This window comes from Alnus glutinosa, chromosome 13 (genome assembly GCF_958979055.1).
Source record: "Alnus glutinosa chromosome 13, dhAlnGlut1.1, whole genome shotgun sequence".
Lineage (NCBI taxonomy): Eukaryota > Viridiplantae > Streptophyta > Magnoliopsida > Fagales > Betulaceae > Alnus > Alnus glutinosa.
The window spans coordinates 7,840,617-7,893,369 of record NC_084898.1 but is presented as its reverse complement, the minus strand read 5'-3'; the positions used below and the strand labels follow the sequence as shown (position 1 = coordinate 7,893,369).

The 52,753-nt window shown below is 36.8% G+C and overlaps 4 protein-coding genes across 4 annotated transcripts; all 4 read right to left on the bottom strand.

Annotated features, from left to right (window-relative positions):
- Positions 1-590: 590 nt before the first annotated feature.
- On the bottom strand, positions 591-4,808 carry LOC133854770 (probable GABA transporter 2). The gene is made up of 7 exons (XM_062291043.1): positions 4,507-4,808; positions 4,063-4,293; positions 3,189-3,286; positions 2,666-2,852; positions 1,900-2,030; positions 1,350-1,586; positions 591-1,254 (listed from the first exon to the last, which is right to left on the bottom strand). Exons 1-7 carry the CDS (start codon positions 4,589-4,591, stop codon positions 865-867), a joined length of 1,359 nt encoding a protein of 452 aa, XP_062147027.1. The 5' UTR covers positions 4,592-4,808; the 3' UTR covers positions 591-864.
- Positions 4,809-20,311: 15,503 nt separating this feature from the next.
- LOC133854411 (probable GABA transporter 2) lies at positions 20,312-25,476 on the bottom strand. The gene is made up of 7 exons (XM_062290608.1): positions 25,214-25,476; positions 24,805-25,035; positions 23,540-23,637; positions 23,008-23,194; positions 21,598-21,728; positions 21,051-21,287; positions 20,312-20,955 (listed from the first exon to the last, which is right to left on the bottom strand). The coding sequence occupies exons 1-7, from the start codon at positions 25,296-25,298 to the stop codon at positions 20,569-20,571; spliced, it is 1,356 nt and encodes a 451-aa protein (XP_062146592.1). The 5' UTR covers positions 25,299-25,476; the 3' UTR covers positions 20,312-20,568.
- Positions 25,477-33,388: 7,912 nt separating this feature from the next.
- Positions 33,389-36,066, bottom strand: LOC133854320 (high mobility group B protein 6-like). Its single transcript, XM_062290460.1, has 9 exons — positions 35,542-36,066; positions 35,153-35,281; positions 34,792-35,060; positions 34,596-34,701; positions 34,443-34,508; positions 34,192-34,362; positions 33,993-34,093; positions 33,821-33,905; positions 33,389-33,711 (listed from the first exon to the last, which is right to left on the bottom strand). Exons 1-9 carry the CDS (start codon positions 36,007-36,009, stop codon positions 33,583-33,585), a joined length of 1,524 nt encoding a protein of 507 aa, XP_062146444.1. The 5' UTR covers positions 36,010-36,066; the 3' UTR covers positions 33,389-33,582.
- Positions 36,067-37,905: 1,839 nt separating this feature from the next.
- LOC133853640 (protein trichome birefringence-like 23) lies at positions 37,906-42,017 on the bottom strand. The gene is made up of 3 exons (XM_062289633.1): positions 41,544-42,017; positions 40,647-40,924; positions 37,906-39,030 (listed from the first exon to the last, which is right to left on the bottom strand). The coding sequence occupies exons 1-3, from the start codon at positions 41,818-41,820 to the stop codon at positions 38,257-38,259; spliced, it is 1,329 nt and encodes a 442-aa protein (XP_062145617.1). The 5' UTR covers positions 41,821-42,017; the 3' UTR covers positions 37,906-38,256.
- Between the last annotated feature and the right edge of the window lie 10,736 nt (positions 42,018-52,753).

Sequence of the window (52,753 nt, the reverse complement as noted above, 5' to 3'; positions counted from 1 at the left end):
GCAATAAGCCCAATTGCAAATCTCTATTGATTGATGGGGAGCTTAATTAGTTAGCCTAGGCCAATAAAAGGCCAAGTTTTCCTTTTCTTAAATTGGAATATATTATATATGTTTGGCTCTGACGTTTTGTTGGCAGTTGGTAATCCTAGGCCTTCACCTAAAGAGCAAAGTATCATCTATTAAAAAATAAATAAATAAATAAAGAGCAAAGTATTAGTTGTTAGGTGAGAGTACAACTTCAGCTTTATCAAATTCGATCAAAATGTTTCAAAAATACGTTATTTTGACCATAAAAAATCAAAATTACCTTTTGTTTTTATTTAAAAATCTAGGCCAACCACAAGACTAGCTTGATTTTACATTTATCTCTAATTTTTTTAAAAAATATTAGATTTTTTTTTTTTTTTTTTTTTGCAATGGTCAAAATGAGGATATTTTCAGAATATTTTGGTTAAATTTCATTTTTCATCCAACATAATGATCAACACTAACAGATGTAGCTAAATAATAACATATTGGCAGTTTGAAAGGTCACATCATGACACTTGTTAATTCATAGTGCTTCATAAAAAAATAACGGTTAGTTTAGGTTAGTTTAGGGGCTAAATAATATTTAACCCTAGACCAAGGTTACTTTTCTGGTGAAATTACAAATGCATCTGTAATTGATTTTACAGTATCAATGGTTAAGATGAATAATGGCTGAGTTATTCAATTTGTACGCAATTTTAGTTTCTTGTGAACTAAAAAGCATGCCCTTCCTTGATCCAATCTTGCACCACAGATTTCTCAATGCCAAGGGGGTTAATAACTCACTAACTCAGTGCATTTGAAAGCAAGAGTCCAGTGGGTTTCATTATGAGCTTAACCAACTACATCACTGCTAAAGAGCTTAAACTTGTTGGCATCAAGAACCAATTGCCTAATAGAAGAGAACGAGCCCATGATTCCTGTCCCTGTGAAGATGATGATAATAGAGATGTTAATCCAATAGGTGAGGGACAATTTTGCAGGCTTGTAAGTCATGTTGTAGAGAAGCATTGGGAGGATGAAATCCAGGGGGATGAAACCAATTGCTCCTACAACAGCACTAATGTCTCCAAAGAATGGAAGCATTGCTGCGAAAAACCCGCAGAAAATCATGTATAGTGTCCGGAGAATTAGCCGAGGAACAAGATTCCTTCTAGAAAACATCCCTTGTTTCACATCAGCTGATTGTTTCTCCATGATCTCATAAGCCACTTGAGAATAAACCTGTGTTATATTGGAGACATTTACCTCGATAAAACCTGAAATATTGGATGTGCAGAAAGCAGAGGAATTGATTGTCAAGTCATGTGCAAGCTTACCAGGCCAATGGCAAAGAGCTGAAGCAGAACAAAGATCACAGCAAGGCCAAGAACCCAGACTGGAGCCAAAGACGGTCCATCATCCGGCATCAGGCTGTTGAGAATGTTTGAATTAGATTTGTTTCCGAACAACCAGTATCCCGACGCTGCAGCCGAGTAGAAGGTGATAAAAATTACAGAGTAACACATCACAAGGCCTTTTACCATCTTCCCAGTTGCAGGTGGAGCAAGAGTTGCCTGTATTGATGGAGTACCAGAATTAAAATCAACAAGCATTGACAAACCATTGCCTGACTCTAATTCTTTGACTGTTGATATCATCTAAACAACCTACTTTACAACAACTATGTTAGATATGAATCAACACCTGCATTACCAGCATGTCCAATTATGCAGTTTAATTACTTAAAGCAACGAGATCATGCAGCCTAGTTGTTCCTAATTCATCATAGGTGCCACATAATGCTATAGAAAAAGAAAGCTTGAAATCTTACAACTAAAGGAAGGCTTCAGAGGAAACATAAAAGCTTTATTTAGAAGCTATAATTACTTGTATCTCAGGTAGTATCCCATTCCCAAAAATGGCAGCTAAAATTGATATTGAAGTAAAGGCACTGAAAACCCTTGTCAACTTTGAGGATTCCAAGGAGTATTCCCTTGAAGGGGCATTTTTTGAGGTACCTGCAGGAAAAATGGAAATTTTCTAATCAATAGAACAAATTAGACTAGCGTATTGAAAACAAGTTATTTTCCAAAATTTTAATAGGATAAGTGGGATAAGTGATAATTTAACCTGATATTAAAGTCAAAGGTACTAAGTTCAAACCCTGACTTCACAGTTTACCTCTCATTTCAATTAAATATTCCATGTGTTAGGCTCCACTTATTAAGAGGGAGTTTAAGTTCAAACGTGAGGGAAAGTATTAAAGTATTGATTAAATGATTAAATTTACTATTTCCTTCATTAACATGCGTAGCCTAATCTGCATTCTTGATTAGCTTAAACACTAGGTAAAGGTACTGCTTGAGCCTAGCCCTGGGAACATGACACAAATGGTAGCTACAATTCTCTAAAGATATCAAGTTGATGAAATAACCAGTCAACTTGGCTCAATCTAAAAACTTTTAAGTCTACAAATTTAGATCTAATTATGTAACTTCATAATCTGACAAGATTGCTGCAATCCAAGCAGGCAGAGATGATGGACACCTTAAAAGTCAGTTATAATTATCTTTCTTCATAATTGCAAATATAATGCATGACTAGTTGATATAAAGGAAGATTGGAATCCGGGTATGTTCATTTGGGTACTTACCTGCATAGATACAAGCACCAACCACGAGGAAAGTGTAGCCCAAGCTGAGAATCAGGGAACCCAGGTTGATGTGTCTGAGAGAGTGGAAGCTTGGAAGCTGAGAGAGAACTATCATTGCAAGTGTCACCATTGCTATGAACTCGTACAATTTCAGGGATCCATTGGGAAAAAGGTTCGAATACAAGATCTTTGACAGCCCAGAGAGAGAGAGAGAGAGAGAGAGAGAGAAATCAAAAGGGTCATTAGGAAACACCAAAAAGCACAAAAAGAAGTAAAATTTTGGATTAAAATTACATTCTTTTTGTCTTTTTCTCCAAATGTAATTATATTTTAGACCAAAATTAACCAGCAACAGACCTTGTGGGACAGTAATCATCCCATCTGTCATCTGATGATGGAAAATTTGAGAAAATGACAACCAAATCCAAAGAGCAGCTCTCACTTGCTGATAAACAGATAGACTAATAGAACTTATTAAAAAAAAAAAAAAAAAATCAAATAAATAAAGGTCTAGTAAACATACTTCGAGACATTGCCCTGCGAGCAAAATCGCTCCTATTCCAATTCCAGTGTTGATAGCGGTTTGGATGAATATTACAAAGTAAAACATCCATCCCGACCCTGGAAGAACAACAAACGAACAAAGTAAATGACTTCTTTTCTTTCAGTTTATGTATTCAAAGAAAATAAATAACAAATATCTTAAGAAAACTCACTTTGCTGAAAAAAAAAAATTGACTAAGATGTGAATCAGGTGCATCACATGACCACACGTCATTCAAATTGTCCGACATGATCCACACACGTGTGACTCAAATTGCCATTATATTCTTGTGTCAGATAAAAAAAAAAAAAAAAAAAAAAAAAAAAGAAAAGAAAAGGGAGAGAGACTCTCACGGCCAAATAGTGGATACAGCTCCATGGCTAGAGATTTACAGTCAATTTGGCAGTGGGTTTCCATGGTTAATTAGGAGAAGCTTTTTGGTTTTTTTTATTAAAAAAAAAAATCTAAAGCTATAATTGAATTTTTTTCACATCTAGTAGGAACATAATGGATAATTTCAGTTAAATATGAATCATATGATTACTTTCAATCTAAAATGATTTTATTTCAAAAAAAAATGAGTGGCTGAGATTTAATAATATATCTAAAATGATTTTACTTTCATTTTAGTAATGATATATGTTTTTAGTATTTTATTTTGATTTTACTTTCATTTTGGTGCCGGATCCAAAAAAATATATCAATACTAAAAACAAAATAAACAACGTCCCCCCCACGTTCACTAAACATTTACAACAAAGTCCACGCAAAAATCTCATAATTATTTGGGATTCGGGCCCGAGTTTAAATGCTTTCCAACCAACAAAAAGAAACAAAGCCAAGTGTTGGGTACCTAAGACGTCGGCGGCGAGTTCGCGGAATCGGATGTGGCGGCGACCATTTTTCTCACAGTGGTCGAGCACTTTGGACATGAGATAGTACGAGTAGAAGGTCACCGCGGCCATCACCGTCAAGCAGAAGAACCCTAGGCCCCAACCTAACCCTTTGAACGCGTAAGGCAAAGTCAGTATCGTCGGCCCGACTATGGCCGTCGTCAGATGATACCCCGCGTGCCACCATTCCCCTAAATCAAAATCATATTTTCATATTTATTCATAAATCACTTAGAAAATGTCAGAGAAAAGAAACAGATAGATATGATTTTATCCAAAGGATATATAATGCGCTAAACATTTGAACAGCTTAAATTCTGGTTTTTTTTTTTTTTTTTTTTTTTTTTTTTTTTTTTTTTTTTTTTTTTTTTTTTTGTCTGATTGTAAACTCTAAAACGCGGCACCTTTTGATTGGAGGGTGAAGACGGCTCCGGCGTCCTCTTCACGGCGGTTCTCGGGGAACGGGTCAACCTTCGGAGGTTCCGCCATTGATATTGGGCGAGAGAGGGGTGCGCGCGCAGGATAAGGATGGCCGGCAATTGTGTATCAAGAGCGCATGTTAGTTGTAGGCGAAGGAGGAGATCGAAAATAAGCTAAAGTGCGCTGGGAGGTGCCCTCTACCGTGCCGCCTAGAGACATCTTTATATATACAATACAAATGCAAAGCATCACATTCTCCATCGATCTCCTTCTGACTGTTGAGAATTGAATTGATCGAGCTGGAGACTCTGTGTGAATGGATCTTTGGGATATTTTGTGTAACGAAATTACAAGATTGTCCATCGGTTGTTGATTAAATTACTAATGTATTAATTTTCTTTTGTATATATAATATTATAATAGATCGAATAATAAGGTTGTGAGTTGCGCTACGGGATCCCTACAATTAGCTTCCAGTTTTTAATATTACACCCTTAATTCCTTTAACACTTTTAAATTTCCTTTTAAGAATTTATATATATATTCTTTTTTTTTCTAACTTTTTTTTTTTTTTTTAATTTTTGTGTAAAATTCATGTATTTTTTCTAAGTTCAAACTATCACCTAATTGACAATGTTTTTTCAATTTGAATAATGTCCCCCAAAGTATAAACTCCAAAATATCACATACAAGAAACCATGAAGACATTGGATCTCCTATATCAAAAAAATCATCATCATCGTTACCTACTATTAATGACAAATAAAAAATCAACTTATGCTATGTTTGTTTCGGCGTAAAATGATTTCGGCATTTTTCAGTTTTTGGTAAGGGCGAAAATTATAGTCAACTAGAAAATGATTTCTGTTTGACAAAAAATGCTTAATAAATTTCGGAAAATGATTTACGCTTTTAAATCATTTTCCAAAGATGCCAGGCGCATTCGACTCCTTTTAAACAACACAGTCGACCTTCACGTTCAAGCAGTCGTCCATCACTGAAATCTTGCCAGTACCGAAATCCGATAATATCCAGTCAATGTCGTCGGAATCCAGTGACGAAATCTGGGGACCAGATTCTGGCGACTATTTTGATCGTATTCATGCCATCTGGCCGGAAAGGCCGAATTCTGGCCAGATTCTAGTGGTTCTGGCAGGATTCCGACCAGTAGGCCGGAGTCCGGCAGTTTTGGCCAGAATCCGGTCACTTTCGCCAAAATCCGGCCAACCCAGACTTCGACGAAACTGTCCGAATTCAGGCTATAGTAGCCGAAATTCGATAAAACTGGCCTGAATTCTATCGGTCAGTGACGGAATCTCGTCACCGGTGATTTTTATATTATTTTACATTAATATTTATATGTTTTGAATAAAAATTGATTTTTATAAGTTAATATGATTGAATAAAAATATAAAAAAAAATATATGTGATTTTTCGTAAGCTCCAAACACTGAAAAATGTTTTCGGCGAAAATATTTTTCAGAAAAATGACTTCCTTGAAACCATTTTACGACAAAAATCATTTTACGTCGAAACAAACGAAGCATTACAATTACTTCCATAGTCCTCATTCAAGGCAAAATCTAACCCTACCACCATGCCAAATCATGCCTAAAACAAGAATCATTAAATTGAAAATTCCTTTAACCAAAAGAAAATATATCAATTCGAATATACAAAATAACAATAAATCACGCAGATAAAAAAAAAAAAGTCACGATCAATTCAAATTCAACTCCAATGAACAAAACCCAAAGCGTCCGAATTTCAAGAAAACCAAACACAACTCATAGGATCCTCATAATATTTTCCTACCAACAACGCATTTAAAAAATTAAAAAAAAAAAAAAAAAAACGGCCTAGAAACGGACGCGAATTTGAGCAACAAAACAGAAGAAACCAAATCAAAATCTCAAACCAATGCTGAAGAGTATCTATGCAAATACCGAGTGAACCTCGTCGAGTCTGAATTTCTGCAAGTAGAAGAGTTCGGGTTGGGTTCCTCATCAGTCCTCCAAATCTTGAGTTCTTTCTCTAACGCCATGATCCGGTATTATTCTGAAACGCAAACGAAAAGACAAGAAATAACCCAAATCGAAGAGAAAAGTATACCTTGTTCGTTAAGAACAATAGCTTCTCTCTTCAGCGATTGCGGAAGTGGAATTGATTTTTAGCCCTTTATCTCTGTCTCGCTCAACCAAAGACACCGAATTTTTTTGGCCGAAAATCCGCAGTTATCTGGTAGAGTTGTTAGAACGTATCGTCCTTTCTGCATTTCTCTCAATTTTTGCTGGATTTCCGCGGTAATCTGATATGATGCATTCGGTAGAAGATATTGGCCTTCGGTATGGTTGGTGTCAGGAAAAATGAAAACCTATTTTCTGTCCACAAGAAAGAAGCGGCTGGAAGAGTCCGTTTGGGTTTGCGATTTCAGAAACTGCGATTTAAAAATAGCGATTTTAAAATGTGCGATTTAAAAAAGTGATTTTTAAAAACGCAGTTAAGCGTTTTGCAAAATTGCAGTTTGATCTTTAAAATCGCAGGTTAACCTTTTAAAATACTGCGTTTTTAAAAAAGCACATCATTGCATGCGATTTGAATAAGCACTTTTCTGCGTTTTCAAATCATAATTTTTTAAAAATGCAGTTTTTAAACGGTTCATTTTTTGCGATTTGGTTTAAAATCGCACTTTTTCACTACGAAATCGCAATCTCAAAGGCACCCGAGGAAAAAGAATGAAAAGGGGTGAAATACCTAAAAAACCTGTAAAATATATTATCCATGTGAAAACCAACAAGGGTAAGCCAGTAAACTCGTGCGGTACAAAAAAAATTTGCCCAAAAAAGGGGAAAAACATAAAACTAAATCACAAAGTAAAAGACAAAAACATCCCTTAAAAAAAGTCGACTCTTCACAAACTTAAAGGGGCCAAGAGTAATTTACTATAAAAAGACAAAAATACCCAGGAAATTCCTTAGCCAACGTAAAGGTAAAAAGGGGCAACATAGTAATTTTAAAATTTAAAGAAATGCCAAAAGACAAAAATAACCCTGCCTGATTTACCTTCAATGAAGAAAGAAGAAGAGCAAAACTAAAAATTCATATAAAGAAAGACAAAAATAACCTTACCTTATTTAACTCCATTGAAGAAAGAAGAAGGGTAGAACCAAAAATCACCCTATCAAATAAAAAGCATCAAATAAAAGAAATTACTGTGCAAACCCATCACCACTTTTTATATTACTCTAAAGTAAAGATAAAATAAAAATTAGGGTTAAACACATTTTTAGTTCCTGAGTTTTGACAACTTTATTTTTTAGTCCCTGAGTTTTGACAACTTTATTTTTTAGTCCCTGAGTTTCAATTCGCATCACAGATGATACCTAAATTTTGGGAAATAACCAAATAAGTACCTCGGTTAACTTCTCCGTCCAAAAACTAATGGCTCGCCACGTCACTGACACTTAGCACCACTGGAATGTCGACACCTGTCCAGTGAAACACGTCAGCATCCACTTAATTTCCAAATCACCCAAACACCTCCACATCACACACCCACGTCATTTGTTTATTTTGGGGGGAAAACTATTTTCTGCAATTTAAGAAACTCAAAAAAAAAACTGAAACTCAAATATTTCAAACAAAAAAACTTAAATCATTTCATCGTTAATCTGAGAAAGAAATCAAAATCCCTAAAATGAACTTGTGAAGTGAAGAAGTGAAGAACCCTAATCCCTAAAATCCCCCTCGACCGACTCTCTCTCGACCGGCCGACTCCCTCTCGGACTCCCGGACTCTCGCTCGATTTCTCTCCCGTCGACTCCACTGAACCGGCCGACTCCCTCCCGGACGTCGAAGAAGGGGGATTTCACCTAACCTCGGCCGGACGTCGAAGACAGTGGATTTCGCTCGCTCATCAAGTCGGCACATTCCGAGGTATTTTGCCCATTTTTGTGTTTTTAGAAGTTTTTTTCGTGTTATATATATGGATTGTGTATTGTGATTGTCGGTTGAATCTTTGTTTTGGTTTTTGGAACAAATGCTTGTCGGTTGTTGGGCAAAGTGATGAGGTTATAAAAATCGAAACTTTCGGTTGTTGTGGGTGTATCCCGAGTTGGGTAGGGCCTGACCATCGTCACGTGTTTTTATCTTTTGTTGGGTAAAGAAAACCAACAACCAGTTTGGTTGGGTTGTTGTCCAGCACATTGCATTTTAGAATGTATTACTTTATTGCATATATGTCTTTATCTGTTTACTGTGTTTGTGGTTGCACATGTTTGCCAAGAGGGTCCCAACTGTGCAAAAAGGACAATAAAGTACAAAAAGCACTATACATCCTGTCTAAGAAGCATCTGCAATGTGAGAACTATTGATTGACGCATACAACTCCAATGGTGTTGTTCACAAGGTTATCAATATTTTCTGCTTTAGCTTTATAAAACATCTGCTTGACAACCAAGCCTCCAATGCTGCAGACAAGAGAAAGTCAATCTATTAAAAATAGATATGCACACGAACACACACACCAAATATAAACTCATGCTGTGAACAAACAGAAGCAAAATTTAAATTCATATTCACTCTAGAAGTCATATAACTTTTACCAATTACAGGATTAGTTCTTTTTTTTTTTTAATTCTTCACCATTTTCTTTTGTTGGAAAGGGGGAAGGAAGGGGGCTGGGTACCAAAAGCTTTATGCCAGACACATGTTACATACATCCTCACATCACTTAAAGGCTTGTTAATAAGTTGACGATGCATCCAAATGATCATATCAAATACCAATGACTTATTAAAATAAAAATAAAAGAAGAAATTTACCAAGACCATACAATAAGACCAAGCAAAAACATGAATGCATGCATGTTGGCATGAACACACACAATCTCTTCTCTAATACAACTATAAAAACCTGTGAACACACACAATCTCTTCTTTACTTATATTCATCTTCCAAATCATATCTAATTTTATGTTCTCTGTTTTTTACATTTTACATACTTTCTTTGCTCATCTCTTTGCTAGTTAATTTTACAGTTTTTATTGCTAGAGTGTGACGATCATTTTTTGTTTAAGTCACAGGGTGCAGAAGATGTCATATCCAACATTTGACCTACTTGTTTACCATAATGGGTCACTATCTGGACACGGGATGGCCTATATTGGCGGAGACATTCTGACAATCGCCGGTATAGATGCATCCCAGTTCAAGTTTGGAGATTTGACAAACATTTTGGAGTGCTACCTGCAATATGAATACAACAACATACCCAAAATGTACTACAAGTTTGATGATGAGACCAACGAGCAAATACACGGTCTTACCAAAGATAGTGATTTCATTACTCTAAAAGAAGGGCTGTTGAATAGTGGCAGGACAAAGCTACATGTTTTTGTGGATCATGAAGAACCTCTTCCAATTGAAGTGGTAAACCCTGTTTTGTTTTTGACCCAGTCTCTTCCAGAAGTGCCAGCAGTGCAACAGACACCCCAAGAGCCAGCAGCAGTGCAACATCCATCACAGCAGCCAAGGAAACGGCCAGCCGAGCGGCCAAGGAAACGGCCAGCCGGACGGCCTAGGAAACGGCCAGCTGGGCGACCAAGGAAACAGAGGGATGAGGAGGAGCAGGAGGAGGACGAGGAGGACATCGAGTTGAGTGATTTTGAGTTGATTGATGGCGAGGAGGAGGACATGTTTGTAGGGAAGGAAAAGGATGTCCTACGCGAACCGAATGATGATATAAATACCTGGTTTCAGACTTGGGATAAAGATTCCAACACGGGAATTGGAGTCGATGCAGCAAATGACCCGGACGCGGATTCATATGACAGTGAGTACTTTGACAGTCTAGACAATGGTGAAGAAGACAATGAAGGGTCAACTGTAAAGCGTAAGAGAAGGTATCCCGAGTGGAAGAAAAAGCGGGACTGGAGTCAGACAGTGGAATTAAGTGTAGGGTTGAGGTTTACGAACCCGAAAGAATTTAAAGAAACATTGCAACTATTCACAGTGCAAAATAACTTTGATTACAAGTATGTGCATAACGACAAAAAACGGGTAACCGCCCACTGCAAATCGTTATGTCACTAAAAAATACATGCCTCCTGGACGCCATATAGAAAGTATTTTCAGATCAAGACTCTCCATGATGAGCATAACTGTGGCAGTGATTACTACAACAAGAAGACAACTATCAGGTGGGCTACAAATCGATATGTAGAGATTTTTCGAGACCAAAGAAGCTTTAAGGCTAGGGCGTTGAGGGAAATGATACGCCGAGAGTACAACGTGCAGATGACAATATTGAGTTGCCATCATGCAAAGAAGATGGCAATCGAAATCCTCGATGGAAGAGATGGTGAACAATATTGTCACACCCGAGAGTATTGCAATGCATTGCGGAAGTGGAATCCCGGTAGCTCGACTTACATCCAAAGGGACGGAGTGTTCTTCCAGAAGATGTATGTTTCTTTGACGGCATGTAAAGAAGGATTCTTGGCAGGATGTAGGCCGATGATATATGTTGATGCATGTTTCATTAAGACGAAATGGGGTGGGCAGTTGCATGCCGCAATCGGCCGTGACGGTAATGATGACATATATCCTATTGCATTTGCGGTATGCAAGACCGAGAACAAGGAGACATGGACATGGTTCTTGGTCCAACTGTTGGAGGATATTGGGCTTCCGCGGGAGCATATGTGGTCGTTCATGTCGGACCGACAGAAGGTAATATCTAATACAATTATCGTATGGTCATTTTTATTTTAATAACATTTGTTTGATATTTATTTTATTATTTACATAGGGACTAATCGATGCTCTGGAGGATCTAATGCCCGGCCTTGAGCATCGTTATTGTGTTAGGCACCTGCATGCAAACATGAAGGGGAAGGGATGGAAGGGGAAGGAGTTCAAGGACGCGTTATAGGGTGCAGCTAGGGCACCCAATGAAGTCCAATTTAAGTACTACCTCTCTGTCATTGGAGGTATGGACAAAAAAGCTCTCGAGTACATTGAAGGGGTTGACCCAAAAATGTGGGCAAGGCACGCATTTCGAACCACCAGCTGCAGCGACATCTTGCTAAATAACGTCGCCGAGAGCTTCAATGCTTGGGTGTTAGAAGCAAGAGGCCAGCCGATACTAACTTGTTTCGAGACTATACGGCGGCAGATTATGAACCGATTCAGTCAAAAAAATGATGGGGCAGCAACGACACCGAATGTAATTTGTCCAAAGATTGTGAAGAAGTTGGAGAGAAACAAGTTAGAGGCGAAGAACTATATTTGCCGGTGGAGCAATCAGATGCAGTTTGAGGTCGATAGTGCCCATAAGTCTCGGCGGGTGGTGGATCTTCAAGGAAGAACATGTGGCTGTGGGGGGTGACAACTTAATGGTATTCCTTGTCCACATGCAGTTTGTGCAATATATCTCAATAAAGGAAAACCCGAGACTTATGTCAGCCATTGGTACATGATGGATACGTACAGAAAGTCCTATGCCTCCAGGATTAGTCCTATGCCTGGCCCGGATGAGTGGCCTGTCGCTGAGGGTGTGGAACCTATAGAACCACCGCAGCCAAGGAAATAGCGTGGGAGACCCAAAAAACAGAGGAAAAGAGGAGTTGATGAGCAGCTAGACGAGAGCATCAAAGTGAGTCGCAAGGGATACAATGTGCGGTGTGGAAATTGTGGTGAAAAGGGGCACAATGCTAGGAGTTGCCGTGAACCCGACAACCCGAATAGGAAGAAGTATCCCAAACAGCCTAGGAAATCGAAGGTAGATATTTTTGGTCGAATAACTATATTTCTATTTACTGGTTCAATGACTATATTTCTGTAACTAATGTGTTTGTCAAATATGGGCAGGGAAGCACATCAAGGGCAGGGCCATCAGGTGCAAGCCCATCTGCCCCTGCATGCCCACCTACCCCTGCAGGCCCACCTACCCCTGCAGGTCCATTAGGTGCAGGCCCATCTGCCCCTGCAGGCCCACCTACCCCTGCAGGTCCATTAGGTGCATGCCCATCTGCCCCTGCAGGTCCATCAGGTCAACCGGCAAGGACACCTCGAAGACGAAGCATACCTCAAGGAACAAGCATACGTTGAAGACCAAAAGAAAGGAGAATGTCTTCCGTGTACAAGAAGCAACCAAAGTTGGCCACATACTATTTTTTTTTTGTTACCCTATGTGGGCTGGTTAATTGTTTTTTAAATACATGTTGATTGACCTATCTCTTGGTTGGGTTGCAGCAAGGTGAATCACAACCAATTCAAATAGATTGATGTACAAGACAAAGACAAGACACATTTTGTGTTAATAGATGCTTGTATCCGAGTTGTGGATGCCCGTGAGTATTGTTAATGTATTGTGTTACCCTACTGGGTGTTCATGTGATGTGCACATATTTTGTGTTGTATTGATATTTTGCAAAAATGGCTGTTGATGTACATATTTGTACATGTTTGATTATTGGATGCACATATTGTTAATGTATTTTGTTACGCTACTGGATGTGTACTGGTTATTGATGTAACTATTTGCACATATATCCTATTGCATTTATTTGTAATCAAGGCACAGGTTGCTCGTGATACATATTAAAACCCATACGTAGGTATTATATGTGATACTTATCTAAAACCTAGGTACCTACTTTGATATAACCGGAAACATGAGGTACTCTCTGTGATACTGCCTGAAGGGCAATGGAATAAATTGTTTGGACCCAAAATTTAAGCACAACGTGTACATTTGTTGAGCAATTGCAGCATGAAAGGATATTGTTTGTGTTTTACATTAAAAACATGTTAAAACTCATACGGAGGTACTATATGTGATACTTATCTAAAACCTAGGTACCTACTTTGATATAACTGGAAACATGAGGTGCTCTCTGTGATACTGCCTGAAGGGCAATGGAATAAATTGTTTGGACCCAAAATTTGAGCACAGTGTGTACATTTGTTGACCAATTGCAGCATGAAAGGATATTGTTTGTGTTTTACATTAAAAACTTATTAAAACCCATACAGAGGTACTATATGTGATACTTATGTAAAACCTAGGTAACTACTATGATATAAATGGAAACATGAGGTACTCTCTATGATATTGCCTGAAGGGCAATGGAATAAATTATTTAGATCCAAAATTTGAGCACAAAGTGTACATTTGTTGACAATTGCAGCATGAAGGGATATTGTTTGACATAATATATTAACAATATTTCTCCAGCAGCTCCATCCATAAAACTTACATACTTATCATAAATATACAAAATACATATCCAAACTACATAATCTACAATTCATATCTCAAACTACATTTCATTTCATAAGTGCAACACAAGCAATCAACAGAATTGTAAACCATGAGAAGAACAAAGCATACATCAAAAATTTCTCTCTTGTCCTATAGCTGTCATTTTCCTTCTCTAGACACCTGATGATTTCCATTTGTTTATCATCCCACTTCTGTGATTGCCTAACTCTTTCCATGCAACTGACATTTTCATTCTCCAAATCTTTAACCCTTGCTACCAAAGTACCATTTGCATCCTCTACTTCGTTAAGCTTCTTGGTAATCTCATCTAAGACCTCCACACCCATTGCACAAGTTGGCTTGTCCAGCCATTTGAAAAATTTGCATGCAGCTTTTGTCTGCATGTTGAAGTATAGCATTCAGTCAGCAAAAACTCACGACCGACTATCTATAATTATAACAAAATGCTTACTCTTGAGTTGTAAGTGGCGCAACCCCAAAATCTTCTTCCAGGGTTTTTCCTAGTCCACGAGGTCTTCAATGGGGCTGGTAAATCGCAGAAACAGAAATAGGATATGTCAACACGGCCCACTGAGGACGATCCAGATGATGACTTCAAGGAACGGACAACACAAAACACATAACAAACAAAAAATTGTCTAAATCTTCAAACGGAAATTAAGGAAAAAATTAAAAAAATTACAAATTTTTTAAAAAAATTTGAGCCTAAGAACCGACCTTGTCTACACCACAGGAAACTTCCTTCCCTTTGGAATCTCGTGTACGACAAGAAGCCATCAACTTTTATCCACCCACAACAACCGAAAGTTTCGGTTTTTATAACCTCATCACTTTGCCCAACAACCGACAAGCATTTGTTCCAAAAACCAAAACAAAGATTCAACCGACAATCACAATACACAATCCATATATATATAGCACGAAACAAACTTCTAAAAACACAAAAATGGGCAAAATACCTCGGAATGTGCCGACTTGATGAGCGAGTGAAATCCACTTTCTTCGACGTCCAGCCGAGGTTAGGTGAAATCCCCCTTCTTCGACGTCCGAGAGGGAGTCGACCGGTTCAGTGGAGTCGACGGGAGAGAAATCGAGCGAGAGTCCGGGAGTCCGGGAAGTAGTCGGCCGGTCGAGAGAGAGTCGGTCGAGGGGGATTTTAGGGATTAGGGTTCTTCACTTCTTCACTTCACAAGTTCATTTTAGGGATTTTGATTTCTTTCTCAGATTAACGATGAAATGATTTAAGTTTTTTTGTTTGAAATATTTGAGTTTCAGTTTTTTTTTTGAGTTTCTTAAATTGCAGAAAATAGTTTTCCCCCCAAAATAAACAAATGACGTGGGTGTGTGATGTGGAGGTGTTTGGGTGATTTGGAAATTAAGTGGATGCTGACGTGTTTCACTGGACAGGTGTCGACATTCCAGTGGTGCTAAGTGTCAGTAACGTGGCGAGCCGTTAGTTTTTGGACGGAGAAGTTAACCGAGGTACTTATTTGGTCATTTCCCAAAATTTAGGTATCATCTGTGATGCGAATTGAAACTCAGAGACTAAAAAATAAAGTTGTCAAAACTCAGGGACTAAAAAGGTGTTTAACCCTAAAAATTATTCATTTATATTTGTTTATAATATTAAACAATATTTTAATTATTATTTCACACTAATTTTCATAACTCCAATCATTTTACGTAACTTTTCATACTTAAAATCATTCTCTGCTATGGATATCCGTGAAAGAATAATCTCATACAACTCTCACTCAAACACAATTTTAAATACAATTTAAATTTTACTCATCACCCAAACACCTTTTATTTGCCTTGAAACTCGCACACCAAATAATAATTGAATTCTAATTTCAAAAATTAAACACCAAAACGCATCATTAATTATTAAATTCATCATTTCTTATCGACTTAGGTTAATTAAGTTTCTCATTTGTTAAGGCTGAAGTACCTCAAATATTTGTTTCTCTCTTTAAATCTATGGCTCCCTCCTCCCCCTCCTCCTCTTTTTAGTTAAGTCTTCTTTCTTCTTCTTCCGTTGGGTTTCTTGATTTCCTCTTTCTTCTTGGCTCGCCTATTTTGCTTTCAATGTTTTAGTCTCAATTCGTGTCTAACCGACCAATGTAAACAGGACCTATCATAGCCATCATGTTATGTCATTGTCATACAATATGATAGTTATGTTAAATTTGTTATGGGTTTTTCTAGGATCTGTGTATATTTTGAAATTTTTGTATGGAAATACGATTGGAATGATGAATTATGGATTGGAGATGAGAGATGAGAGATTAAGAAAATAAGAACAAGATAACTGGGCTATTCGAGATGTCCGGGTCTCCAAGCTGATTTGAGAACAATTTTACTGAAGGAACCAATTTTCGTATATTTCTTTTCATGCCTTTCTTTATGGTCTTGGTTCCCATTTTATAGACTCTAAACAACTAACCGAAAGCATTTTCTAAAAGGCATATCCTAACTAATTCTCCTATTTACCCCTATGCTATATTCCTTACAAATTCTCCTATTAACCCCTATGTTATATCAATTACATTAAAATTCTTACTAGTTTCCCATTAAAAACAAAATATGGTAACACGTGGGATTCTTAACAAGACGATAAATGCAAAGCCAATATTCGACGTGGCAAATTTAATTAATGACTTAGTACTCTAATAATTGTGTTGTCATCATTCATTTTAATTTTATAAATTTAATCCATTGATGTGTAGCGTAACTTTCACGGACACGGACAAGAATATCTAGTAATTTGAGCAGCATATGTGAGAGTGCCTATGTGGGACCCATCTGTTCGAGGAGGTGGGCGATGTAACAGTCAAATTGACTGTTTAGGTGTTTAATGAGAATTATAGAAGAAAATGGAAAGAGAGATGAATGGAAGATCAAAGGAAATATAAATCTGTATTGAAATAGCAGAATTCGAGATCGCTACTCTCCATGTTCTTGGCACTTCGAGGGGCCAAGGAACCTCCAAACAATCCAAAGGATTACAATCAATTTCGATGCCTCTCCCTCTCATCTAGCTTCCCTTTTATAGAGCCTAACCTCATGGCTCATACCCGCCTAACCATCAGCTAACAACATCTAAACAGAGCTAACAGAAATACAAACAGAATATAATTGGAATCTTAACAGAATAGACGGCTAACTATATGCTGCATCTAACGGTACTGTTACATTACCCACCCCTTTTAAGCACCTTGCCCTCAAGGTGCAGATTGAACAAAACAAAAAATGTAAGCCCTCATTGCCCATAAGATGCAGCACGCCATATGCAAAAGCAACCCATTAAATCTGCAACCAAAAGACTCTGGCAGCTACTTCCTCCTCTAGACTCAATTGCACGACTTTGACACCAATGTTTTCTTGTAACCGCATATTGGATTGGAATGTTGCTTCCCTATTTCTTCTTCCTTGTGCTGGTAGTACTCGTTCCCCTCCTGGATCAAAAACCCCGTAGTCACACCCTAGGAAATATACACTATTAATCATCCCTACAGATTTGGGGATGCAGCACTCCACTTGACCGGCTGATTGGAGCCAAATGTAACTCTCCTCCTCTATTGCATTCCAAGCCCCATTTCCCATGCCAGCTTCCTTTTCTAGGCTTCCCTTATCACGGGCTCCATCTTTATGAACACTCCACGGTATGATTGAGCTCGGGTGTACCAACGTGCGTCTAAAAAAAATAACATAAAATGCAGTAAGCCAGAAATTCCTCTGAAAGTCTCTAGTGCGTTGATAGTTGTCCTCCACTGTTTCATATTTACTTAACATTTCACTAACCAAGGTTGGCAAGGCACGTGAGATTGTCTCCTTCAAGAAAAATTTACTCTTCCCAAAAGCCAAGACAATAGCTGTACAAGTTGACTCTGAATTCAACTCTCCACTTCCATTTTCAATGTAGAGAACACAGCTGGCACTCCATGAAAGAGCACATCTGGCACTCCATGGAAAAGGTGAATCAAGGTTGTGCCACGTTTTTCCTTGAGAATGTTGAAAAGACCCATCAATATCATTTACACCGACACTCAGCTTTGAGCTCACCATCTGAACGATGGCTCCTTGAAGATCACGGCGTCTGTCCTTCCAACGCCATCGGTGCCACAAGTCAAACACAACCATTGTAGAGAGGCTTGCTCGCATGGCAGAAGAGAATCTGCCGTTACTCACTTCTTCGCCAACAACAACGTACCTTAGTGGCTCGGAAGTTTCTTCAAGCTTCCTATCCTCCACGTCAAGCTCAAACTTAATTCTAAACTCCTCTTCATGTTGTATCCAATAATGACCATTCCCGGAATCTTGATGACCATCTTTAGAGGCAACTGGAAAAGAAACTGATTCAGCAGTCTCTAAGTGAAGCCTTTGCAGCTTGAGACCACCGGCAGCATGTGATACCACCTCTCTCCATCGCCATTTGTGCTTCAGCAGCACAAAATCCTCTCCAATCTCATCCCGCCTTTTATAATGAAGCTTCTCTGCACATCTTTCACAAGTTACCAACTGCCCAAGGTTTTGTTTGTTTTCTCCAGCTTTAGAATAAGAAATTTTTTTCTCGTAACTTGTTAAGCCATCCATGAAGACGTCTTTGTCCAGCTCAAAACGACACCGTGCATCTTTTTCTTCTTCCCCTTGCTTCCACTTCCATCTATGCTTCCGAACCACCAATTCCAACTCTCCCGGCCTTTCATCAAACACGTGCTGCTCATTGATATCACCATCCACCAGAATTGGAAATGGCTTACCTAAGAAAGATTCTGATTCTTTCGGTTGAGGAATTTCATCAAGCAGGTGATAGGCATCTCCAACCGCATTTATGGCTTCTCCACCTTTCTTCTCCTCTTCTCCTTTCTCGTGGTAGGTAGTTGCAACAGGATCTGTTTCTGATTCGAGAATTGCTGTGTGTGTTGTGCCTTCATCCGAATCTGTTTCTGGAGAAATTTTTTCAGTCTTCTCCTCTTCTTCGGTCTTGAATTCCTCTTGGTTTTCTACCTCCTTAGGAACTAAATCTGTTAATTGCTTCTCCACTAGAGATTCTGAACATTTTGGTTGGGAAATCTCATCGAACAGAAGGTAAGGAGCTTCAACCGAATCAGTTGCTTCTTCATCTCTTTTCTCCTCTTCTCCTTCCTTGACATTTTCTAGGTATTTTTCCTTCTCAGGAATTGATTCTTGTCCGAATCGAAGGTGAATGAGTCGCACAAACTTCTCCCAATCAGCATCCATTGTAAAAACTCCATTTCTCTCCATTGTTTCCAACCAAGTTAGAGCCTCACCTTCCATGTAATATGAGGCCATCATATATTTGTGAAGATCATTGGGAGTATTATAGTAAAGGAAATTTTGCTGAAGCTGGAACATCCAAACTGAAAGGTTTTTTCCATCAAAATGGTGAAGATCCATGGATTTAGGGTTTGCAAATGAACAAAATCAAAAATCAGTGGAACCTGGCTCTGATACCACTTGTAACAGTCAAATTGACTGTTTAGGTGTTTAATGAGAATTATAGAAGAAAATGGAAAGAGAGATGAATGGAAGATCAAAGGAAATATAAATCTGTATTGAAATAGCAGAATTCGAGATCGCTACTCTCCATGTTCTTGGCACTTCGAGGGGCCAAGGAACCTCCAAACAATCCAAAGGATTACAATCAATTTCGATGCCTCTCCCTCTCATCTAGCTTCCCTTTTATAGAGCCTAACCTCATGGCTCATACCCGCCTAACCATCAGCTAACAACATCTAAACAGAGCTAACAGAAATACAAACAGAATATAATTGGAATCTTAACAGAATAGACGGCTAACTATATGCTGCATCTAACGGTACTGTTACAGGCGAACAGTCTAAAATTTATTTAGACAGATCGATCCCATATAAACTCTCTCATAATGTACTGTCTAAATTACTGGGAATCTCAATCCGAACGTAACCCCGTTGAAAGCGTTTTTCTGTGCATTTGGTATAGAATATCATCGCCAAACTTACTACAAATCCCATGAAATATCGGAAGACAAAATTGCCTGATTTCCGAACAGTAGAACAACCAGACTACTTTGCCATAAGCCCAATTGCAAATCTCTATTGATTGATGGGGAGCTTAATTAGTTAGCCTAGGCCAATAAAAGGTCAGATTTCCTTTTCTTAAATTGGAATATATTATATATGTTTGGCTCTGACGTTTTGTTGGCAATTGGCAATCCCAAGTATTAGTTGTTTAGCTGAGAGTACAACTTCAACTTATCAAATTTGATCAAAATGTTTCAAAAATACCATTATTTTAACTATAAAAAACCCAAATTACCCTTTGCTTTTATTTAAAAATGTAGGCCAACCACAAGACTAGCTTGATTTTGCATTTATCTCTAAATTTTTTAAAAAAATATTAAAAAAAAATTTCTTCATTTTTTAATGGTCAAAATAAGGATATTTTCAAAACATTTTAGTCAACTTTGATTTTTCATTCAACATAACGATCAACGCTGACAGATGTAGCTAAATAATAACAGATTGACAGTTTGAAGGGCCACATGATAACACTTGTTCGTTCGTGGGAACTCTGTACTTGATTTTACAGTATCAATGGTTGAGATGAATAATGGCTGAGTTATTCAATTTGTACGCAATTTTAGTTTCTTGTGTAAAAAGCATGCCCTTCCTTGATCCAATCTTGCACCACAGAGTTCCCAATGCCAAGGGGGTTAATAACTCACTAACTCAGTTCATTTGAAAGCAAGAGTCTAGTGTGTTTCATTGCTAAAGAGCTTAAACTTGTTGACATCAAGAACCAATTGCCTAATAGAAGAGAACGAGCCCATGATTCCTGTCCCTGTGAAGATGATGATAATAGAGATGTTAATCCAATAGGTGAGGGACAATTTTGCAGGCTTGTAAGTCATGTTGTAGAGAAGCATTGGGAGGATGAAATCCAGAGGGATGAAACCAATTGCTCCTACAACGGCATTAATGTCTCCGAAGAATGGAAGCATTGCTGCGAAAAACCCGCAGAATGTCATGTAGAGTGTCCGGAGAATTAGCCGAGGAATAAGATTCCTTCTAGAAAACATCCCTTGTTTTACATCAGCTGATTGTTTCTCCATGATCTCATAAGCCACTTGAGAATAAACCTGTGTTATATTGGAGACATTTACCTCAATAAAACCTGAAATATTGGATGTGCAGAAAGCAGAGGAATTGATTGTCAAGTCATGTGCAAGCTTACCAGGCCAATGGCAAAGAGCTGAAGCACAACAAAGATCACAGCAAGGCCAAGAACCCAGACTGGAGCCAAAGAAGGTCCATCATGTGGCATCAGGCTGTTGAGAATGTTTGAATTAGATTTGTTTCCGAACAACCAGTATCCCGACGCTGCAGCCGAGTAGAAGGTGACAAAAATTACAGAGTAACACATCACAAGGCCTTTTACCATCTTCCCAGTTGCAGGTGGAGCAAGAGTTGCCTGTGTTGATGAGTGGCAGAATTAAAATCAACAAGCATTGACAAACCATTGCTTGACTCTAATTCTTTGACTGTTGATATCATATAAACAACCTACTTTACTACACTATGTTAGATATGAATCAACACCTGCATTACCAGCATGTCCAATTATGCAGTTTAATTACTTAAAGCAACGAGATCATGCAGCCTAGTTGTTCCTAATTCATTATAGGTGCCACATAATCCTATAGAAAAAGAAAGCTTGAAATCTTACAACTAAAGGAAGGCTTCAGAGGAAACACAAAGCTTTATTTAGAAGCTATAATTACTTGTATCTCAGGTAGTATCCCATTCCCAAAAACGGCAGCTAAAATTGATATTGAAGTAAAGGCACTGAAAACCCTTGCCAACTTTGAGGATTCCAAGGAGTATTCCCTTGAAGGAGCATTTTTTGAGGTACCTGCAGGAAAAATGGAAATTTTCTAATCAATAGAACAAATTAGACTAGCGTATTGAAAACAAGTTATTTTCCTCCAATTTTAATTAAATATTCAATGTGTTAGATTTCACTTATTAAGAGGGAGTTTGAACTCATACGTGAAGGGGAGTATTAAAGTATTAATTAAATGATTAAATTTACTATTTCCTTCATTAACATGCGTAGCCTAATATGCATTCTTGATTAGCTTAAATACTGGGTAAGGGTCTTGCTTGAGCCTAGCCCTGGGAACATGACACAAATGGTAGCTACAATTCTCTAAAAATATCAAGTTGATGAAATAACCGGTCAAGAAAGAATCAAAGCTCTAGCAATACTAATACAAAGAAAGTCTAGACTTCAAAGCTAATTATTAGTAGTTCTTTTGTAACGACTCAAGAAAAAACACTAGCCACATCTACGCTATCATCCCAAAAAGACTAGTAAATTTGGAGCTATACTATAATCACTTATAAAGCTCTGTTTCACTTACTAAGTAAGAAATGTGAGACTTAGCGCCTATGAGTGTATTTATAAATCACACATTCTATGTGGGCTATTCATCTTCTAATATGGGACCGGAGTGTTACAATCTTCCCCCTTCCCCCTAAACCCGTGACGTCCTCGTAAGGGCCACATCATGTAGTGCTCCAATACTACATGGTATTGCAACCTGACTCTGATACTATTTGTAACGACCTATAGAAAAGTGTTTAGCCACATCTGTGCTATCACTCTAAAAAGACTAGTCAATTTAGACCTTGTCTAGAATCGCTTATAAAGTTCAGTTTTACCTAGTAAATAAGCAATATGAGTGTGTTTATAAACCACCAACTTTGTGTAGACTACTCATCTTCTCAATATGAAACCGGGATGTCACATCTTTGCCATTAAGGACAAGTGCATCAAATGAGGAGATGAGAACATTATCTTTGATTTTTGTTTTTATGGATACATCACCACCATGTTATCCAGTTTATCTATTATTTGGATGGTAGATTTGTTGGGGACTTGGGGGAGATGATACCTGAGGATTCTTCAAATAAGACCTTGGCTCAATCTAAAAACTTTTAATTCTACGAATTTAGATCTAATTATGTAACTTCATAATCTGACAAGATTGCTGCAATCCAAGCAGGCAGAGATGATGGACACCTTAAAAGTCAGTTATAATTATCTTTCTTCATAATTGCAAATATAATGCATGACTAGTTGATATAAAGGAAGATTGGAATACGGGTATGTTCATTTCGGTACTTACCTGCATAGATACAAGCACCAATCACAAGGAAAGTGTAGCACAAGCTGAGAATCAGGGAACCCAGGTTGATGTGTCTGAGAGAGTGGAAGCTTGGAAGCTGAGAGAGAACTATCATTGCAATTGTCACCATTGCTATGAACTCGTACAATTTCAGGGACCCATTGGGAAAAAGGTTCGAATACAAGATCTTTGACAGCCCACAGAGAGAGAGAGAGAGAGAGAGAGAAATCAAAAGGGTCATTAGGAAACACCAAAAAGCACAAAAGAAGTAAAATTTTGGATTAAAATTGCATTCTTTTTTTATCTTTTTCTCCAAATGTAATTATATTTTAGACCAAAATTAACCAGCAGCAGACCTCGTGGGACAGTCATCATCCCAGCTGTCATCTGATGATGGAAAATTTGAGAAAATGACAACCAACTCCAAAGAGCAGCTCTCACTTGCTGATAGACAGACAGAGTACTAGAACTCAAAAATAAAATAAAAAATAAAAAAAAATAAAAAAATAAAATAAAGGTCTAGTAAACATACTTCGAGACATTGCCCTGCGAACAAAATCGCTCCTATTCCAATTCCAGTGTTGATAGCCATTTGGATGACTATTACAAAGTAAAACATCCATCCCGACCCTGTAAGAACAACAAAGGAACAAAGTAAATGACTTCTTTTCTTTCAGTTTTTGTATTCAAGAAAATAAATAACAAATATCTTAAGAAAACTCACTTTTCTAAAAAAAAAAAAAAATTGACTAAGATGTGAATCAGGTGCATCGCATGACCACACGTCATTCAAATTGTCCGACATGATCCACACACGTGTGACTCAAATTGCCATTATATTCTTGTGTCAGATTTTTTTTTTTTTTTTAAGAAAAAAAAAAAAAAAAAAGGAAGAAGAAGAATAAGAAATAAAGAAAGAAAGAGACTCACGGCCAGATAGTGGACACAGCTCCATCTCCAGCCTCCATGGCTAGAGATTTACTGTCAATTGGGCAGTGGGTTTCCATGGTTAGGGGAAGCTTTTTTTTTTTTTTTTAAACCTAAAGCTATAATTGAATTTTTTTCACACATCTAATAGGAATATAATGAATAATTTCAGTTACACATGAATCATATGATTACTTTCGATCTAAAATGATTTTATTTCAAATTATTCCACAATATTAATATAACAGTTTCAACTGATAACTTATTTAAAAATTGATTAATATTGTCGTTTTTAAACCGAATTTAACCAAACTCAAAATAATAAAAAGAGTTAAATACCTTATTGGTACCTGAGTTTTCAATTTTTTTAAATTTGATACTTGAGTTTTCATTTGTTTCATAAATAGTACCTAAGTTTAAGGGTAAAAATCATTTTAGTACTTATGTTATATTTTCCGTCTAAATATTAACGGTTTACTATGTGCCAACCGTTAAGGTTCACACTCAAAACATTTTTTTCAAATTTTGTTTTAAATTTTATAAATTATCTAAACATAATTTTAAAACTCCAATTTTTTGATATTCACAATTTTAAATATAGTAAAATATAATAAAAAAATCGATAACACAAACCGTACTATTTTTTATTTTTTCTTTTTAAAATTTGGCGGGTAAAGAATAGTTTTAAAATCAATACTAAACAAATTTAAAAAAAAAATAGTTGACTAAACATTTACAACAAAGTCAACGTCATCGAACCCCCTTCTGAAACTCCACGCAAAAATCTCATAATGATTTGGGATTTGGGTCCGAGTTTAAATGCTTTCCAACAAACAAAAAGAAACGAAAACAAAGCCAAGTGTTGGGTACCTAAGACGTCGGCGGCGAGTTCGCGGAATCGGATGTGGCGGCGACCAGCTTTCTCACAGTGGTCCAGCACTCTGGACATGAGATAGTACGAGTAGAAGGTCACCGCGGCCATCACCGTCAAGCAGAAGAACCCTAGGCCCCACCCTAACCCTTTGAACGCGTAAGGTAAAGTCAGTATCGGCGGCCCCACTATCGCCGTCGTCAGATGATACCCCGCGTGCCACCATTCCCCTAAATCAAAATCACTTAGAAAATGTCAGAGAAAAGAAACAGACAGACATGATTTTATCTGAAGGATATATAATGCTAAACATTTGAACAGCTTAAATTCTGTTTTTTTTTTTTTTTTTTTTTTTTTTTTTTTTTTTTTTTTTTTTTATGTCCGATTTTAAACGCTAAAACGCGGCACCTTTTGATTGGAGGGTGAAGACGGCTCCGGCGTCCTCTTCACGGCGGTTCTCGGGGAACGGGTCAACCTTTGGAGGCTCCGCCATTGATATTGGGCGAGAGAGGGGTGCGCGCGCAGGATAAGGATGACCGGCAATTGTGTATCAAGAGCGCATGTTAGTTATAGGCGGAGGAGGAGAACGAAAATAAGCTAAAGTGCGCTGGGAGATGCCCTCTACCGTGCCGCCTAGAGACATCTTTATATATACAATACAAATGCAGAGCATCACATTCTCCATCGACCTCCTTTTGAGAATTGAATTGATCGAGCTGGAGACTCTGTGTGAATGGCTTTTGGGATATTTTGTGCAACGAAATTACAAGATTGTCCAAAAGGTTGTTGATTAAATTACTAATGTATTATTTTATTTTATTTTTGATGAATAATGTATTAATTTTCTATTGTATATTATAATAGATCGAATAATAAGGTTGTGAGTTGCGCGATGGGATCCCTACAATTAGCTTCCAGTTATTACTCCCTTTATTCCTTTAACACTTTTAAATTTCCTTTTAAGAATTCTTTTTTTTTTTTAAAGACTTATATATATATTTTCAAATTTTTTCTTTGTGTGTGTGTGTGTGTGTTTTTTTTTTTTTTTTTGTGTAAAATTCACGTACTTCCTCAGACTATCACCTAATTGACAATATTTTTCTAATTTTTCAATTTAAACAATGTCCCCCAAACTACACAAAATTGTGTTTCCACAATAACGAAAATACCCTTAATAAAATATAAAAATATTAAAAATTCAAAAATAAAAAAGAAAAGAAAACTAAAAAAGTAAAATAAAATATTAATACATAAAAATCAAGGGTGGCCAAATTTAAAAATTAAGGAAGTTTTTGTTTTTTAAATAATTAAAATGAAATGTTTATTTTAAAGAAAATTAAAAGTTTTCGTTTTTAAAAAACAAATTAAAATTTTCATTTTTTTAAACAAAAATTTTTGTCTTATTTTTAAATAAAATTTTCGTTTTTTTTTTCTTTCTTCGAATTTTTTGTCAATTCACTAGTAATTGGATGGTAGTTTAAGGAAAAATATGTAGACTTTTCTTCTTTTTTTTTTTTTGAAAGTGTATAAATGGAAGAAAATTCATACGAAAATCCATTTTACTAAATGATATCTGAGAAGTGAAAAGAGTTCTACAAAAGTTTACGAAGCAAAGCCCAACCATTTAATAATGAGTAAATGGATATATGCTTGCAACAATCAACCTCCTTTTTTTTTCTTTTTTCTTTTTTTATTATTATTTGAATTGAGCGCATCTATTATTAGATTGACGAATTAAACATAACACTCAACCGAGACAATATCATAAATATAATAGAGAATTTTCTCGAAACATTGATTCTCACTCAAACATAACGCTTGCTTCACGAGTCGGCGAGCAGCACCATTTAAATTTCGTCTAACATGAATAATGATGAACTTTCCACTTATACAAACTGTTTAAAATCCCTCGAGTATATCTTTAATTAGATGATCATATCTGCTCCAATTACTTTCATCTTTATTCAATGTCTGCACTATTTGGAGAGCGTCAGCTTTCAAGACTAACCTATAGAACTCTAATTCACAACAAAAATTTGTTACCCTTAACGCCACCATTGCTTCTGCACTATCAAATGCAATGATATGATATTTTGGCTCCGGCACAGTTGTCATCACCTCATCCTTGCTATCTTTAACTATAACACTAATACTCATTTTCTTTTTAATTAATTTTATCTACAACCGTATTCCAATTTACCTTGAAAAAACTAAGCCCAATCTAATAAGAACGTAATGGGAGGCAGTATATATATATATATATATATATATATATATATATATATATATATGATCATAATAAATGTATTTTAGCGCTTAACTACTGCGAATATATATATTACCAAAGCGTGATAAAATGCTGACGTGATCATGCGTGTAAATAGAAACACGTGTTGTGTTATAGAAGCAGCAAATAAATAATGGATATATTTGGAACTCGAAAATTCAAAAACATTTCTCGTTTGGCTGTTTTCTGTTTTGTTTTAGACTTTTAGTTATTATTTTTGTATTTTTCATTTCCAGCTTGCTTTTATGAAAGGGGACTCGTGATACTAAATATTTTTGGGTAGAAAATATTTTACGTCGAAATAAACAAACCTTTACAGTTATGAGTTGGGCATCCGGATCCCTATAATACGCATCCAATTATTACTCTACTTTTTTTTTTTCTTTTCTTTTGAAGAGTATCCGAGAAGGATTTCCCTATTGAATGGGCACCCATCGGAGTTGGGGAGCTCTTATGGATTTTTTTTTTTTTGTCTTTGAAAAAAAATTTATAAGGGATTTTCAGCAATTTTGATGCTAGGATTACTAATAATTTGGCCAATAAATATAAGAGAATTTTTGTCTGGCCGAGCAGGTCTCGAACCCTCATTGTTTGGGCAAGTGAGTCTCATATTTGCTACCCAAATTGTTAGCTATCGAAACAGCAAATTATTAGGATTTCGAATTCTTCCAATTGGGGTTACATTTTTTATTTTTATTGTCCTATTTTCTTTATGTTAAATCACCGCTTATCCAAAAAATATAAGCTAACCTCATAGTAGAATTGCTCTTACAGGAAATGCGAACCTGAAGAATTTATTCTATATAAAAACAAATTAAAAAAAAAAAGTGAATCCCCACTAATTTTGTTGTTTAAACTTCTAACAATTTGAAAAATAAATATGAAAGTTTTTTTTGAAAAGACTTCACTTAACCCTTTGAACTTTCATTATTATTTTTGCAATCTTCTCCCAAAAGTTAAAAAAATCTCTCAGTTTAATATATCAAACTTTCAATTTTTTTGCAATCTCGATCAATACCTCTTCCATTAAGGTTTGGACTTAAATCAGACGGTCAAATGGTAAAATAATCCTTATACCTCCTGTAAACTTTATAAACTTACCTTTAAGTTACAATTATTATTTAAAAAAAAAAAAAAAAATAGAGGATATTTTGAGAATTTATTAGCCTTCAGTTAAGATTTAACGGAAATCCTAACGAAAGAGTGAGAGATTGCAATTTTTTTAAAAAGTTTGATGAACTAAATTGAGATTTTTTAAACTTTGGGGAGATAGATTATAAAAGTAATCAAAGTTCAGAAATCAAAGTTTACTAAAAAAGTTTTAGGGAAAACTTTACTTAAAACTCCCTTGAACTTTCAACACATTTGTAATTACACTCCTAAACTTCAAAAACTCTCAATTTAGTGTACTCAATTTTTCAATTTTTTTCAATTTTACCTACGATAAAATTTTTCATTCAATTCTAACAGAATGGTGTAAAAATTCCAAAATACCCATTTTTTAGGAAAATAAAAAACAAAAGAATTGTAAGGATTTAAGCGTCAGTCTTTATTTAGCGGATTTTGTAAAATACCAACGCTTAAATCTTTGAATATATATATATAGACATGGTTTAACCAAAAATACTAACGAATCAGTGAAATTGAAAAACAATTTAAAGATACATATATAAAATTTATGGCTTTTGAAGTTTACGTGATAATTTACGGGGTTAAATAAAGTTTTTCAAAATGTATATATAGAAAAAAAAAAAAAAAAATAGATTAAAAAAAAGAAAAGAAATTGGAGTCTGAACCATTGACAATTCAAGAAATAAATTTGAAAAAATATATATAAAGCACACTTATCCGAACATGATCACTAAGATATTATCAGCTAAGGATTAGAAGGCAAAAAGCGACGCTCATTCTTCTTCGAGAGTTCGAGTGCTTTGATTGCGGCGGACACGAAAGCATGAGTGGGTTGCCGAGGATAACTCTCTCGGGCTGTGCCATCACAATCAACAGTGACGTACGCACGCTGGAGTGTGTTTGGGTCTTTCTTCAACAGTGGGCATCGGATCAATTTTCTGTTGCCTGTTGCTGCAAAATCTTTACTATTAGCATTGCTGTAATGCTATTAGTCTTGCTACTAATTATTTGCTTTATCTTTTACAGTTCAGGTTTTTTTTTTTTTTTTTTTGGCGGCGGTGGAACAAGTGGATTATCTCGTTACTGACTTATTCTAGGTTGTATTTACGAAATTTGTAATTGAAAATGGAATAGAAGTAGAAAAGAAATGATGAGCGTAAACGATAATGGAATCATATTGAAAATAGGCATTCGTGGTGCCCGGCCTTCATGAGTATTTCGAGGTACTTTCCCTTCATTACAGTGATTCATCGAATACAATCTGAATACCTAATACTTATTACAAGTCTTCTTTATATAGATCATCCCCCGAATGCCTGGGGGGTGGTGCGACCACCATAATGGGTGGTCGGCCAGCCATTATGAAGTTTAGTTTTTCTTCTTTTCTTTTTTTTTTTAGAAATTGTATTCTTTACCTCAAGGAATAGCTATTTATTTAAAAAATGAGAGGAATATGTATTCATCTTCGTAAGGGAATAGTTATTCCATGGAATAGACCCATACCAAATAAAAGAATGGTTATTCCATTCTATTTCAAAAGCCTATTTCGCAAACCAAACGAGGCCTTAGTATTATTTTCATCGGTTTGAGTTTATTTGTACAGTATCCACCCTTTTCGCTTATCTTTATAACCATGCTGTTATTGAATGAATGTTGTATTTAAAAAAAAAAAATTAAAAAAAAATACTGGAATAATAGAGAATGCAGAATTATTGAGAATTATAATCAAACATTAGTCTTGTGGTTTATGTTCAACTTATATTAAATTTATTTGTAATCTCTCTTAAATAAAAAGAATTTATTATTTATCTATTTCTACTAAATTAATCGTGAATTCTTATCGCATCACTAAAGCGGCTAATTCCAAGGAGCATCACTCCTCTAAAGTACTTTATAAGAGTTGGCATTAATAAATACCTCACTTTTCTTTTTCTTTTTTCAGGTGGGGCTTTCTGTTTTTGTTTTTAAAGATTTGCTTGTCTTCTTCCATAAAGAAACTTTCTCAAGATAAAACTATACATACAGGGGTGTGGGAGGGGTGAAATGCTCCCCCCCTCACCTCCTAAAAATTGCCCTTACCCTGGCATGTATAATTTTTCCGGATTTCACATTTGCCTACCCTCAACCATTCGTTCATCATGTAGCAAATTTTCTAAGAAAATAGGGATGTATGACTCAAGCCGATCGATTTGTCACTGTTTCAGATCTTCCGGCGTTTTGGAATTAGGTTAGACTAAGGTTGAAAATGATGTTTTTACTTTCTAAAAAAAAATGCCATTTTAAGCTTTATATTTGACCAAAATGAACGTTAAAACACTTCGTTTAGCATAACACGCTTATGCTTATATATATATATATATATATATATATATAAAATGCCCCTTTGACAAAATCTCATGTGACACCCTCCACGAGTCGGTAAGCTATTGGTCCTCCATGGGCATATGGTCGGAGTTAGGGAGGCTGAAAAGGAGGAGAAAGAAAGGGAAGGACCTAGAAGCGTATGGAAGAAGCTAAAGAGGAAAGGAAAATGCTAAAATTACAACAAGTGCACATTAGGACTCGTAGGACTCACATGTAGTGCATGTATCAAAACCCAAAGAGAAAATGAAGGAAGAAGTGCGATAATGGGAGGTGTGCGATGCAATGCATGATGGACACGTGGCAGAGCAGCAAGTGCTAACGTGGAAAAGAGTAGGTTATCTGCATTATGTTAATTGCATTCTAGAAGGGTCTAGATAATGGGTAGTGGCCAGACATGAGCTAGCTTAGTGGGCCATGTTATGTTAGAAGTGGGCTAGCTTATTGGGACATGTTATCAAGTACGAAGAGACCTTTTTCTTTTTTTCTTTTTTTTCTTTTTTTTTTTTTAACAAAAGTAGGAAGAGACTTGTTTGTTATTATAGGGTTTAAAAATTGAAAAAAAAATAAAGAGAAGTTATATTCTTTGAAACTATTTTTCAATTTTTTTTAATCTTGACCCCTGACCCAAAATCCTGGCTCCATTACTGTATATATATACTCTCTATATATTAATTTTGAAAAGCATTCTAACATTTATGTTGAGAGTAAACAAGAGGAACCCACTTGGTGAAAAATTACAAGCATTCCTCTTTTCCTGCAAAAATAATTCTGAGACTGATGTTAATTAGTCTTATGATGTTTTGATTATGGGGTGCATTACTGATGTTAATTAGTCTTATGATGTTTTGATTATGGGGTACATTGAAAGGTGTGGGAGTTTAAGCTGCTGAGGATTTGTTTCCTGGGTCCATTTGTGTATTGAAAATTGCTTAGGGTGATGTCTTGTAATGCTTTGGGGGAATGATTCATGTACTTACGGTGTACAACAAATGTACTACCCCAAGACACATTCGGGTAGTGCATTTGTTGTACACTATGAGTATTTCTAACATTTCCCAATGCTTTGATTACGGCCCTTTACGGGTGACATTGAAAGTGTTAGAAATACATGTATAAATTTAAAATAGAATTAAAGGGGAATAGTAGCAGAAGCAAGAGAGAGAAAAAAAAATTGAGAATTATGTGGTTCGGTCTATGACTTATGTTTATAGGGTAAAGCTCAAAATACTACATTGTGCTCGATAACTTAATTGTTTATAATATATAAATTCCTATTCATAATTGAATAAATTGAGCTATACAAGTAAACCACATATACAAGTTAACTTAAATCGACTTATACTAAGAAACACAAATTGACCTAAACTAGGAAATACAAATTAATATAATATTATATTCAGAATATATTCTAATTGAAAGGTCCCCAAGCTACTCCGGTTTGTGGTGGGAATAGGATTATAGGAAAATCACATGTGACAGATAATAATAAAAATTAAAAATAGAAAAGTTCCCATACTCTTTTGAAATTAACTCCTAATTAATGTTCTCTTTCAATAAGATAAAAATACTTCTATAATTTCGAAAAAAGAAAAAAAAGAAAAAGGGGTAGCACACCGTCTCTGGCCAAATAAAGGCAATTGACCAGATGGCAATGGCAACAAGAGCCCTTTAGTAGCTTTCCAAGGGAAAAATATATGAAACAAGAGTTATAAGACCGTTTGTAGAATAATACAAAAAAAAATGTAATAAGAACTTTGACGTGTGAATATAGGTGATAAACCGAACCACTTTAATTCTGCATCTTTATCTCTTTAAATTATTACGTGATTCTATAGTTGGAACATCACTTAATCAAGAGCACTTTTGTGTTTTGCCATTTTGTTAGAAGGTGCCTTTCGCTTTCAAGAAGGATATATGGTTGGTTTGGCAATAGAGTAGAATAATTATTCAACTTGGATTTTTTCTAAAACCCACCTACCCGCCTAAAAACCCGAATTTTGAGTCCACTCAAGACTGTCTTTCAGATTAATGGTGGGACCCACGCATAGGAAAAGTTGACTCAAAAAAACGCGTGGGTCCCACATTTAAATAATAAACTATTAATAATTTAAATAAAAAAAAATAAATGAAATTAAAAAAAAAAAAAAAACAAAAGGGTGGCTGCCCGACCCTTACTGGGGGGAGGCCGGCGCGGGAGGCCTCCCCCCAGTTCGGGGGTGGCCGGCGCGGCCTCCCTCTGGCCACCCCCGACTACTAGGGTGTTCGTGCGGCCTCCCCCGACCACTAGCCGGCCACCCCTTGCTTCATTTTTTATTTTATTTTTAATTTTTAATTTTGATTTTTCAATTATTTTTTTTAAAAAAAAATTATTTATTTATTTTTAATTAAATAATCAATATATAATAAATTATTATTATTTATATTATTATTTCACACAACTTTTCAAAATACCAATCATAGACAACTTTTTAAACTTTCAATCATTTCTTACCATTAAAAATATAATATTTTTTAATCTCAAAATTCAACACCCAAACACAATTTTTTACCTCGATATTGAATTCTAATTCTAAAAATTCAATATCCAAAACGAACCATTAAATCTCCCTACTTACAAATAACAAAAAAAAAAAAAAAATCTCCTAGATCGTTGCCCAGGAAAAAAGAAGATCCAAAAACTAGTTGCTCTCTCTGCCTTTTGACAGTAGAAGAAAATTGCTCATGTCCATCTAATTTTGGTCGTGCTTGGTTGCTTAACAAGGAGGCTGAATCCTAAAACGCTGCAACTACCCAACAAACAGTTGAAAAACACCTACACTATTCTTCATAACATCAATACTGAATCAAATGACACCGAATTTGAATTCAGACTGTTGGTACAAAAGTTGGAATTAGTTGAAATACTCCCATACAATTTTCAAAACATCAAATATCAGGCTATCAAACTGTTAGCCAAGTACAAGATGTCAATGCCACTTGAACATCATATCATGTTTCATTCCTCAAGTTTGTGATCCAAGGTTGCAGCAACAGATTTATTGTATTCCTCCAATTCCTTCTTGTACGCATCCATTGCCTCAGCAGCTTTATCATTCCAAGCTTTTTTCTCTTCTTCATTCAGTTCCTATAACCAACCAAGCAGCAACAGATTAATAAAAGAAGAATGTATTACATTTCATCTTAAGAATACACTTCCATATTGTCACCCAACAAGTTCTTTGAGAAACACATACCTTCCATTTCACAGAAATCAAAGCATTGAGGGTAGAGTTGTTGATCCCTTGTCTCTCCTCCAACAAACTCTTCCTTGCATCCTTGCTGCATCAATAAGTAAGCATGATACTGTTAACTGTCATATTTGAAACCTCAAGTAATTCATGTCATATTTGCCATTGAAGATTTTACCTGAATAAAATGAATGACGATGCAGGCCTTTTGGGCTTGTTGGGGTCAGAATTCCTGTCTCCCTTTTGCTGCTTCTTCTTTTTCTGATTCTCTTTCGTTTTCTGTGCACATATTGTATAACTTCATTAGTGTATCTGCAACGGAAGTTTAAAAAAAAACACTGCAATAAAGACAGTTTATGGTTCATTTGTTAAAGAACCTTGATTATGTTTTCAGTTTTCTCCTTCTTCTTCAGAAGCTGCAATGCCTCCTGATTCTGAAGTTTCATCTGCTCTTCCTCTTCCTTTCTAAGATTGGCAGCTTCTTCATCCTTCTTCTGTTTGTAAGACTCCATTTCTTGCAAATACTTTTCCTTGTTCTCCTTTGCTATCTGCAAGCTTCAAAGAGTTAATTAAGTCATAATTGATGGGGCAGAAAAAGGAAAAGGTTGTTTCTGAAAGTGAAGTTAACCTCTTCATAAGGCGTTTTCTCCTCTTCTGTCATGTTTTTCCATTCTTCACCAGTGATCTTCGCTGCCTATTCAAAACCAAATTGAACAAATTAGAAGGCCAGATGACTGACAACTCAAAGAACTTTGCAAATGGGCATTGTGATTATAAACACCTCTAAAATGCTCTTGTTGTCTGCAAGCAGGGCAGCCCGCCTCTCGTTTGTGAACAGGAAAAACGCTGACATAGGATGCTTAGGTTTCAATGGATCCTTCTCCTTCCTGTGAACAAAGAATTTGAAATGTTATTAATGCTGTGATGAGAGATAGAGGGAGAGAGTATGGAGAGAGCCATGGAAAAATGGGATTTACGTCTTCTTGGTTTCTTTTTCTGCTTCTTGTTTGAACTGGAGATACTGTTCAAGCAATTCCATAGCGGTCTTCTGTTTGTGGTCCTCCTCGAAGAGCTTCATGGCTTCAGACTGGCGCTTCTCCTTTGCAATCACCTGCAAATAAGCTTCCTTTTCGGCCTGGTACTTGTCCTCATAAGGCTTCTTCTCTTCTGCAGTTGCATTCTTCCATTTTGCCCCCAACATGTTTGAAATTTCTTTGAAATCAGCCTCTTGATTCTCTTTCTTGATCTGCATCAAAAACCCGACCAGCAAAATTACCCAGATGTACATGAATCCAAACATCTTGTTCAATTGTCAAAACACATTTTCTCTGTTTTTACCTCATTCCACTGATCTTTGCACCATAGGATGTAAGGGGGAGAAGGTTTTTTCCTTTCAGGGCAACCCTTCTTCTTCTTTTCTTTCTTGTCTTGTTCCTTGTCTCTCAAGGATTGACCAACAGGGAAAGTCTGAACAAATTACAAGACAGATATAAATGATATATAAAACTTCAATTCATATTCCATTTTCAAGTTCTTTATTTCATTTTCCTACAATTCCTGAGCAACCAAACTAAAATGACAGGAAATGGAAAAAAAGACCATTCAGCGAGCCATATATCAAGAATCATCTAACACGAAACTAAAGAACTAAATTTTAAAACTTTTCTTCATTTTCTAAGCAACCAAACACCAAAAAAAAAAAAACCAAGAAGTTCAAGAAAACGAACCACTGTGGGTTTGAACTCCTTCAACTTCTGCAACTTCTTCAACTCTATCTGAAGCTTCTCCTGCTGTCGTCCCCTGTTCTCAAGCTCTTCCTCCTTCTGCTGCAGCATCTCATCCTTGGCCTTCAAGAGCTCATCGGTCTTCTCCTTCTCGAGCCTCAGCTGCTGCAGCTTCTCTTGCATTTCCAGCAAGTCTTGCTCAAAAGATTGCTGCTTTTGCTTTGACTGTTTCTTGGAGGCCACTGCTTTGCCTTTCTTGGGCCCTGACCGTGGCTGCGAGAGGCTCTCGTGGTTCTCCTTTTCTGGGTCGTCGGCCGGCGCAACCGGGCTCGGCGATGGCTGGGAGACCTTCTCGACCATGATGTTGGCCTCGTTGGCTGATGGGCTTTTCTCCTTCAGTGCCTTCCTATTGTTCCTTGGCTTCCTTGTACGGACTGGGCCAATGGGCATTTCAGCAACGGTCTCAGCCATGTTTGTAGAGAGAAAGAGAGGAAGAGAGATATTTTGAGGTTTGGGAATTGCTTGTTAAACGGGTGTGATTTGGGTCGTGAAGAGGGGGTATGTATAGGGACGGGAGGGCATGCAACGGTAGTTTTTTTCAAATTTCAAATGAATTGTTCAGAATTGGAGAGCTGTTTGGGGTCCGAGAGATCCTGAGGTGTAATTTGACCGTTGGAGACTCGGAGAGTTAATTCTTATTTCTACCTAAGAGAGCAATTTGAAATTTTAAAAGCCTTCTTCCAAAATATGCAAGAAAACCACGAATGAGAAAAATTAGACGAGATTCTCTATCTAAATTAGATTTTGGGCAAAAATACATTTTCTCTCCGAAGTTAATCTTGCTTCCAATGTTAAAAATTTTATAATGTTCATTAGATACCTAAGTCTTTTTTTTTTTTAATGGAAATAGACCCAAGTGTAATGCGCATGGAATTTTAGAGACAAAGGTCCCCAAATTAACCCTAAAAACAAAAAAAAAAAAAACAAAAATTTAAAAACAATTTATTTAATCTAAAGGGTATGGGGGTGGCTTAGCCAATTCAGCCTGCTTGGGATAGCTGGGTTGGTTTCGACTACGTCCATTTGGCTTATAGTGGTTGAACCACCCCCCGGGCAGCCGAATAGGGGGTTGCTCGTCCACCCCTTTGGCCAAATGGCCAACTTTTTTCCTTTTATTTTTGGTTGTTTTTTTAATTTTGTTTTTTCAAGGATATTTTGGAGAGATTTGTTCCTAAAAACACATGTGCATTACTTGTAGGTTGATTTCCGTCAAAGAAGTTTGACTTAAGTAATGGATGAGCAACATTAAAAATTTTCAAAACTTAAATCTCATTTTTTCTATCATTTAAATATATATATTTTTTAATTATTCATGATAAAGCATAAAGAACAAAGAGTGAGAGAAGGAAAAGCATCAAATACTTTTCTTCACATTTGGGGAAACACTAGCTCAAATGCAAAATGCATTTGGTTTAGAGATTTGGATGGACACATTTTTTAAGCTTTTGGTTAGCCATTTTACATGCAACTCTAAAAGGTGGTGGAGCTTTAAAGTTGAGTGAAGCTTTAGCTGTTGGCTTGGCCACTCCACTAGCATCCTCCCTCCATCTCAAGAAGTTTATCCTCGAAGGACGTTATATTATCTCTCCAATAACCTAGAATATCACAAGATTAGTGCATCTCCACTACTATACATAATATTATCTACTCCATCTCAACTGATTCATCATGGTCAGCTAGGAAAGTCAATAAAAGTGCAAACTTATATGCCCACTATGTGACGCATTGAGCCGCAACCAAATTCAACTCGGACAGCATTCCCATTTATCCTTCCCCTATCTCTTCTATCCCAATTATTAGCAGTAAAGATCATCAACAGGCTTGTTTAGATCTAGCTTTAGCTTTAGCTTAACTTTAACTTTAGCTTTAGATGGTTTATTGTTGTTTATGGTTTATTTCAGCTTTAACTATTTTTAGCTTTAGCTTCTGTTTGTGTTTCATGTATCTATTAAAAAAAAAAAAAAAAAAAAAAAAGGTGTTGGAGCATTCATTGAAGGTGTGTTCAATCCTGAAATGTGAGGGCTTCAAAATTTTATGATTTTCTGGACAGTGAAAGGGATTTGGATTGGAGCAGAAAATAACCAATATGGTATGGATGAGAGCTTTAAGATTGAACATTTTATATAACCTGTGACACCACATGCCCACCCTGTGCATCAGAATTCAGATGATTTAGACATACAAATTTTCTCAACGACCTTAATGGCTAACTATGATCCTTCTTAATGGAATTAGCAGCCACCCAATATATTAGAAATATGCATTCTTTTTATGTTTCTTGTACTGATATCAAATGGAGCTCTCAACTTGAGATGCAATCAGAGTGTTTACTAATGAATGTGTGATTATAAAACAAACTACAGTTAGAAACAGAGATTACAATTAAACCTGTCTTCCTTTCGGCAATGCCAAACACTTTTTGCCTAGAAGATACATTCCCAGGCAAGCCAGTGGATACCAAACAAATAACCGAGGGAAAAATGACGTCAGAGGGATACCTGAAAATAAATGAAACTCAGCACAGGTATACCTGAAAAGGGAAGCATAGCATACACATGGTGGAAATCTCCAGCATGAGTAATTTTCTCGCATTGAATATTTTCTCAAAGCCTGAAATGGAGAACATAGGTTTCATGCATCAAAACTTTGGTTGAATTCCTAGCCATTTACCACCATCTCCATTATCACATCATTCCAAGAGTCTATTGGCCCAGGTAGGCACCAATGCAAACAGTCAGTCTGAACTTTTGCATTTTTGTCCTGTGCAAACGGATGGAACTCTCTATATGAACCTGGATGCCCGTCAGGCCGCAACAATGAAAGCAAGGTCATGTCAAGAAGTTTAAGTTTAACCCCATTTCTGGAAGCTTCCAGTGCCGCCTTCTCAAACTCCTCTAGCTCTATGTTACGCAGAAGCTTGTTCAAGTCCTTCAATTCAATCTCACCTTCTTTGACTGGTTCTGTTTTGGGGCAAGTACCTCCACTAGACCACTCCCCATTCTCGAAGTGATCTGGTGTGGATGTCCTGAAAAATATCAGGCCCTTGTGATTCGACGTTGCTATGAAGTTTAATACAGATCGGAGTGCTTTGGGATAAGCAAAAACAAACCCCAACTGTGTCAAATTCCTTTTAGGACAGAAATGGCAGCCCAAAACAGTGTTGTTCTCATGATAGACTGCTGATTTGAGAAACCATTTCCCAGTTGAAAATATCATGTAATCCAAGTTCTGGTATAGGTCTGTCCATTTCTTGTCAAGTTCGTCAAGATGCAGCTCAACTTCAGATGTTGAAACACCATTGAAATCCTCAAAAATGTCAGCTTTTACAAGGAAAGGGGACCAGAGAACTGATATAGTGAAGTTGTATGAGGGAAAGTGCCATCCTTTGGACCTATAGTCTTCATCATGGTAAACTTGAACAGCTTGTTCCACCTGAAGGATGTAACAGTTCAACTGAATTAGTCAGACAATCCTCTAGTGCCATCTTTTGAAAATAATAACATCTCGAGTAATGCTACTCTTCACACCTATTTAACACCGGCTAACGTGACATGCTATAAGTGGCTTCTCATGTCATCCACTTAAAAAAATAAAAAACAAAAACAAAAGAAAGCCCACTTAAAATGGGACACGTCAGCCGATGTGAAATGGATGTGAAGAATAACATACTCTAAAATCTCCCACATCATGCTTCCTAACAAGAATCATCCACCATATTGAAGGTACTCAGCAGATCAGCATAAACATTTGGCACTTATTTGTAAATCAGACAATGAATGCAAGTCTCAAAGTAATGATGCAATGATTAGTTCAACATCACCAATACTTGATAAACTGACAAAACTAAAGTAATGGTTATAATCTTCAAATTCAAAAGAAAAAATTTGAAACCAAAACAACCTAATCAATAACGCAACCATTGTCTTTAGATCATGTGGAAGTGTCAAAGAGAATGACCCCTTGACCTCTTAAAACCAAATGGCCCAAGTATGGACCAAGTGGGAGTCATATAGGTCAAGTAATAGCCAATGTTACCAGTAACAGAGCTTTCACGACTTCCATGTTAAGCAACTGCATTAAATTCCCTTCAGGAAAGAAAATGTAAATCCATTTAGACACTGCACATCAGAAAATAGCTAACGGAAATAATGAAGATAAAAATGAAGTTTGCATTGAAGAATGGGCATGATCTCACACTATAAAAGTTCAGCAGATGAGATAAGATAACTGAAATTTAAAACAGGGGAAAGACAAGACAGCCAATCGGAAATTACTGGGCATCTAGAAATGGCTTAACCAGATTGAGCAACCAAGATCAGTAAGTTCCAGAAGATGCACAAGCAAGGATGACTTTGGGCACTGATGAGTAACCGCAAAAAAAGAAAAAAAGAAAAAGAAAAAAGGGTGTTTCTCACTCCCATTCACTAAAGAGTCCCAGGAAACTGAAGTATTAAATTTGCAAATTTAAAAGATGCTAAATGGTGGTGGTATTAATAGGCCACTTTGATGAATGAGCTTTATATGAATTCAGTTCCATATATAATCAACACAAGCGCACACAAAGAGAAATGGTGGGAGACAACTACTCCTCACAAGGCCCATAATTAGAAATGAAATTTCATTGACAACCATCTTCATATTGGGACCCCTATTTTCTAATTCATAGAAACAAATGAAACAATAGGGTGAAGGATGATTACTAAATATAATGCCTCTAAATTAGTATGAAGCTACCAAGATAGTCATAGTGCAAAAGCCAAATCATTAAAGTGGCTTAACAAATGGAGTACATACCTAATGATTAGGGCACACAAATTTTCATCGGGACGGCATTTATGGTATCTAAAAATTTCAATATGCATCATAAGTACATAAATTTGCTCAATGGCGGATTTACTTGTTCCTACTATTCTTAAACAATAAATGATACTAGTGATAAACCACAAAAAATCACATATTTAATGGGAAAAAAATGGTGAAGACAGGACAAGCTTCTTATTCAATTATTCAAATCCAACACTCAAATACGCTGTGACAATAACAAGTACCGTTGAGAGCATGCAGAGCAACGACTGCACATGGTTGCGTGATATTGAATCACCAATTAGTGCCCATGCTTTGTTCCTCATCATCTCAAGAAATCTCACTGGATCAAAAGGTGGTAAGTCACAATCTCTTGGATTCCACCTCCAGTATAGGTACCCTGTATCTGGCCGCCCATTATTCATACAATTCTGATGACTTTCGATAAACGGGCAGCTCCGATTAGTGTAAATAGGACCTGATGGGTTTGGTATCCAATCCCCAGTAAAAAGATCACACTTTTCTGCAAAAATTTTGAGCAACCAAAGTTTAATTCCATTGACTACAAAATGGACAATGCAATTATAAGAGAATCAACAAAATCTGATGTGGGAATCATCAATTATAACAGAATCAACTTTAGCTGCAGTTTGTGTAATATACTTTAATTATTGTACTCAACCATTAGAAGTCGGTCAAGTTCAACTCTGGAAGTCCATCATAATTGGTTCGTTGATCAATGCGCAAGTGAGTTCTGCATTTGTTAATTTCATTTGCATCATTATCAATTTATCATCATCGTATTCGTTGCATTACAAATCTCCTCAATCAATCATTGCGTTACTAAAAGTCATCTTGATTGAGGCATTACCAAACCCATTCAAATTCACTCGGCTCACAAATAAACAATACAACATTATTATTTACAAAACAATAACAAAACCCACAAAAATGCTAAACCACCAAACCATTCATGGTGCATAGATCTCAAACTACTCTCAATTTTTAATCTTCTAGCCACACTTGCCAATAATGGTAACTGACCCTTTATCTGATCTTCTAGTGCATCCAATACTAAAACCCAAAGAACAAAAAAAGGTAAAACAACAAAAACCCAACAAAGAGTAGCCGAAGTCATTTACCTGTGCTAGGTACCTGATCTCCATTTTCTTGAACTGGCACAGAAACAGGTGTTGGAACAGGAGGTGGCTTTGGAGGCACAGTCTTCTCGGCAATAGGGGTTTCTTCTGGAAGTACAGTCTTCTCGGCAAAAGGGGTTTCTTCTAAGACTGGAGAAAGTCTTGTGGAACGAAAGAAAACGAGACGAAAAGCAAGACCCATCAGCAGAATGGCAACCACCAACTTCACCAGCATATGATTTTGCTTGTTTCGAAACCACTGCTTCCAATTCAGCTTCATCTTCTTCCCCAACACTCGCTTTGCTCTGAGCTCCACAGTGAAATCCAAGGCTTTGAGATTGAATTGCTGCTTGTTTAAGATGCTTAACGACGATGGGCTATCGAGCTCCAAACTACGATCTGGAAATCAGCTTGGCATTAATGTGAGAACAGATCAAGTGACCGACATTGAAGAAGTATGTCGTTAAATGTTTATTCCCTGATTAAATAATAGCCGTGATTGTTGGAAACAGTCAATAGACTCATACAGACAAGTTTCACTGTCAAGGACGAATAATAACAATAAAAAGTCAGTTGTAAACTCTTTACGGACAAGGATTGTTCTTCTCTGTTTCAAATCAACTATCTACTTTTTATGGTTATGATTTACGTTTTTAATCGTCAATATAATACAACATTATTTAAATTTTTTAAAAGGCCGGCAAATATTAACATAATGAATATCGTTAAATATATCAATTTTAAATCTCGACTATAAATAAGTATTATCAGTAACTTGTTCAAGGGTTAAAGCACTCACACCAGCTTTTTTTTTTTTTCTTTCTTAAATCTAAATAATTAAATTACTTTTTATTTTCTTATCCAAATACATTTCATAATAGATTCTCTTATATTTTTCAATACCAATGAAATATTATTTCTTTACAAAATATAAATTCTTTACTCACTCTTACATTTTTTTACAAAATCTCAACACAATCCCAAATAAAAAACAAAGAGATTAGAAATGAGAGAAGAGATAAAACTATTTTGTTTTAAAATAATGGATGTGAAAGCTATAGGGAAGTCATTTAGAACATTCACAACCCTACCGAATAGGTGCTTCCATTCACTAAATATATGGATTTTTCTCTATTTTTTTTTTTTTCCAAAAACTTTCCTATAGGTTCCCTAAACCACTTGTTGCATACAAATATATAGGAAACCTAAAGAGCTTCCCTATAGTTTTCTTATTTCTTATTTTAACATAAAATATTTTTCTCTCTGTTAGAACAGATTCCAGTTTGGTGCGAAATCCTGGAAGAGTTTACCTCCGAATCTGTAAAGAAAGAAAAAACTGCGTCGGAGGAACCCGACAATCTCACTCCGATGCTAAAGTCAATATTATCTCAAGCGTAATCTCTCTGTTTTCACTGAGAATAATCGAATCTTTTACCTGTGTGATTGTAAGGTATTTATAGACAAAGTGTCAAAGGTATTCTGGTGGCTTTACTAGTTCACGTATATGGTCCAGAGCATTTCTCTACCATCTGGATCATGGGATCGTGGTATATGTACCACGATCATTGTGGAGTCGGTCTTCAACTGCTCAGATCGTGGATCACGATATATGCATTATGATGATCGTGGAGTCGTTCTTTGACCGACTCTAAATCGATGTCGTGCAGATCATGGGGTTGGTCTGCATGACCACCGGATGGGTAGTTTTTAATCAGCCCTGGGATGCATGCTCATTCGGTATTTTGTTAACTCTAGATAGAATGGCCTCAGTAAAATTCTATCAAGATACATTGGGCAATTTCGTTGATAAGCTCAATAAGTTTCATTTCGATGATCCGTGGTTGGGATTTGGTGGATCGAAGCTTTGGCCCATTCGGCAGGGTCAGTATCATGTCCCAACACTCTTATTTCTCATCTCTCCTTTATTTGACATTCATCGAGGATTGTGTTGAAATTTTTTTTAAAAAAAAAGTGAGGGTACGTAAGTAGAAAACTAATATTTTATAAAGAAATAATATTTAATTGATATATAAAAAGATAAAGAAAGCTATTGTTGAGTATATTTAGATAGGAAAGCAAAAAAATAGCTTGATTCCCTAAATTTAGGAAAAAAAAAAAAAAAAACTTTTGTAAGTGCTCTTAGAACGTTAGCAACAGCTTTCCTATAATCCTTTTATTTCCCTAAATATTGGGAAAAAAAAAATATTTAAATAAAAAACCCACAAAAAGTCGCATTCAGTAACTTTCCTATCCATTACAACCAAACAAACCTTATGCGAGCATTACTTTTTTTATTATGTTTTGCACTAAGAGTAAATCAGCAACTTCAAAATAACTAAGATGCATGTGCCACCCATGTGAGACTTTTTCATCTAAAATAATGGTAAAAAATGACCCTAGTAGGTGCCACCCGAATAAAATAAAATAAAAAAATCGTAGCTTATAAGAGCGAGTTGCAATGAGTCATAATTTGGGATTGTAAACGCAAATGAAGTGGTAATTTGAGAAAACAAAACATAATTTACCCTAACTTTCTTTTAATTAATTATATCTCACTTAAAGGTAAATGGTGGGATGATAAAATGTAAAGTATTTAATTTTAAAATATTGATTAAAATTTTAAACTCTCCCATAAAGTTATTCTAAGAAAGCTGTAGGATTCTAATCCAATTAGGATAGCATTACAATTTAGACACCATTGTTGGATTTTGATGCTGTAAGGTCATAGGTTGAAAAAACCCCTTTTACCCATAAGCGTTGATATTTAAAGTGAAACACTTCGACACTTATTATTTTTTTTGGTTGCTATAAGCCTTGATCCCCCACCATATCACCATATTACAACATAATGGTTTTGATCCCATAATTTATTTTTTTATTTTTTATTTTTTTGTTGATAAGAGTGTGTTTGGCCATGTGATTGTGCAAAGCCAAAAGTTTGATTTTAAACAAAATTTCAAAAATTGTCCCGTTTGAGAGTGCATTTGAAAAAATAAAATAGAAGTTTGAAAATGTGAAAATTAGTGCTTTTAATATGCAAGCAAGGATGTGCGTTTTTTTTTTTTTTTTTTAAAAAAAAAAATTGCACGATTTTAAAAGCCGAATCATGATTTAAACGGCGAACAACAATTTTACCAAATGTTTAATTGTTTTTTTCTTTTCTTTTTTCCAAAAAAAAAAAAAAAAAAAAAAAAAAAAAAAAAAAAAACTTCAACTAAATTTGAAGTTATTATTTTTCAAACCACCCATTTTAAAACTGGTAAATCAAACGAATACCAAGTCCAGACCCTTTTTGATGAATTCTCACATATTTTACATCTCCTACTTACCTCAATTTCAATAGCTTAGGTTTTGAATCTTAGGAATATGTGTTTTTGTGGAATAACTATTCCCAAGATAATCGAACAACAAAACAACTATTTCATTTCTGACGTTTATTCCACATGTCAAACATGCCCTTAGCCCTTCCCATATGCGGTTAAGAAGACAAAAGGAATATAAGAATTGAAATACTAGAACAATTTTGGAAATTGACAAATTCTTGAGTTGGTAAGCAAATTATGGTCCAAGTCTATCCAAGGTTTGTAAATGTTCTGTCAACTTTATCTTTGTCGGCGAGGATCCTCTCCGGTTCAAATAAACCGAAAAGAATCCGGTTATTGTGATGTGAAAAGTAAAATTGTTCACAAAAATATGAAAAAATAATTTGTAACCTTCACAATAATTCACATTACATTATTTGGATACTCTAGATCCAAATCCTATCTTTGTTGGGTGATGGCTACTTGATATCCAAATTAATAGAGTTAAATAAACCCTTGTACTTTTTCTCTTTTTAGAACTCGACTCTCTCTCTCCATTACTACTTGGCTGTTGCGTGGAGGACTTTATATATTTATGTATGTTTTTTGCTCAACAAGTAGAGGATTTTAATATAGTTTTCATATTAGTTGATCCATCTACTTCAAGTCCTATTCTTTATATATATGAGAAAAAGATACAAAGAGAACAAAGAAACAAGGGCAAACAGTCTACAAAGTGAATTCTTTCCACTATCAAGTGAAATGTACAATCTGGATACCTTTTGCATTTTTAATCGCCTTGTGTGGCCTTTTGAAAGGACCGGATCACTTATTTGACCAATTTCTTACTATTTATATCTATTTCAGCATGTTTTAATTTGGTTTGGGTCTATTGTTGGAGAACCCACCACTTTTTCATTTATAGGATTGTCCACTTCTTCTTTTTGGATCAGAAATGGGAATGATCCTCCCTTGTAATCCTTTCCCTTATTCAATTTAAAAAAAAAAAAATGAAATGCTTCCGGTGAAACTGGACAGCTGCTCATTCATCTTGAGACGGACCCCTCTCCCATGGTATATAAAAATTTGATCCTTAAATGATAGTATTATATCATTAAATTATTAGGAGCAAGTAGGGCTACTTCCATTATTATCTTTCTAAATTTGGGACTTTCATACTAAATAAACCCCTTTATGGTAATCTTCTTCTTTCTCCTGGTTATACCTTTTTCCCACCTTAAGGATTATGAGCCACCACCTATCAGCATAGCTGGTGTGAGACCTCCAGCTATATGTTACTTGCCAACTAATATTAAGTCATTTGTAAATGTCAAACCACAGGTTTTCAGGTTCCCCATCCCTCTCTCTCTCTCTCTCTCACTCTTTCAAACTTTTTTGTTCTCTGTTTAGCAAAATTTGTATTTCCAACTAGGCACATAAATCAATCAAACTCAAAGTTTGATAGTTAATCTTTTTTAAATATATTGGAGAAAGAGTGGAAATATATAATAAACTACATTGTATTGAAGTAGTATATATGAATATTACATAGGTCTTTATTTATGAGAAATAATACATGTACTCACAATGCACAACAATTGCACTATCCCAAGACACATTGGGGTGGGGCTCACACATTAGGCCCCACCCCAATGTGTCTTGGGGTAGTGCACTTGTTATGCACTGTGAGTATTTCTAACATTTTCGCTCTATTTATAAAGAGACAATAAGTAAAGAGCAAAAAACCCTAAACTACATAGGTAGAAAATAAACCCTAATAGGAAAGACAATAAACATAGAGAATAATATAATATTCTTAACATCTCCTCTCAAACTCAAGGTGCAAGCTTGAGCTTGGGAAAAAGAAAATGTTTTTTTTTTTTCATCTCCAGAAAGTCACCGGAGACGGTCGGGAAAGGTGTCGAAAAAACTAGGGGTGAAACCCCGGAGTCGGTTATTGAAAATTGTCAACCGACTACCCCGGTTGCTACCTAGTTATCCGAACCGAGTACTGAAATTTTTTTTTTTTTAAAAAAAAAGAAGAGATTTTGGGCCTATTTTAGGTATACTTAACATTATTTTACTTCCATTGCTTTGCTTGGATTCATTTTCTAAGCAACCAAATGAAACCAACAAAAAAAAAAAATACAATCAGATCAAGAATTTTCAACCGACATTTGCATCACAAGACCAATCAAACAACGCATGCAAACATATACTATGGATCTATACATAGAAAACACACAAAGATCTGAAAAGATTTAAAAGTACACAAAACATTAAATGGGAGACTGCAAAATCGATTGGGAACAAAGGTACGAGGATCCTTGGTTGTAGATGTCGATGGAGACAGAGACGCATTCGGTGCCGAACTTGAGCCTTGTGAGCGAGGCCTTCTTGTCAGCCAAGATGAAGGGCATGTCGATTGAGCTGCCCAGGGCGCACAAGACTAGCAATAGAGCCACCCCACCCAAGATTAGAGCTAGCCGAGCCATCGTTGGTTGGCCCTCCCATTCAATTCCCTTTCAAATTCAAAGATCAACCGAAAGCTTGCGACTATGCCGGATTCTATCTCTCATGCACCAACCAGAGCCAAACAATCCTCACCCTCCCTCACTTTGGCGACTTTGTAACAATCAAATTGACTGTTTAGGTGTTTAATGAGAATTATAGAAGAAAATGGAAAGAAAGATGAATGGAAGATCAAAGGAAATGTAAATCTGTATTGCAATAGCAGAATTCGAGATCGCTACTCTCCATGTTCTTGGCACTTCGAGGGGCCAAGGAACCTCCAAACAATCCAAAGGATTACAATCAATTTCGATGCCTCCCTTCTCATCTTAGCTTCCCTTTTATAGTCTAACCCAATACCCCCTAACCGAAGCTAACACTATCCAAACAGAGTTAACGGAAATGAACTAACAGAATCAATAGGAGTCTTAACGGTAATACTAGAATTACTGAAATGGATGGCTAACTAAAAGAGCACATGCTGCATGACGCATGGCCTTGTGTAGTTGCCAAGTCACTTTCTCAAGTCCACTTGCCCTTCCATGTGTCAACAGTAATGAGCTCCAGTTGGTAGACTGTTACAACACCTTCCCCTTTTTAAGCACCTTGCCCCTCAAGGTGCTGGTTGAACAAAACAATAGTAAGCCCATTTTATGTTATAGTTGCTACCAACAGGGACTTTGATCCTCCTTTCATCCTGCAACAACGCACAAATGGGCTCCAAGTCTTCACTGCAGTCACCCGCTGACACAGAACCGAATCTTCTAGGTGCTTCTAATCTTGATGCAGCTTTTAGGTTCTTCTTCTTACGCAGCTGCCAAGCCCGGGTTCTAGCCCTTGAATTGTTGTTAGTTGAATGCTTGAAGCTTCGAGAGTGTAGCAGAACGGCTTCTTTCTTTATTGCCATTCTCATTTCTTCTTCTTCCTCCACTCGTTTCCAACGCCACCTATGCTTAAGAACAACAAAATCCACTGAGGACAATTGTTTGGAGCAGTCAAATGATGCTTCAGCAGTCAAATGCTTCATGCTCCCGCTGCCACGTACCAAGCTCAAAATAGAGCACAGTGTGCTCGTCACGTGTAGCAACGCCAACTTCACCAGTTCCAACAAGAATATCTTCACGTGTAGCCGCCTCATCCTCTTCTTTGTTCAAGTCCACGTTGCAAGTACTCGATGATTTCTTGGCCTTAGTAAGCTCCATGTTGAACTCATTGTGTTCTTCCTCATCCAGTGCACGGTATGCAAGTACCAATGCCCTCAACCCAGCATCAACATACTCATTAATGTGCTCCTTAGTCTGCTCTTCAAATTCCCTTCCATTCTTTGCAAGTCTTTCAAACATGACATTGTCAGCACCTTTGCAAAGTAATAATAGCTTTCCCTCTTCGTTTCTTACAATCACAGACATCCGCTTTCTTGAGCTACTAAACTCCAGGATATTCAATAGTTTACAAGATCCTTCAAGTTTCCTGCCATAGATGGGATCAAATTCATGCAGTGAGATGATTGTTTGAGTCCTCTCATAAAACTCAAAGCCCATTTCTCTTACTGCAATCACAGGATATTCATTGAGTCCTTCATCCAATTCACAAACTGCATTGATAACAATATTATAAGAGGCCAAATCCACTTCTATTGACACCCTTTGAGGTAGTCCCCAGAAAAGCTCATCAACAATATCAAAATTCATGGCGTTCACACAAGCCGTCAAAAGGGCATTGAAAGACTTTGTTGTACACTCATAATTCAGCTCAGGCATTTCTTCGAACACCTTATAGGCATGGTCAAGAATGCCCCTTTTTTCAGAGACAGAGATAAGACAGGGTGCAATCCCCTCGGTGGAGATGTCCAGGTACAACTCTTGTGCTAGCCCACATCCCAACCTATCTCCAATACTCATGAAAAGCAAGAATTCCATTACTTCATTCAACTTGCCAAAACCTTCCAAAAATGTTGCTACCAGCAAAAAAGCTCGCATGATCAATTCTTCGTTATAAGCATGACCAACCCTGAACAACTCTTCTTGGCCAACTTTAGTAAAATTGAATTTATAATCATCAAATGGCCGAAGGACCTGGTTGACCCGAAACTCAATGGGTTGTTTCTTCAGATGGTGTCCTTTGTGTAGCTGTCCAACAAATCCATAGATATGTGCTTTGGCCACTTCCTCTTCAACCTCCGCATCCCCTTCTTGGACCACTTGTTTCCAACGCCATTTGTGCTTCCAGACCACCAATTCCCCTTCATCCGACCTTTCATCAAACAAGTGCTGTTCATTATTATCACAAGCAACCCAATTTGGAAGCTGCTTCTCCACAAGGGATTCTGAATTGTGTGGTTGAGGACTTTCATCAAACGGTTGGTAGGTATTTGCAACCAGATTTGTTGGTTGAATCTGCGTGTATTTTGCTTCGCCGTTTCTTTGCTCTGCTACTCCTGCCTTAACTTGATCAAGGCTCTCTATCTTTTCCAAAACAGAATTTATTGTTGGAATTTGAAATTTCTGATCTAGTGCAGATTCTGAAATTTCTGGAATAATTTTTGTGTATTCTATATCTTCAATTGGATCTGGTACAGATTTTGGAGTGATTGTTTGTGTGGCTGCGTCTTCGTCCTTTTCTTCATCTTCGTTCTTGAAGTTGTTGTGTTCTTCTACCTTCTCAGGAACCGAATATCTTGTGTGAAGAATCCGAACAAATTCATCCCAAGTAGTCACACGTTTGCTCCATCGTATGTCCTGGAACCACTGCATCTTTCGGTGGAAAGGGAAACGCGATACTCATCCGGAGTGCGGTGGTATGCAAAGTACTCTTCGGCAAGACAGCACCACTCCTCCAGACCATCACTATCAAGTTGAGGAATTTTGGAGCTCTGGCACGCTGTGAACTCCATTGCTGATTTTGTGCTCTCATTTCAGCTAGCAGATTGGCGATTTCTTGATACCTCCGTTGCTGCTCGGCTTCTTGAAACTTCCGCTCGGCTTCTTGCTTCTTCCGCTCATGCTCTGGAACTCCAGAGACCACTAGATAAAATCCAGCAAATCCATCGTGCCATCCACAGAGTCCATTGGCAAAGTATACCTGTGTCGATCGGATCGGTTGCATCGCAGAAAAGAAAATTTCAAGATCAAAACAAAATCAGAACAATTTTCCCCATAGATCTAGGGCTTTGATACCAATTGTAACAATCAAATTGACTGTTTAGGTGTTTAATGAGAATTATAGAAGAAAATGGAAAGAGAGATGAATGGAAGATCAAAGGAAATGTAAATCTGTATTGCAATAGCAGAATTCGAGATCGCTACTCTCCATATTCTTGGCACTTCAAGGGGCCAAGGAACCTCCAAACAATCCAAAGGATTACAATCAATTTCGATGCCTCCCTTCTCATCTTAGCTTCCCTTTTATAGTCTAACCCAATACCCCCTAACCGAAGCTAACTCTATCCAAACAGAGTTAACGGAAATGAACTAACAGAATCAATAGAAGTCTTAACGGTAATACTAGAATTACTGAAATGGATGGCTAACTAAAAGAGCACATGCTGCATGACGCATGGCCTTGTGTAGTTGCCAAGTCACTTTCTCAAGTCCACTTGCCCTTCCACATGTCAACAGTAACGAGCTCCAGTTGGTAGACTGTTACAACTTCGTCGTCCAAAACATCTATTACTAGGAGCAAACAATAGATATCACCGACCTAGACAACTGCTTTTTCTGATGTCGTGTAGATCTAAAGACTGAAGGGATTTGATGTAGTGAGGCTCAGAGAGCTTTGTGTTGTCGAGTAGTGTTGGCTGAAGTAAAGTGAAAGGAAAAGAATGCCTAAAACTAAGGTATAAAGGGTACTTTAGTAATTTTATATTTTATTATTTATATATATACCCGGTTTCCCGATTATAACCGGGTACATTAAAATGCTAAAATCGGTAACCAGCTCCGAGTAGCCAGTTACCGGTTATTTTCAATTGGGTACCAAACCGGTTTCCCGGTTATCGGTCGGATTTACACCCCTAGGAAAAATTGCCAGAGTTTTGCGGTGGTGGCAGACGGTGGCCGGAGATAAGCGGTAGTGGAGGCTAGCTGTGGCTGCTAGTGACAGTGCCTGACCTAAAGAAACAGCTAGGTTGTGATGGCCTTGGGCCCATGTACTGGAGTCCATGAACCTAGTGGACCATGTTGAAGTTGGGCCCATGAATGGGCTGACCCGGCTAGCTTGCACGGTTGAGCCGGGTTGAACCCGATCTTGTATACAGTTGGCCTGCTCGGCTGAACCGAGTCTAAACCGCTGGATCGAGTTGACAGTGGTGGGACAGATGGACGGGCTGGGGACCGGTTCGATAATGGGCTTGATAGGCATGGACTGGGTTAGACCAATGTAAAACCTGATTTTGAACCGCGATTTACAGATTGACCTGGTTGGTCTATTCGGCTTAACCAAGTCGATAATTGGGTCGGGCTGACCTTTTTAGCTGAGGCCGTGAGTGAATATTGGATCGGTTTGGGTTGAGAAACCAAGTGGATCAAACCGGACTAAAACCAACTAGTTCGAGTTTGGGCCAAATTTGTTGGCCTAGCTGAATCGAGTCTAACCCGCTAGATTGGGTTTAGGGCGCATGCAACAGACACGCAAGACATACAGAAGGCGCGTGAGGACGCGTTAAGAACCTTCTGGACGCACGTGGAGTCTTGGATGGCAGAGATCAAGGTCGGGTTGGAATTGCCAATGTCAAATTTGCCGATTGGCACAAACAGAGAGGTGATTGACTGAATTCGGCGGCACGTGGATGATTGGGCAAAACGAGTGGGCAATGCATGGCTACTCCGATGAGGCTGGGCTCGGTAGTTTTTGGACTGTGCAGCTCCTGATCTTTTTCACGGAGGGAATTGGCCTTGGTTGAAGGCACGTGGCAACATGGGTAGAATGTTTAGGAGGCGCGTACAACTGTCATCGATGGCGAATTTTCTCCAGATCATAAGATTTGTACCTTGCAGACCTGATTCTAAGATTATTTTTCCAAATAGAGTTGCAATGAAGGCGTGGAAGAGACTGACAACAATTTTAGAGGCATGAGATGGTGTGTAGATGACTAGAATTATGAGGTCGTAGAGCACACGAAGGATGCCTGAAAACGTCAAAGATGTTTATTGAAGGCCACAAGAAAGTGGCTCTAATACCATGTTAAATATATTGGAGAAATATATGAAAGAGAGAGAGCAGAAGATAAAGAGATGAAGTATATAATGGACTATATTGTATTGAAGTAGTATATATGAATATTACATAGGTCTCTATTTATAAAGAGACAATGAGTAGTAAGCAAAAAAACCCTAAACTACATAAGGTATGAAATAAACCCTAATAAAAAAGACAATAAACATAGAGAATAATATAATATTC

Bases quoted from the DNA above. Each gene is read 5' to 3' on its own strand.
- LOC133854770 (XM_062291043.1), bottom strand. From the start codon at position 4,591: ATGGCGGAACCTCCGAAGGTTGACCCGTTCCCCGAGAACCGCCGTGAA. The intron at 2,853-3,188 runs GTATGTTTACTA...GGGCTGTCAAAG, and splicing joins TCGCAGGGCAATGTCTCGAA to ATCTTGTATTCGAACCTTTT. The intron at 1,255-1,349 runs GTAAGCTTGCAC...AATATAACACAG, and splicing joins AGCTCTTTGCCATTGGCCTG to GTTTATTCTCAAGTGGCTTA.
- LOC133854411 (XM_062290608.1), bottom strand. From the start codon at position 25,298: ATGGCGGAGCCTCCAAAGGTTGACCCGTTCCCCGAGAACCGCCGTGAA. The intron at 23,638-24,804 runs GTACCCAACACT...TTGTTCTTACAG, and splicing joins ACTCGCCGCCGACGTCTTAG to GGTCGGGATGGATGTTTTAC. The intron at 23,195-23,539 runs GTATGTTTACTA...GGGCTGTCAAAG, and splicing joins TCGCAGGGCAATGTCTCGAA to ATCTTGTATTCGAACCTTTT.
- LOC133854320 (XM_062290460.1), bottom strand. From the start codon at position 36,009: ATGGCTGAGACCGTTGCTGAAATGCCCATTGGCCCAGTCCGTACAAGG. The intron at 34,363-34,442 runs GTTAACTTCACT...TGAAGCTTGCAG, and splicing joins AGAAAACGCCTTATGAAGAG to ATAGCAAAGGAGAACAAGGA. The intron at 34,094-34,191 runs GTTCTTTAACAA...ATATGTGCACAG, and splicing joins AAACTGAAAACATAATCAAG to AAAACGAAAGAGAATCAGAA.
- LOC133853640 (XM_062289633.1), bottom strand. From the start codon at position 41,820: ATGAAGCTGAATTGGAAGCAGTGGTTTCGAAACAAGCAAAATCATATG. The intron at 40,925-41,543 runs GTAAATGACTTC...AAATTTTTGCAG, and splicing joins AGATCAGGTACCTAGCACAG to AAAAGTGTGATCTTTTTACT. The intron at 39,031-40,646 runs GTACTTGTTATT...TACATCCTTCAG, and splicing joins TGCTCTGCATGCTCTCAACG to GTGGAACAAGCTGTTCAAGT.